Source organism: Phocoena sinus, chromosome 6 (assembly GCF_008692025.1).
Source record: "Phocoena sinus isolate mPhoSin1 chromosome 6, mPhoSin1.pri, whole genome shotgun sequence".
Taxonomy (NCBI): domain Eukaryota; kingdom Metazoa; phylum Chordata; class Mammalia; order Artiodactyla; family Phocoenidae; genus Phocoena; species Phocoena sinus.
The window spans coordinates 92,403,480-92,475,568 of NC_045768.1; positions in this window are offsets into that span (position 1 = coordinate 92,403,480).

Genomic DNA, 72,089 nt, shown 5'->3' on the forward strand with positions numbered 1-72,089 from the left:
CCAAGTACAGAGATACAGCAATGTGCTAAAAACATTATGATAACATTAATAAGTAATCAGAAAATTATGGAAAAGATATTTCCTCTGCTTGGAATATGGGACCACGAAAAACCAAGGTGAAACTTGGGGTTGTATAAGTGCCTGGGGGCACTCGTAAGTCACAGCAGATGGTTCTTGGTCCTGTAGTTAATTGCTCTACATGAATATGAGTGTTTTGTCCTTTAAATTTTTAAATTCTGTCTTGTAACCACCATATGGTCCCCTGTCATCTGCATAGTTTTCTGTCACTTAAGCAGTGACTTATTTATTATACTCCAAAAAATATTTGCAGAGTGAATAATGAATTGGTACGAGTAAAAATATTCATTAGAAACCTGTTTCTGAAAGTGATTGCTGAGTGTCTTGGAGCATCACCTCATGTTCCTGGAACTTAAAACTCACAAATAAATATTTGCCACAGAGCAAAACATGGAGCAGAGCTACTCTTATTTTCAACATCAGATTTATGGTGATACTCCGTGTTAACTAATTTTTCCTAATTTTGCACACATTGAAGAGAAGCTTAGCATAATTATTAAAATGTACGCGATCTCCTCACCTCCAGCACTGTTACCATGGGCAAACATTTGATTATTGTTCAGCTTATTCACCTCAGCTCACGGAGGGGTGTGGTGGCTCAGGTCCAGAAAAGTATCCCTGTGCTTATCATTCCATAACCGCAGGTCTACACCCTGGGCTTGTTTTTGTATTATGTTTCTTTCTCATTGTGATGGGTTTGTGAAGATCAGAGGGTTTTTATTTTTAATTTTTAAATTTTATTTACTTTTTTATACACCAGGTTCTTATTAGTCATCCATTTTATACACAACAGTGTGTACATGTCAATCCCAATCTCCCAATTCATCACACCACCAACCCGACCCGCCGCCACTTTCCCCCCTTGGGGTCCATATGTTAGTTCTCTGCATCTGTGTCTCTATTTTTGCCCTGCAAACTGGTTCAACTGTATCATTTTTCTAGGTTCCACATATATGCATTAACATATGATATTTGATTTTCTCTTTCTGACTTACTTCACTCTGTATGACAGTCTCTAGATCCATCTATGTCTCTACAAATGACCCAGTTTTGTTCTTTTTTATGGCTGAGTAATATTCCATTGTATATATGGACCACATCTTCTTTATCCATTCATCTGTCAGTGGGCATTTAGGTTGCTTCCATGACCTGGCTATTGTAAATAGTGCTGCAATGAACATTGGTGTGCATGTGCCATTTTGATTTATGGTTTCTTCTGGGTATATGCCAGGTAGTGGGATTGCTGAGTCATATGGTAATTCTAGTTTTAGTTTTTTAAGGAACCTCCATACTGTTCTCCATAGTGGCTGTATCAATTTACATTCTGACCAACAGTGCAAGAGTATTCCCTTTTCTCTACACCCTCTCCAGCATTTGGTGTTTGTAGATTTTCTGATGATGGCCAATCTAACGGGTGTGAGGTGATACCTCACTGTAGTTTTTTTTTTTTTTTTTTTTTATGGTACACGGGCTTCTCACTGTTGTGGCCTCTCCCACTGCGGAGCACAGGCTCTGGACACACAGGCTCAGTGTCCATGGCTCACGGGGCCTAGCCACTCCACGGCATGTGGAATCTTCCCGGACCTGGGCACGAACTCGTGTCCCCTGCATTGGCAGGCGGACTCTCAACCACCATGCCACCAGGGAAGCCCCCTCACTGTAGTTTTGATTTGCATTTCTCTAATACTTAGTGATGTTGAGGAGCTTTTCAAGTTGCTTCTTGGCCATTTGTATGTCTTCTTTGGAGAAATGTCTGTTTAGGTCTTCTGCCCATTTTTTGATTGGGTAGTTTGCTTTTTTAATATTGAGCTGCATGAGCGGTTTATATATTTTGGAGATAAATCCTTTGTTGATTCATATCCAAATATATTCTCCGATTCTGAGGGTTGTCTTTTTGTCTTGTCTGTAGTTTCCTTTGCTTTGCAAAAGGTTTTAAGTTTCATTAGGTCTCATTTGTTTATTTTGGTTTTAATTTCCATTACTCTAGTAAGTGGATCAGAAAAGATCTTGCTGTGATATATGTCAAAGAGTGTTCTTCCTATGTTTTCCTCTAAGACTTTTATAGTGTCTGGCCTTACATTTAGGTCTCTAATCCATTTTGAGTTTATTTTTGTGTATGGTGCTAGGGAGTGTTCTAATTTCATTCTTTTACATGTAGCTGTCCAGTTTCCCAGCACCACTTATTGTATATCCTCGCCTCCTTTGTCATACATTAGTTGACCATAGGTGCGTGGGTTTAACTCTGGGCTTTCTATCCTATTCCATTGATCTCTATTTCTGTTTTTGTGAAAGAACAATACTGTCTTGATTACTGTAGCTTTGCAGTATAGTCTGAAATCAGAAAGTCTGATTTCTCCAGCTCTGCTTTTTTCCCTCAAGACTTCTTTGGCTATTTGGAGTCTTTTGTGTCTCCATACAAATTTTAAGATTTTTTGTTCCAGTTCTGTAAAAAATGCCATTCATAATTTGATAGGCATTGCATTAAATCTGTAGATTGCTTTGGGTAGTATAGTAATTTTCAAAATATTAATTCTTCCAATTCAAAAACATGGTGTATCTCTCCATCGGTTTATGTCATCTTTGATTTCTTTCATCAGTGTCTTATAGTTTTCTGCATACAGGTCTTTTGTCTCCCTAGGTAGGTTTATTCCTAGGTATTTTATTCTTTTTGTTGCAATGGTAAATGGGAGTGTTTCCTTAATTTCTCTTTCAGATTTTTCATCATTAGTGTATAGGAATGCCAGAGATTTCTGTGCATTAATTTTGTATCCTGCTAATTTACCAAATTCATTGATTAGCTCTAGTAGTTTTCTGGTAGCAACGTTAGGATTCTCCATATATTATCATGTCATCTGCAAACAGAGAAAGTTTTACTTCTTCTTTTCCAATTCATATTCCTTTTATTTCTTTTTCTTCTCTGATTACCATGGCTAGGACTTCCAAAACTATGTTGAATAATAGTGGTGAGAGTGGGCAACCTTGTCTTGTTCCTGATCTTTGAAGAAATTCTTTCAGTTTTTCACCATTGAGAATGATGTTTGCTGTGGGTTTGTCATATATGGCCTTTATTATGTTGAGGTAGGTTCCCTTTATGCCCACTTTCTGGAGAGTTTTTTACATAAATGGGTGTGGAATTTTGTCAAAAAATTTTCTGCATCTATTGAGATGATCATATGGTTTTTATTCTTCAATTTGTTAATATGGTGTATCACATTGATTGATTTGCATATATTGAAGAATCCCTGGATTCCTGGGATAAACCCCACTTGATCATGGTAGATGATCCTTTTAATGTGTTGTGGGGTTCTGTTTGCTAGTACTTTGTTGAGTATTTTTGCATCTATATTAATCAGTGATATTGGTCTATAATTTTCTTTTTTTGTAGTATGTTTGTCTGGTTTTGGTACCAGGGTGATGGTGGCCTCATAGAATGAGTTTGGGAGTGCTCCTTTCTCTGTGATTTTTTGGAAAAGTTTGAGAAGGATGGGTGTTAGCTCTTCTCTGAATGTTTGATAGCATTCACCTGTGAAGCCATCTAGTACTGGACTTTTGTTTGTTGGAAGATTTTTTGGAGCACAGGCTCTGGATGCACAGGCTCAGCAGCCATGGCTCACGGGCCCAGCCACTCTGCAGCATGTGGGATCTTCCCGGACCGGGGCACGAATTCACGTCCCCTGCATTGGCAGGCAGACTCTCAACCACTGCGCCACCAGGGAAGCCCTGCTGGAAGATTTTTAATCACAGTTTCAATTTCATTACTTGTGATTGGTTTGTTCATATTTTCTGTTTCTTCCTGTTTCAGTGTTAGAAGGTTATACCTTTCTAACAGTTGTCCATTTCTTCCAGCTTGTCCATTTTATTGACAGAGAGTTGCTTGTAGTAGTCTCTTAGGATGCTTTGTATTTCTGTGGGGTCTGCTGTAACTTCTCCTTTTTCATTTCTAATTTTATTGATTTGAGTCCTCTCCCTCTTTTTATTTATCAGTCTGGCTAATGGTTTATCAATTTTGTTTATCTTCTCAAAGAACCAGCTTTTAGTTTTATTGATTTTTCCATTGTTTTCTTTGTTTCTATTTCATTTATTTCTGCTCATCTTTATGATTTCTTTCCTTCTACTAATTTTGTGGGTTTTTTGTTCTTCCTTCTCTAGTTCTGTTAGGTGTAAGGTTAGATTGTTTATTTGTGATTTTTCTTGTTTTTTGAGGTAGTCTTGTATTGCTATAAACTTCCCTCTTAGAACTGCTCTTGTTGCATCCCATAGGTTTTGGATCATTGTATTTTCATTGTCAAGGTATTTTTTGATTTCCTCTTTGATTTCTTCAAGTGATATCTTGGTTATTTAGTAATGTATTGTTTAGCCAACATGTGTTTGTGTTTTCTACATTTTTTGCCTGTAATTGATTTCTAATCTCATAGCATTGTGGTCAGAATGGATACTTGATATGATTTCAATTTTCTTAAATTTACTGAAGCTTGATTTGTGACCCAAGATATGAACTATCTTGAAGAATGTTCTGTGCGCACTTGAGAAGAAAGTGTAATCTGCTGTTTTGGGATCGAATGTCCTATAAATATCAATTAAATCTATCTGGTCTATTGTGTCATTTAAAGCTTGTGTTTCCTTATTAATTTTCTGTTTGGATGATCTGTCCATTGGTGTAAGTGAGGTGTTAACGTCCCCCACTATTATTGTGTTATGGTCAATTTCCACTTTTATAGCTGTTAGCAGTTGCCTTATATATTGAGATGCTCTATGTTGGGTGCATATATATTTATAATTGTTATATCTTCTTGGATTGATCCTTGACCATTATGGAGTGTCCTTCCTTGTCTCTTGTATCATTCTTTATTTTAAAGTCTATTTTATCTGATATGAGTATTACTACTCCAGATCTATTTTGATTTCCATTTGCATGGAATATCTTTTTCCATCCCTTCACTTTCAGTCTGTATGTGTGCCTAGGTCTGAAGTGGGTCTCTTGTAGACAGCATATATATGGGTCTTTTTTTTTTTTTTTTTTTTTTTTGCGGTACACGGGCCTCTCACTATTGTGGCCTCTCCTGTTGTGGAGCACAGGCTCCGGACATGCAGGCTCAGTGGCCATGGTTCACAGGCCTAGACGCTCCATGGCATGTGGGGTCTTCCCAGACCGGGGCACGAACCCGTGTCCCCTGCATCGGCAGGTGGACTCTCAACCACTGCACCACCGGGGAAGCCCTATATGGGTCTTTTTTTTGTATCCATTCAGCCTGTGTCTTTTGTGTGGAGCATTTAATCCATTCACATTTAAGGTAATTATCGATATGTATGTTCCTATTACCATTTTATTAATTGTTTTGGGTTTGTTTTGGCAGGTCCTTTTATTCTCTTCTGTTTCCCACTTAGAGAGTTCTTTTAACATTTCTTGTAGAGCTGGTTTGGTGATGCTGAATTCTCTTAGCTTTTGCTTGTTTGTAAAGCTTTTGATTTCTGCATCCAATCTGAATGAGATCCTTGCCGGGTAGAGTAAAATTGGTTGTGTTCTTCCCTTTCGTCACTTTAAATGTGTTATGCCACTCCCTTCTGGCTTGCAGAGTTTCTGCTAAGAAATCAGCTGTTAACCTTATGGGAGTTTCCTTGGATGTTATTTGTCATTTTTCCTTTGTTGCTTTTAATAATTTTTCTTTATCTTTAATTTTTGCCAATTTGATTACTATGTGTCTTGGTGTGTTTCTCCTTGGGTTTATCCTGCCTGGGACTCTCTGTACTTCCTCGACTTGGGTGGCTATTTCCTTTCCCATGTTAGGGAAGTTTTCAACTATAATCTCTTCAAATATCTTCTCGGGTCCTTTCTCTCTTTCTTCTCCTTCTGGGACCCCTATAATGTGAATGTTGTTGCATTTAATGTTGTGCCAGAGTTCTCTTAGGCTGTCTTCATTTCTTTTTATTCTTTTTTCTTTATTCTGTTCTGCAGCAGTGAATTCCACCATTCTGTCTTCCAGGTCACTTATCCATTCTTCTGCCTCAGTTTTTCTGCTATTGATTCCTTCTAGTGTATTTTTCATTTCCGTTATTGTATTGTTCATCCCTGTTTGTTTGTTCTTTAATTCTTCCAGGTGTTTGTTCTTTAATTCTTCTAGTTCTTTGTTGAAATTTGTTGCATCTTCTCAATATTTGCCTCCATTCTTTTCCTAGGTCCTGGATCATCTTCACTATCATTATTCTGAATTCTTTTTCTGGAAGGTTGCCTATCTCCACATCATTTAGTTGTTTTTCTGGGGTTTTATCTTGTTCCTTCATCTGGTACATATCTCTCTGCCTTTTCATCTTGTCTGTCTTTTCATGAATGTGGTTTTTGTTCCACAGACTGCAGGATTGTAGTTCTTCTTGCTTCTGCTGTCTGCACTCTGGTGGATGAAGTCTATCTAAGAGGCTTGTGCAAATTTTCTGATGGGAGGGACTGGTGGTGGGTAGAGATGGGTGTTGCTCTTGTGGGCAGAACTCAGTAAAACTTTAATCTGTTTGTCTGCTGATGGGTGGAGCTGGGTTCCCTCCCTATTTGTTGTTTGGCCTGAGGCGACCCAACACTGGAGCCTACCCGGCTCTTTAATGGGGCTAATGGTGGACTCTGGGAGGGCTCACGCCAAGGAGTACTTCCCAGACCTTCTGCTGCCAGTGTCCTTGTCCTCATGGTGAGCCACAGCCACCCCCTGCCTCTGCAGGAGACCCTCCAACACTAGCAGGTAGGTCTGGTTCAGTCTCCTATGGGGTCACCGCTCCTTCCCCTGGGTTCCGATGCACACACTACTTTGTGTGTCCTCTCCAAGAGTGGAGTCTCTGTTTCTCCCAGTCCTGTCAAAGTCCTGCAATTAAATCTCACTAGTCTTCAATGTCTGATTCTCTAGGAATTCCTCCTCCTGTTGCCAGACCCCCAGGTTGGGAAGCCTGACGGTGAGGCTCAGAACCTTCACTCCAGTGGGTCGGCTTCTGTGTTATAAGTGTTCTCCAGTTTGTGAGTCACCCACCCAACTTTATTGTGATTACACCCCTCCTACCACCTCATTGTGGCTTCTCAATTGTCTTTGGATGTTGGGTATGTTTTTTGGTGAGTTCCAGTGTCTTCCTGTCGATGACTGTTCAGCAGTTAGTTGTGATTCCTGTGCTCTCGCAAGAGGGAGTCAGAGGTCTTTCTTTCTAAGACCCACAGCAAGGCTGTGGCTGTCCCCATGGGTCACCACATTGCAATTTGTAAAGTGAGCCCTGGGTCACCTGAAGAAGCAAATACAATCTGACCTCATTTTGACAAGATGTGACATAGTTGTTCACAAAAGTGACCCAGGAAATTCCTTTGCTTCTTGTGTTGAGTACAAGGGCAACCACAGCTCATTTTCCTCTGGGAAGTTCTTCCCTAGGACTGTCTTTTCTCCCTGTGGTAATGTAAACTGAATTTTGCTATAGCTTCATTCTGTGTTTCGCTTACTGCATAATTGAGTTTCTCCATTTTCCTTTGAGGAAAAGGGTAAGGAAGATGGAAGAACAGAGGAAGAAGAAGAAAGCACACAAGTGCTGTATCTTTCTCAACTTGGACATGAGAAAAGTCCTTGCAAGTACACAGCTACTTTTAACTCATGCCACTACCATGTGGCTGGTACAATGAACCTCTTCCATTGGCTAGGTCGAGACCATGGCACTTTTGGAGAAGAGAATAAATAACACTGTGAAAATATTATCTAGAAAATAATATTTAGAACTTGCAGGAAAAGATGTTTGGGTCACCCCTACCAATAGCCAATGAGAAGAACATGAGAAACACAAACACAACTGATCATCAGGCAGCCAATGAGGAGAAAGGTTAATAGCCACAGAAAGAAACAGAACAGCTGGCTTGGTTTGGAGAAGCTTCTGGACCTGGTTTGGAGAGTTTCTATTCTTAGAACACTTCCTGAATTAAGGGAGAAGTGAAAAAATCCTGAGGATTCTCACAAATGCCCATCTTCCTATCACTTGCTACCAAGAAAAGGAGGTAAATGGGGAAAAGGTACAAAGAAGTCCCTCAGGCTGGCTGCAGGAGCAGGGTGGACTGGGACAGCCAGGGCCTCCAAACTCACCGTTTGTGTTTCTTCAAGCTGGGAGGAAAGAAGAGAAAATGAAAAATTATTATACTTGCAAAGAGCTAATAATCCTCATGAATGAATAAACACCCAGGGGAAGGGGAAAAAAAGGAAAAAAAAACCCATCCACTCCCTGAAGAAGGAGAGATGGAGGAGGGTGAAGAGATTCTAGGAGTGATGTTTCAGGCCCAGCCCAGGAGGGAGAGACCCACAGGAGCCAACAAAAACACAGGTGGAGTCTCCCCAGGTGATGAAAGGTGGCCATTCCCCAAACCCAAGGATCAGTCCACAGCAGTCAATGGCTCTGGCAGACAGTTTAGCCAAATTGCAGAAGCAGTAGGACCTAGAGGAGTCTCAGCCAGCTGAGCTGCCCTATCCTGAAGTGGCCACTCCCTAGGAAGGCAGAGGACACAGGGGTGGCCACGATCTGTCCTAGTGCCCATTAGGAGTGGGTGCAGGCAGCTTTTGCATGGGGAACACTGGAACACATTTCAGAGATTAGAGCTGCCTCAGGTAAGCAAGACTTTAAGATGGCAAAGTAAAGACTTCACAGAACTCTCTTTTATCTTAAACCTTAAGAAACAACAAGGAAATTAAGAACAGAAATGGAAATTCCAGCTTAGATAACATAAGAGAACACCTGTAATGCCAACCCTCAGTATATTTGAAGTGGGGCAGCTGAAGGCAGTGGGAAATCAGAAACCTTGAAAACATGGTGTAAGCATGCCTCACATGCAGCTGGGATAGCAAAAAAGAAATGGGTCAAAAAAGCTGGTGCTCCCAGCCGTGTGTCAATTGGCAACTTGTGTCAAGTTTTGCAGAAAATTTTGATGAAAAAACCTTAGAGGAAAAGCTCTTTGAGAATTCAAGTACTGTGATGGCTACTATGATCAACAACAGAAATGAAGAAGAGTGGGTTGCCATGGGAGCACAAGGAACAGAGAGCAATGTGGGGGGAGGGGGAGGCTGGGCTCATGTACCATTTAATTACAGTCTTCCATGTTTGCAAGATCTCCTATGTTAGTGGCTTTTAACTTATTTTGTTCTGGAACATGAGTAAGAAATACATTTTCTATTACACACACACATTTGTATTAGTAGCAAAATTTTCATTTAAAAATACATACTCTTACTACATATGATGCATTCTGATAATATATAATTCTATTCTATTTTTTTAAATGCAGCTGTGGTGATAAGACCTCAAGATGATCCTCAATGGTCTTCACCTCCTAGTGTTCCCACCTTTGTATAGTCTGATTATTAGTATTAAAATTTGCTAGAAAGGGGAAAAGGTAGGAAAATGCACAAAGAAAATGATTTGAGTGAACAAAGAAACAAGATTGGCTTGGGGTTCTTATATTTAGCTTTGGGGCCCAGGTGCAAGCTCCTGCATGTGGGCAGGGGCTTGTGTGGTTTGAATAACCCCCTTTTGGCCACACACAGGAGAAGGGAAAAGGGCGGGGCTTAAATGCTATCAGCAGTCAGATATCAAAGATGGGATCAAACTCTATTATATCCCTAAGGCCAAGAATTTGATTTTTCCTCAAACCTCAAAATGATCTCTCATCAGACAAGTAAGTGGATAACATGATTGGGAAGTTTAAAAAACCATATTCAAAAGCTTCCATAAAGTGTGGATACATTTCCAGAACAAAGAGCAGCCAAAGTGTAATTATTAGGAGCTCAGTCATCATTATCTCATATCAAAACAGTCAGCCTTCCTGCCTCAGTGAGTTTGTCACCTGGGATCAGATGAAGCTCAATATAGTATGTAGTAAAATATATGAAATCTCTTTGAATTTATGGGTCTAAGTGCAATAAGAACATTCTGAATTGTCTGACAAAGCCAACAAGTTCTTACTGTTATTATTACAATTTATCTCTGAGGGTTGTTATTTTATAATTTATAAAATAAAGGGGAGGGGCTTCCCTGGTGGCACAGTGGTTAAGAATCCACCTGCCAATGCAGGGAACATGGGTTCAAGCCCTGATCCGGGAAGATTCCACGGGCCGTGGAGCAACTAAGCCCGTGCACCATAACTACTGAGCCTGCGCTCTAGAGCCCACAAGCCACAACTACTGAAGCCCATGTGCCTAGAGCCCGTGCTCCACAACAAGAGAAGCTACGGCAATGAGGAGCCTGCACATAATAACAAAGAATAGCCCCTACTCACCACAACTAGAGAAAACCTGCGTGCAGCAATGAAGACCCAACACAGCCAAAAATAAATAAATAAATAAATTTATAAAAAATAAAGAAAATAAAGGGGAGGAAAACAGTAACCAGGCAGCCAGTTCACTCTCTTCGGAGAGCCAGGTCTAGACCCATTGTCTGTTGAATAATCATTACCAATTTCAAATGTCTTATTTCAGACCTTTGTTATGTGTATGCAGAATAAAGATGCTTCTGTCCCCTTCTCCCCTTGTTAATTGCAAAGAAGAGAATAAGAGAGAACGAAAAACAAGCAAAAATTATTTAATGAAACCAAGAGATATCTTCTGCCCAAATCACCACACATGAAAAAAGGACTGAAAACTGCTTTAGCAGAATGTGTAAAGTGACACTTAAATGCCTACTGAAGAACTGATTCATCCTGCAAAACTTGGAAATGCTCAGGAATTGAAGACATGTGTACCTTGAAGGCACGAGTCAGAAGTGGATAGCCAAACAATAGGAAAGAATGAAAGTCTGTGTAAAAAACGTCCAGGATCCCTGGACCTCCATTCACACCTGAAAGAGGCCACACAACTTCCCTTTTGTGGTAGGTTGTTTTCCAAAAGGCTATAATTATTTCCCAAGCCTGAGCTGGCTTTGAGGCTTGCTTTAAATGATAGTATGTGGTAGAAATGTCATGGTGCCAACTCTGATCTCAGGACTTGGGGCCCCCTTTAGCATCCACTCACTCTTTGAGAACCCCACTGGGCTGCCATGTGAACAAGACTGGGATAATCCCTTGGATGAGGGAGACAGAGGGCCCCTCCTTGCCCAACCTTGAGAATAAGGTAGCCTAACCCACCAGTAACTGACCATAGGTTTATGAAAGAGCTGGATAAACCACCCAGCAGAATCTATCCTAGATTGCTGACCCACAGGATCTTAAGCTAAATAAATGGTTGCATTTCTTTAAAACACTCCATTTAGGGGCAGTATTCTTTTTTAATGCAGCAAAATATAACACATTTACCTTCATGGAAAACTGGAAGATTCTTCTCTGAAGAAATGGAACCAGAAAGCTTTCTGACTCAGGGTCACCAGTTAAAGCAGAAGGTATGGGTGAGGTTTGGACTTGAAAACAGGGAGATTTATGATGAGAGGTACACACCTCTACCTAGTTCTCTGGCATTTATCACCCAGGAAGATTAGAGCAGCATTCCTGGAGAAACCCAGGGAACACAGAGGGCCCTAAAATGAGGACCTCATCAACTTGCTCCCTGTGGGGTACTGCGTTATCAGACCTGAGGTGATCTTTCAGTTATAGCAAGAAAAATCATAGATTTTAGAAAATCCAACTTTCTCCCTAGTCATGCCACCTCTTCACCACTCCCATCGCAGGAATGTCAAGCAACTTTTAGGTGCATTACTCACAAATATTAAGGATCAGTCAAATGTAGGAGAGGAAAAGTTTTTTTCCTCTACCCTCTTAGGTTCAGTGATTATGGCTCAAAAATCAAACTGATAAAAGACATCAACAAGAGGAAGGACAAAAAACAGTTTATTTACACATGTCGTGTGCATACACATAGGAAAATTCGGTGATGAGTAACTCAAAGGGGTGGCTAGAACTGAGGGCTTATATGCCCTCTTAACAAAGGGTGATAAATTTATGGAGAAGTGCTAAGATTAAGAAAAAGGAATATGGGCTTCTAAAGGTGGTAAACTGTGAGATGGTAAATATACGAAGAAATTAATGAAATTAGGGAATATTTTAGTAAGTTGTGTTTGTGCAGGCCCAACGTGGTGTCAATTTTCTGTCTCCAGTGATAATGGTGGTTTGGTTGTGATAATGGTCCTCTCCTGGTATGGGAGAAGAGATGGGTAACATCTTCAAAGAAAAATTTATATCCTTCCTTTCCAGAGAAAGCAGAGGATAGAAGGCTTTTCATGAATCTGCTGCTTCTCAATTGCCTTCTGCTGAAAATAATTCTTATGCCAAAGGGCATATTTTGGGATGACGTATTCTGATCCCTTTCACAAGGATAACAATATATTTGAAAATAGCCTATAACATAAAAATCAAAAAAGAAAACCATTATGCAGAAAAGAGAAAGGAACTCATCAGCAATGTGGACATTAAAAGACAACTTCAGAAAAACCTGCAATTAGTATGTTTAGGGATATAAGAGACAATATTTAATCTATAAAACAGGAACATGATACTGTGAAAAGAAAACTTAAAGAGTAAGAAAATGCTAAGAAATTAAATATGATAGTGAAAATTAAAATTTCAGAAGAAGCATTGGATAATAGTGTCAAATCAGTCATTGAGAAAGTAAAATAAATAAAAACTGATGGATTCATGGAAAGAAAATAAAATGAGTGCATCAATCTGGGTTTGACTGATGGGTATTTGCCTAATAGGTATTTGAGAAAATGAGACTAGAGAAGGCAGTAGGAGAAACTTACCAAAGAATCATACACGTGAATTTCCCCAGAAGGGAAGGACTTGACTTTTCAAACTGAGAGAGCCACCAAGTCCTTCCATCAAGTGAAAAAACCCAAGGCATGACTCATAAACATGGATGATAAGGAAGATTACAAAACATTCTAGAGAGATTACTGCACAAAAGAGTGGGGGATAACATATTATCAGACATCTCAACATTATTAAAAATAGAAGAAAATATGGGGTATGCCCTCAAAACACTGAAGAAAAATTATGTTCAACATATATATATTTTTAAAATTTATTTATTTATCTTATTTACTTATTTTTGGCTGTGTTGGGTCTTCCTTGCTGCATGTGTGCTTTCTCTAGTTGCGCTGAGCGGGGGCTACTCTTCATTGAAATGCGTGGGCTTCTCATTGCGGTGGCTTCTCTTGTTGCGGAGCACGGGCTCTAGTTATGTGGGCTTCCGTAGTTGTGGCTCATGGACTCGAGAGCACAGGCTCAGTAGTTGTGGCGCATGGGCTTCGCTGCTCCGCGGCATGTGGGAACTTCCCCGACCAGAGCTCGAACCCATGTTCCCTGCATTGGCAGGTGGATTCTTAACCACTGCGCCACCAGGGAAGCCCACAACTTATATTTCTATACTGAGTGAAACTATTAATCAAGGATGAGAGTAAAATAAGGTCATTGTTAGAGATCCAGCAACTTAAAAATTTATCGCCCAGGCACAAATTTTCAGGAAACTAGTATAAGAGGTCTTCTGTACAACTGAGAGACGATGTTAAGAATGACACAGGATTCAAAATCAGGGACTTCAATCAGGGTTGAGAGCAGGGGTCTCCAACCCCCTGGCCTGTTATGGGCCACACCGCAGGAGGTGAGCAGTGGGCAAGCGAACAAAGTTTCATCTGTATTTACAGCTGCTCCCCATCACTCACATTACTGCCTGAATTCTGCCTCCTGTCAGATCAGTGACAGCATTAGATTCTCACAGAAGCCCAAACCCTACTGTGAACTGCGCATGTGAGGGATCTAGGTTGCGTGCTCCTTATGAGAATCTAATGCCTGATGATCTGAGGTGAAGCTGAGGAGGTGATGCTAGCTCTGGGGAGCGACCATAAATACAGATTATCATTAACAGAGAGGTTTGACTGCACAGAGCCTGTAATAAATCAATTGCTTGCAGACTCATATCAAAACCCTATCAGTGAGTGGCAAGTGACAAGCTGCATCTGGTGGCAAGCTTTATAGTGGCAAGTGAGTTGATGTACTTCAATTGTACAGCTGCATCTAGTGGCAGGATTTAAGTCAGAATACTACAGTTATTTTAGTCTGCGTGTGGCCTGCCCATTATTTTACTTACTACTTCCACCTGCACCTCTTTCACGCACTACACACTTGTCTCAGTCACAGTTTTGGTAAGAAGACAAGCTAACCCTAACCAAAATGAATAAAAAAACAAACCGCTGGAGAGCTTCTTTTAAAAGGGGGAAAGACCAAATGATAAGACAGAAGAAGACTCTAAGACTGTCAACGAAAAGAAAGCTGCATTTAAAAGAAAATACCACGAGTCCTACTTAAATTACAGGTTCATTGCAACAGGTGATTCACATTCTTCAAGCCTGCTTTGTATAATATGTGGTGACTGGCTATCCAACAAAGCCATGAAAGTTTAAAAACTGCTTCGCCACATGGAGACCAAGCACCCTGCATCAAAAGACAAGCCTTTGGAACTTTTAAAAAGAAAAAAAATGTGAACACGAAGAACAGACGCAATTATTGAAGGCCACAACTTCAACAAATGTGTCTGAACTGAGAGCATCATTCTTAGCACCTAACTGCATTGCTAAAGCTAAGAAGCCCTTTACTATTGGTGAAGAGTTGATCTTGCCTGCTACTAAAGATATTTGTTGTGAACTTTTAGGAGAGGCTACAGTTCAAAAGGTGGCACATATTCCTCTTTCGGCTAGCACCATAACAAGACAAATTTTTGAAATAGCAGAGGTTACTGAAGCACAATTGTTAGAGAGGATTAATGAGTCACCATGGTATGCAATCCAGGTTGACAAGTCTACTGATGTTGACAGCAACGCTTGTTTTTGTGTGATATATTTCTCAGGAAGTTGGGCATGAGGATATGTTATGTGCACTTTTGTTGCCAAACAACACCACAGCTGCAGAACTATTCAAGTCTTTGAATGATTACATATCAGGAAAACTGAATTGGTCATTTTGTGTTGGTAGGTATATGTATGGACAGAGCGGCTGCCATGATTGGGCAGCTTTCTGGTTTCACTATTCAGGTCAAAGAGGTCACTTCTGAATGTGAGTCTACACACTGTGTCATCCATAGAGAAATGCTGGCTAGCCAAAAAATGTCCCCTAGAACTTAGCAACATTTTGCAAGATGTGATTAAAATTATCAACCACATTAAAATACATACCCTTAACTCACATCTGTTCCTGCAGCTCTGTGAAGAGATGGACGCAGAGCCCACATGTCTTCCCTTATACACAGAAGTGAGAAGGCTTTCTGAAGGTAAATCACTGGCCAGAGTTTCTGAGTTACAAAAGCCACTCTAGAGATTTCTTTTAGAAAAAGAGTCACCATTGGCAGTGCATTTCAGTGACACAGAATGGGTCTCAAAACTTGTTTACTTGTGTGACATATTCAACCTGCTCAAAGAACTCAATCTGTCACTTCAGGGAAGAATGACAACTGTGTTCAAGTTGGCAGATGAAGTGGTTGTATTCAAAGCCAAACTGGAATTATGGGGGCAACGAGTGAACATTGGGATTTTTGACATGTTTCAAACATTAGCAGAAATTTTGAAAAAGACTGAGCCAGGGCCTTCTTTCTCCCAGATGGTGCATGATCACATATCTTAGCTTTCAAAAGAGTTTGAGCATTACTTCCCAACCACAAAAGACCCCCAAACTGGGAAGGAATGGATCCACAACCCATATGTGAATAAGCCAAGTGAATCGACTTTGTCCATGCTAGAAGAGGATCAACTGCTTGAGATCGCAAATGATGGTCGCCTTAAAATTATGTTTGGGATAACTTTATCTCCATACATTCTGGATTAAAGTCAAGGTGGAATATCCTGAGATTGCAACGAAAGCACTGAAAAGCCTGCTTCCATTTCCAACATCCTACCTTTGTGAAGCAAGATCTTCTGCAGTGACAGCAACCAAAACGAGATTACGGAGTAGACTGGACATAAACAGCACACTTCGGGTGTCACTGTCTCCCATCACCCCCAGATGGGAACATCTAGTTGCAGGAAAACAAGCTAAGGGCTCCCACTGATCCTGCATTATGGTGAGTGGTATAATTATTTCATTATATATTACAATGTAATAATAACAGAAATTAAGTGCACAATAAATGTAATGTGCTTGAATCATCCCCAAATAATCCCCCCTCTCCGGTCCGTGGGAAAATTGTCTTCCACAAAACTGGTCCCTGGTGCCAGAAAGGTTGGGGACCGCTGGTTAAGAGCATCCCCAAGATAGTCCTAAAGGCAAGTACCAGGACCACTGTTGGACAGCAGTGGAGAGGAGAACAAATGCAGAATCCAGGAGAAAGAGCATGAGGAGAGAAGGGGGGAAATGGAGCTGGCATATAATCTGATAAAACAATCAGATTATACGCAGTGTAGACAATTGCACTGAAGAGGTTAGAGGGTGAGATAAAGATAAGGATAAAGAAAAGCAAAGAAATGAAAAAGATGAGGAAATTATTAACTACAAACAAAAAATTTTGTGATAATGGATGATACATAACTTGACTCATGGAGAATAGTATTTACATGGCTACAAGTATGAAAGCATCACAAACTAATTTAACCCAAAAGCTGTTTAACTTATTGGGAGAGTGAGGGAGAGGGAAAGTGTGGGGGAAGAAATTGGGTACCCAAGTCCTCATTTCTTGTAATAGGTCAATAGATAGAGGAGATTTTGATGAGTCAAGACACAGTGGACCTGATAAGTAAGCAGAATTTACAGGGAATTATATTCAATATCTTGTAATAACATATAATGAAATATAATCTTAAAATGTATAATGGAATCCCTTTGCTGTACACCTGAAACTAACACAATATTGTAGTCAACTATACTTAAAAACAAAAGACAGAGTGGACCCACTATAGAGTCTGCCAATGTTGAGTATTTAAAAAACTGTTCACCTCAAAATTCCTAAAGACAGAGAACTTCAAGACGGTGGAGGAGTAAGATGTGGAAATCACCTACATCCCACAAATACATCAGAAATACATCTACATGTGGAACAACTCCTACAGAACACCTACTGAATGCTGGCAGAAGATCTCAGACTTCCCAAAAGTCAAGAAACTCCCCACGTACCTGGAAAGGGCAAAGGAAAAAAGAAAAAAGCAGAGACAAAAGAATAGGAATAGAACATGCACCTCTGGGAGGGAGCTGTGAAAGAGGAAAAGTCTCCACACACTAGCAAGCCCCTTCTTTGGTGGAGACAGAAGGTGGCAGGGGGGAAGCTTTGGAGCCATGGAGGAGAGCGCAGCAACAGGGGTGCAGAGGGCAAAGCAGAGAGATTCCCGCACAGAGGATCAGTGCTGACAGCACTCACCAGCCTGAGAGGCTTGTCTGCTCACGCACCAGGGCGGGTGGGTGCTGGGAGCTGAGGCACAGGCTTCGGAGGTCAGATCCCAGGGAGAGGAGTGGGGTTGGCTGCATGAACACAGCCTGAAGGGGGCTAGTGAACCACAGCTAGCTGGGAGGGAGTCCAGGAAAAAGTCTGCAACTGCCTAAGAGGCAAGAGACAATTGTTTCGGGGTGCGTGAGAAGTGGGGATTCAGAGCACCGCCTAAATGAGCTCCGGAGATGGGCGCGAGGCACAGCTATCAGCACAGACATCAGAGATGGGCATGAAACACTAAGGCTGCTGCTGCTGCCACCAAGAAGCTTCTGTGAAGGCACAGGTCACTATCCACGCCTCCCCTCCCAGGAACCTGTACAGCTCGCCACTGCCAGGGTCCAGTGATCCAGGGACAACTTCTCTGGGAGAACACATGGTGTGCCTGAGAGTAGTGCAATGTCATGCTGGCCTCTGCCAATGCAGGCTCGCCCCACATTCCATAGCCCTCCCTACCCCTGGCCTGAGTAAGCCAGAGTCCCCTAATCAGCTGCTACTTTAACCCCGTCCTGTCTGAGCAAAGAACAGACGCCCTCAGGTGACCTACACGCAGAGGTGGGGCCAAATCCAAAGCTGAATCCCAGGAGCTGTGCGAACAAAGAAAAGAAAGGGAAATTTCTCCTAGCATCCTCAGGAGCAGCGGATTAAATCTCCACAGTAAACTTGATGTACTCGGCATCTATGGAATACATGAATAGACAACAAATCATCCCAAATTGAGGCGGTGTAGTTTGGGAGCAGCTGTAGACTTGGGGTTTGCTTTCTGCATCTAATTTGTTTATTGTTTTATGTTTATCTTAGTTCAGTATTTAGAGTTTATTATTATTGGTAGATTTTTTTTATTGATTTGGTTGCTCTCTACTATTTTTTAAAATATATATATTTTTTTCCTTTTTCTCTTTTTGTGAGTGTGTATCTGTATGCTTCTTTCTGTGATTTTGTCTGTATATCTTTGCTTTCACCATTTGTCCTAGGGTTCTGTCTGACCACTATTTTTTTTCTTTTTTTTAATTATACTTTTTAGTGCTTGATGTCATTGGTAGATTTGCTTTTTGGTTTGGTTGCTCTCTTCTTTCTTTCTTTTTTATTTTTAATAATTTAAAAACAGTTTTTATGAAATAATTTTCTTTTCTTTCCTCTTTCTTTCTCTCTTTCTTTCTCTCTTTCTTTCTTTCTTTCTCTTTCTCCCTCTCTTTCTCCCTCTCTTTCTTTCTCCCTTTCTCCCTTTCTTTCTTTCTTTTCTTTCTTTCTTTTCTTTCTTCTTTCTTTCTTCTTTCTTTCTTTCTTTCTTTCTTTCTTTTCTTTTCTTCTCCCTTTTCTTATGAACCATGTAGCTGGCAGGGTCTTGGTGCTTTGGCCAGGTGTCAGGCCTGTGTCTCTGAGGTGGGAGAGCCGAATTCAGAACAGTGGTCCACCACAGGCTTCCCAGCTCCATGTAATATCAAATGGTCAAGGCTTTTCCAGAGATCTCCATCTCAATGCTAAAGCCCAGCTCCACTCAACGACCAGCAAGCTACAGTGCTGGACACCCTATGCCAAACAACTAGCAAGACAGGAACACAATCCCATCCATTAGCAGAGAGCCTGCCTAGAATAATAAGGACACAGACACGCCAAAACACACCACCAGGTGCACCCCGGCCTAAACAGAAAGACAAGATCTAGCCTCATCCACCAGAACACAGGCAGCAGTCCCCTCCACCAGGAAGCCTACACAACCAACTGAACCAACCTTACCCACTGGGGGCAGACACCAAAAACAATCGGAACTACAAACCTGCAAGCCTGCAAAAAGGATACCCCAAGCACAATACGTTAAGCAAAATGAATGACAGAGAAACAAACAACAGATGAAGGAGCAAGGTAAAAACCCACCAGACCAAACAAATGAAGAAGAAATAGGCAGTCTACCTGAAAAAGAACTCAGAGTAATGACAGTAAAGATGATCCAAAATCTCGGAAACAGAATGGAGAAAATACAAGAAACATTTAACAAGGACCTAGAATAACTAAAGAACAAACAATGATGAACAACACAATAAATACAATTAAAAATTCTCTAGAAGGGATCAAGAGCAGAATAACTGGGGCAGAAGAATGGATAAGTGACTTGTAAGATAAAATAGTGGAAATAACTACCACAGAGCAGAATAAAGAAAAAAGAATGAAAAAAAAATTGAGGACAGTCTCAGAGACCTCTGGGACAACATTAAACACAACAAAATTCAAATTATAGGGGTCCCAGAAGAAGAAGAGAAAAATAAAGGGACTGAGAAAATATTTGAAGAGATTATAGTTGAAAAATTCTGTAATATGGGAGAGGAAATAGTTAATCAAGTCCAGGAAGTGCAGAGAGTCCCATACAGGATAAATCTGAGAAGAAACACATCAAGACACATATTAATCAAACTATCAAAAATTAAATACAGAGAAAAAATATAGAAAACAACAAGGGAAAAACAACAAATAACATACAAGGGAATTCCCATAAGGTTAACAGCTGATCTTTCAGCAGAAACTCTGTAAGCCAGAAGGGACTGGCAGGACATATTTAAAGTGATGAAAGGGAAAAACCTATAACCAAGATTACTCTACCCAGCAAGGATCTCATTCAGGTTTGTTAGAGAAATTAAAACCTTTACAGACAAGCAAAACCTGAGAGAGTTCAGCACCACCAAACCAGCTTTACAACAAATGTTAAAGGAACTTCTCCAGGTAGTACACACAAGAGAAGGAAAAGACCTACAATAACAAACCCAAAACAACTAAGAAAATGGTAATAGGAACATACATATTGATAAGTACCTTAAATGTAAATGGATTGAATGCTCCAACCAAAAGACAGACTGGCTGAATGGATACAAAAACAAGACCCATATATATGCCGCCTACAAGAGATCCACTTCAGACCTAGGCACACATACAGACTGAAAGTGAGGGGATGGAAAAAGATATTACATGCAAATGGAAATCAAAAGAAAGCTGAAGCAGCAATTCTCATATCAGACAAAATAGACTTTAAAATAAGGACCATTACAAGAGAGAAAGACACTACATAAGGATCAAGGGATCAATCCAAGAAGAAGGTATAACAATTGTAAATATTTATACACCCAACATAGGAGCACCTCAATACATAAGGCAAATAATAACAGCTATAAAAGGGGAAATCGAAAGTAACACAGTCATAGTAGGGCACTTTAGCAACCCACTTTCACCAATGGACAGAACATCCTAAATGAAAATAAATTAGGAAATACAAGCTTTAAATGATACATTAAACAAGATGGACTTAATTGATATTTATAGGACATTCCATCCAAAAACAACAGAATACACTTTCTTCTCAAGTGCTCATGGAATATTCTCCAGGATAGATCATATCTTGGGTCACAAATCAAGCCTTGGTAAATTTAAGAAAATTGAAATCACATCAGGTATCTTTTCCAACCACAACGCTATGAGACTAGATATCAATTACAGGAAAATATTTGTAAAAATACAAACAAATGGAGGCTAACAATACACTACTAAATAACCAAGAGATCACTGAAGAAATTAAAAAGGAAATTGAGAAATACCAGAAACAAATGACACTGAAAACACAATGACCCCAAACCTACTGGATGCGGCAAAAGCAGTTCTAAGAGGGAAGATTATAGCAATACAATCCTACCTCAAGAAACAAGAAACATGTCAAATAAACAACCTAAACTTACACCTAAAGCAATTAGAGAAAGAAGAACAAAAACCCCTAAAATTAGCAGAAGGAAAGAAATCATAAAGAGCAGATCAGAAATAAATGAAGGAAACAATAGCAAAGATCAAAAAAACTAAAAGCTGATTCTTTAAGAAGATAAACAAAATTGATAAATGATTATCCAGACTCATCAAGAAAAATGGAGAAGACTCAAATCAATAGAATTAGAAATGAAAAAGAAGTAACAACTGACACTGCAGAAATACAAAGGATCAAGGGAGATTACTACATACAACTATATGCCAATAAAATGGACAACCTGGAAGAAATGGACAAATTCTTAGAAAAGCACAACCTTCTGAGACTGAACCAGGAAAAAATAGAAAATATAAACAGAACAATCACAAGCACTGAAATTGAGACTGTGATTAAAAATCCTCCAACAAACAAAAGCCCAGGACCAGATGGCTTCACAGGGGAATTCTATCAAACATTGAGAGAAGAGCTAACACCTGTCCTTTTCAAACTCTTCCAATGTATAGCAGAGGGAAGGAACACTCCCAAGCTCATTCTATGAGGCCACCATCACCCTGATACCAAAACCAGAAAAATATATCACAAAGAAGAAAAACTACAGGCCAAAATCACTGATGAACATAGATGCAAAAATCCTCAACAAAATAGTAGCAAACAGAATCCAATAGCACATTAAAAGGATCGTACACCATGATCAAGTGGGGTTTATCCCAGCAATACAAGGATTCCTCAATATATGCAAATCCATCAACGTGATATACCATATTAATATACTGAAAGATAAAAACCATATGATAATCTCAATAGGTGCAGAGAAAGCTTTCGACAAAATTCAACACCCATTTATGATAAAAACTCTCCAGAATGTAGGCATAGAGGGAACTTACCTCAACATAATAAAGGCCATATATGACACACCCACAGCCAACATGGTTTTCAATGGTGAAAAATTGAAACCATTTCCTCTAAGATCAGGCAGAAGACAAGGTTGTCCACTCTCACCACTATTATTCAACATAGTTTTGGAAGTTTTAGCCACAGCAGAGAAGAAAAAGACTTAAAAGGAATCTAAATCAGAAAACAAGAAATAAAGCTGTCACATTTTGCAGAGTACATGATACTATACATAGAAAATCCTAAAGATGCTACCAGAAAACTACTAGAGATAATCAATTAATTTGGTAAAGTAGCAGGATACAAGATTAATGCACAGAAATCTCTTGCATTCCTATACACTAATGATGAAAAATCTGAAAGAGAAATTAAGGAAACACTCCCATTTACCATTGCAACAAAAAGAATAGAATACCTAGAAATAAACCTATCTAAGGAGACAAAAGACCTTTATGCAGAAAATTGTAAGACACTGATGAAATTAATTAAAGATGATACAAACAGATGGAGAGATATGCCATGTTCTTGGATTGGAAGAATCAACATTGTAAAAATGACTATACTACCCAACGCAATCTGCAGATTCAATGCAATCCTTATCAAACTACCAATGGCATTTTTCACAGAGGAAAACATAGGCAGAACACTCTATGACATAAATCACAGCAAGATCCTTTTTTCACCCACCTCCTAGAGTAATGGAAATAAAAACAAAAATAAACGAATGGGACCTAATGAAACTTAAAGGCTTTCGCACAACAAAGGAAACCATAAACAAGACAAAAAGACAACCCTCAGAATGGGAGAAAATATTTGCAAATGAAGCAATTTACAAAGGATTGACCTCCAAAATTTACAAGCAGCCTATACAGCTCAATATCAAAAAACCAAGCAACCCAATCCAAAAATGGGCAGAAGACCTAAATAGACATTTCTCCAAAGAAGATATACAGAGTGCCAACAAACACATGAAACGATGCTGAACATCACTAATCATTAGAGAAATGCAAATCAAAAGTACAATGAGGTATCTCTTCATACTAGTTACTCCTCATACACCCACACCCTAGCCCCTGGAATCCACTAATCAACTTTGTCTTTACAGATTTTCCTTTTCTGGTCATTTTATGTGAATAGAATCATACAATATGCATCTTTTGTTGGCTTTTTAGCATATTATTTTCAAGATTCATCCATGTAGTAGTATGTACCAGTACTTCATTGCTTTTTAAGGCTCAATAATATTCTCTTATATGAATATGGCACATTTTGTTTATCCAGTGATCATTTCATGAACATTTGAATTGTTATCACTTTCATGGCAATTAGAGATAATGTGTTATAAACATTTGTGTACAAGTTTTTGTATGGACATATGGTTTTAGGTCTTTTGGGTGTTTACCTAAGAGTGGAATTGATGGGTGAAGTTAGAGAGTGTTAATCCTTTGACTTTTTCTTTCGTACAATCAACCCTTGGTATCTGTAGGGAATTGATTCCAGGACTCCTGTGGATACCAAAATCTGAGGACGCTCAAGTCCCTTATATACAATGGCATAGTACACTGGGCTTCCCTATCCAGGGGTTTTGCATCAGAGGATTCAACCAACTGCAGATCAAATTAGATCCAACTATGGATATGAAAGGTTGACTGTATACTGTTGGCTATCCTGGGTCTTTTCCTTCCCATATAATTTACTTGTGTATGTTGAGCCAATCTTACTTTCCTGGGATAAATCCGATTTGATCATGGCACATAATCCTTATGTATTGGTAGATTCAGGTTGCTAGTATTTCATTGAGGATTGCTGCATCTATATTCTTTTTTTTTTTTTTTAAACATCTTTATTGGGGTATAATTGCTTTACAATGGTGTGTAGTTTCTGCTTTATAACAAAGTAAATCAGCTATACATATACATATGTTACCATATGTCTTCCCTCTTGCGTTTCCCTCCCTCCCACTCGCCCCATCCCACCCCTCCAGGCTGTCACAAAGAACCGAGCTAATATCCCTGTGCCTTGCGGCTGCTTCCCCCCAGCTATCTACCTTACTACTTTTGTTAGTGTGTATATGTCCATGACTCTCTCTCGCCCTGTCAAAACTCACCCTTCCCCCTCCCCATATCCTCAAGTCCGTTCTTCAGTAGGTCTGCGTCTTTATTCCTGTCTTACCCCTAGGTTCTTCATGACATTTTTTTCCCTTAAATTCCATATATATGTGTTAGCATACGGTATTTGTCTTTTTCTTTCTGACTTACTTCACTCTGTATGACAGACTCTAGGTCTATCCATCTCATTACAAATAGCTCAATTTCATTTCTTTTTAAGGCTGAGTAATATTCCATTGTGTATATGTGCCACATCTTCTTTATCCATTCATCCGATGATGGGTGCTTAGGTTGTTTCCATCTCTGGGCTATTGTAAACAGAGCTGCAATGAACATTTTGGTACATGACTCTTTTTGAATTTTGGCTTTCTCAGGGTATATGCCCAGTAGTGGGATTGCTGGGTCATATGGTAATTCTATTTGTAGTTTTTTAAGGAACCTCCATACTGTTCTCCATAGTGGCTGAAACAATTCACATTCCCACCAGCAGTGCAAGAGTGTCCCCTTTTCTCCACACCCTCTCCAGCATTTATTGTTTCTAGATTTTTTGATGATGGCCATTCTGACTGGTGTGAGATGATATCTCATTGTAGTTTTGATTTGCATTTCTCTAATGATTAATGATGTTGAGCATTCTTTCATGTGTTTGTTGGCATTCTGTATATCTTCTTTGGAGAAATGTCTATTTAGGTCTTCTGCCCATTTTTGGATGGGGTTGTTTGCTTTTTTGTTATTGAGCTGCATGAGCTGCTTGTAAATTTTGGAGATTAATCCTTTGTCAGTTGCTTCATTTGCAAATGTTTTCTCCCATTCTGAGGGTTGTCTTTTGGTCTTGGTTATGGTTTCCTTTGCTGTGCAAAAGCTTTGAAGTTTCATTAGGTCCCATTTGTTATTTTTGTTTTTATTTCCATTACTCTAGGAGGTGGGTCAGAAAGGATCTTGCTGTGATTTATGTCATAGAATGTTCTTCCTATGTTTTCCTCTAAGAGTTTGATAGTTTCTGGCCTTACATTTAGGTCTTTAATCCATTTTGAGCTTATTTTTGTGTATGGTGTTAGGGAGTGATCTAATCTCATACTTTTACATGTACCTGTCCAGTTTTTCCAGCACCATTTATTGAAGAGGCTGTCCTTTCTCCACTGTACATTCCTGCCTCCTTTATCAAAGACAAGGTGTCCATATGTGCGTGGGTTTATCTCTGGGCTTTCTATCCTGTTCCACTGATCTATCTTTCTGTTTTTGTGCCAGTACCATACTGTCTTGATTACTGTTGCTTTGTAATATAGTCTGAAGTCAGGGAGCCTTATTCCTCCAGCTCCTTTTTTCGTTCTCAAGATTGTTTTGGCTATTCGGGGTCTTTTGTGTTTCCATTCAAATTGCGAAATTTTTTGTTCTAGTTCTGTGAAAAATACCAGTGGTAGTTTGATAGGGATTGCATTGAATCTGTAGATTGCTTTGGGTAGTAGAGTCATTTTCACAATGTTGATTCTTCCCATCCAAGAACATGGTATATCTCTCCATCTATTTGTATCATCTTTAATTACTTTCATCAGTGTCTTATAATTTTCTGCATACAGGTCTTTCGTCTCCTTAGGTAGGTTTATTCCTAGATATTTTATTCTTTTTGTTGCAATGGTAAATGGGAGTGTTTTCCTGATTTCACTTTCAGATTTTTCATCATTAGTATATAGGAATGCCAGAGATTTCTGTGCATTAATTTTATATCCTGCTACTTTACCAAATTCATTGATTAGCTCTAGTAGTTTTCTGGTAGCATCTTTAGGATTCTCTATGTATAGTATCATGTCATCTGCAAACAGTGACAGCTTTACTTCTTCTTTTCCGATTTGGATTCCTTTTATTTCCTTTTCTTCTCTGATTGCTGTGGCTAAAACTTCCAAAACTATGTTGAATAAGAGTGGTGAGAGTGGGCAACCTTGTCTTGTTCCTGATCTTAGTGGAAATGCTTTCAGTTTTTCACCATTGAGGATGATGTTTGCTGTGGGCTTGTCATATATGCCCTTTATTATGTTGAGGAAAGTTCCCTCTCTGCCTACTTTCTGGAGAGTTTTTATCATAAATGGGTGTTGAATTTTGTCAAAAGCTTTCTCTGCATCTATTGAGATGATCATATGGTTTTTCTCCTTCAATTTGTTAATATGGTTTATCACATTGATAGATTTGCGTATATTGAAGAATCCTTGCATTCCTGGAATAAACCCCACTTGATCATGGTGTATGATCCTTTTAATGTGCTGTTGGATTCTGTTTGCTAGTATTTTGTTGAGGATTTTTGCATCTATGTTCATCAGTGATATTGGCCTGTAGTTTTCTTTCTTTCTGACATCCTTGTCTGGTTTTGGTATCAAGGTGATGGTGGCCTCGTAGAAGGAATTTGGGAGTGTTCCTCCCTCTGCTACATTTTGGAAGAGTTCGAGAAGGATAGATGTTAGCTCTTCTCTAAACGTTTGATAGAATTCACCTGTGAAGCCATCTGGTCCTGGGCTTTTGTTTGTTGGAAGATTTCTAATCACAGTTTCAATTTCAGTGCTTGTGATTGGTCTGTTCATATTTTCTATTTCTTCCTGATTCAGTCTTGGCAGGTTGTGCATTTCTAAGAATTTGTCCATTTCTTCCAGATTGTCCATTTTATTGGCATAGAGTTGCTTGTAGTAATCTCTCATGATTTTTTTTATTTCTGCAGTGTCAGTTGTTACTTCTCCTTTTTCATTTCTAATTCTATTGATTTGAGTCTTCTCCCTTTTTTTCTTAATGAGTCTGGCTAGTGGTTTATCTATTTTGTTTATCTTCTCAAAGAACCAGCTTTTAGTTTTATTGATCTTTGCTATCGTTTCCTTCATTTCTTTTTCATTTATTTCTGATCTGATTTTTATGATTTCTTTCCTTCTGCTAGTTTTGGGATTTTTTTGTTCTTCTTTCTCTAATTGCTTGAGGTGCAAGGTTAGGTTGTTTATTCGAGATGTTTCCTGCTTCTTAAGGTGGGCTTGTATTGCTATAAACTTCCCCCTTAGAACTGCTTTTGCTGCATCCCATAGGTTTTGGGTCGTTGTGTCTCCATTGGCATTTGTTTCTAGGTACTTTTTATTTCCTCTTTGATTTCTTCAGTGATCACTTCATTATTAAGTAGTGTATTGTTTAGCCTCCATGTGTTTGTATTTTTTACAGATCTTTTCCTGTAATTGATATCTAGTCTCATGGCGTTGTGGTCAGAAAAGATACTTGATACAATTTCAGTTTTCTTAAATTTACCAAGGCTTGATTTGTGACCCAAGATATGATCTATCCTGGAGAATGTTCCATGAGCACTTGAGAAAAATGTGTATTCTGTTGTTTTTGGATGGAGTGTCCTATAAATATCAATTAAGTCCATCTTGTTTAATGTATCATTTAAAGCTTGTGTTTCCTTATTTATTTTCATTTTGGATGATCTGTCCATTGGTGAAAGTGGGGTGTTAAAGTCCCCTACTATGAATGTGTTACTGTCGATCTCCCCTTTTATGGCTGTTAGTATTTGCCTTATGTATTGAGGTGCTCCTATGTTGGGTGCATAAATATTTACAATTGTTATATCTTCTTCTTGGATCGATCCCTTGATCATTATGTAGTGTCCTTCTTTGTCCCTTTTAATAGTCCTTATTTTAAAGTCTATTTTGTCTGATATGAGAATTGCTACTCCAGCTTTCTTTTGGTTTCCATTTGCATGGAATATCTTTTTCCATCCCCTTACTTTCAGTCTGTATGTGTCTCTAGGTCGGAAGTGGGTCTCTTGTAGACAGCATATATAAGGGTCTTGTTTTTGTATCCATTCAGCCAACCTGTGTCTTTTGGTGGGAGCATTTAGTCCATTTACATTTAAGGTAATTATCGATATGTATGTTCCTATTCCCATTTTCTAAATTGTTTTGGGTTTGTTATTATAGGTCGTTTCCTTCTCTTGTGTTTCTTGTCTAGAGAAGTTCCTTTAGCATTTGTTGTAAAGCTGTTTTGATGGTGCTGAACTCTCTCAGCTTTTGCTTGTCTGTAAAGGTTTTAATTTCTCCATCAAATCTGAATGAGATCCTTGCTGGGTAGAGTAGTCTTGGTTGCAGGTTTTTCTCCTTCATCACTTTCAGTATGTCCTGCCACTCCCTTCTGGCTTGTAGGGTTTCTGCTGAGAGATCAGCTGTTAACCTTATGGGGATTCCCTTGTGTGTTATTTGTTGTTTTTCCCTTGCTGCTTTTAATCTACTTCCTTTGTATTTCATTTATGACAGTTTGATTAATATGTGTCTTGGCGTATTTCTCCTTGTATTTATCCTGTATGGGACTCTCTGTGCTTCCTGGACTTGATTAACTATTTCATTTCCCATATTAGGGAAGTTTTCAACTATAATCTCTTCAAATATTTTCTCAGTCCCTTTCTTTCTTTCTTCTTCTTCTGGAACCCTTATAATTCGAATGTTGGTGCGTTTAATGTTGTCCCAGAGGTCTCTGAGACTCTCCTCAGTTCTTTTCATTCTTTTTTCTTTATTCTGCTCTGCTGTAGTTATTTCCACTACTTTATCTTCCAGGTCACTTATCCGTTCTTCTGCCTCAGTTATTCTGCTATTGATCCTATCTAGAGTACTTTTAATTTCATTTATTGCGTTGTTCATCGTTGCTTGTTTCATCTTTATGTCTTCTAGGTCCTTGTTAACTGTTTCTTGCATTTTGTCCATTCTACTTCCAAGATTTCGGATCATCCTTACTATCATTATTCTGAATTCTTTTTCAGGTAGATTGCCTATTTCCTCTTCATTTGTTAGGTCTGGTGGGTTTTTATCTTGCTCCTTCATCTGCTGTGTGTTTTTCTGTCTTCTCATTTTGCTTATCTTACTGTGTTTGGGGTCTCCTTTTTGCAGGCTGCACGTTCATAGTTCCCGTTGTTTTTGATGTCTGTCTCCAGTGGCTAAGGTTGTTTCAGTGGGTTGTGTAGGCTTCCTGGTGGAGGGGACTAGTGCCTGTGTTGTGCTGGATGAGGCTGGATCTTGTCTCTCTAGTGGGCAGGTTCACGTCTGGTGGTGTGTTTTGGGGTGTCTGTGGCCTTATTATGATTTTAGGCAGCCTCTCTGCTAATGGGTGGGGTTGTGTTCCTGTCTTGCTAGTTGTTTGGCATAGGTTGTCCAGCTCTGTGGCTTGCTGGTCGTTGAGTGAAGCTCGGTGCTGGTGTTAAGATGGAGGTCTCTGGGAGATTTCCACCGTTTAATATTATGTGGATCTGGGAGGTCTCTTGTTGACCAGTGTCCTGAAGTTGGCTCTCCTACCTCAGAGGCAGAGCCCTGACTCCTGGGCTGGAGCACCAAGAGCCTTTCATCCACACGGCTCAGAATAAAAGTGAGAAAAAGTAGAGAGAATTGGTAGAAGTATGAGGAAAGAAAGAGGGAAAGGAGGAAAGGAAGGAAGGAAGAAAGAAGCAAAGAAGGAAAGAAAGGAGGGAAGGAGGGAGGGAGGAAGGAAGGAAGGAGGGAAAGAAGGAAAAAAGACAGAAAGAAAGAAGATACAGTAAAAATAAAATAAAGTATAATATAGTTATTGAATTAAAAAATATTTAGAAAAAAAAAAGGGACGGATAGAACCTTAGGACAACTGTTGGAAGCAAAGCTATACAGAGAAAATCTTACACAGAAGCATACACATACACGTTCACAAAAAGAGGTAAAGGGGGAAAAATCATAAATCTTGCTCTCAGAGACCACCTCCTCAATTTGGGGTGATTCGTTGTCTAAAGGAGGGAAGGAAGGAAGGAAAGAAAGAAAGAAAGAACGAAGGTAAAGTATAATAAATTTATTACAATTAAAATTAATTATTAAGAAAAAAAATTTTTTTTAAAAACCATGGACGGATAGAGCCCTAGGACAAATGGTGGAAGCAAGAGTATACAGACAAGATCTCACACAGAAGCATACACGTACACATTCACAAAAAGAGGAAAAGGGAAAAAAATCATAGATCTCGCTCCTAAATTCCCCCTCTTCAATTTGGGATCATTCCTTGTCTATTCAGGTATTCCACAGATGCAGGGTATATCAAGTTGATTGTGGAGCTTTAATCCGCTGCTTCTGTGGCTGCTGGGAGAGATTTCCCTTTCTCTTCTTTGTTCTCACAGCTCACAGGAGCTCAGCTTTGGATTTGGCCCTGCCTCTGTGTGTAGGTCGCTGGAGGGCGTCTGTTTTTTGCTCAGACAGGACGGGGTTAAAGGAGCCGCTGATTCGGGGTCTCTGGCTCACTCAGGCCGGGGGTTGGGGGATGGGGGAAGGAGGGGTACTGCGTGCGGGGCGGGCCTGCGGCGGCAGAGGCAGCGTGACGTTGCGGCAGAGGCCGGCGTGACGTTGCACCAGCCTGAGGCCCGCCGTGCGTTCTCCCGGGGAAGTTGTCCCTGGATCCCGGGAACCTGGCAGTTGCGGGGTGCACAGGCTCCGCGGAAGAGGGGTGTGGAGAGTGACCTGTGCTCGCACACAGGCCCGTTGGTGGCGGCAGCAGCAGCCTTAGTGTCTCCCGCCCGTCTCTGGGGTCCGCGGTTTTAGCCGCGGCTCGCGCCCGTCTCTGGGGTTTGCGCTTTCAGCCGCGGCTCGCGCCCGTCTCTGGGGTTCGCGCTTTTAGCCGCGGTTCGCGTCCGTCTCTGGAGATCCGTTAAGCAGCGCTCTTAAACCCCTCTCCTCGCGCACCAGGAAACAAAGAGGGAAGAAAATGTCTCTTGCCTCTTCGGCAGGTGCAGGCTTTTCCCCGAACTCCCTCCCGGCTAGTTGTGGTGCACTAACCCCTTCAGGCTATGTTCAAGCCGCCAACCCCAGTCCTCTCCCTGAGCTCCGTCCAAAACCGAAACCCGAGCCTCAGCTCGCAGCCCCGCCCGCCCCGGCGGGTGAGCAGACAAGCCTCTCGGGTTGGTGAGTGCCGGTCGGCGCCGATCGTCTGTGCAGGAATCTCCCCGCTTTGCCCTCCGCACTCGTCGCTGTGCACTACTCCGCGGTCCCGAAACTCCCCCCTCCGCCTCCCGCAGTCTCCGCCCGCGGAGGGGCTTCCTAGTGTGTGGAAACTTTTCCTCCTTCACAGCTCCCTCCCACTGGTGCAGGTGCCGTCCTTATTCTTTTGTCTCTGTTTTTTCTTTTTTTCTTTTGCCCTACCCAGTTACGTGGGGAGTTTCTTGCCTTTTGGGAGGTCTGAGGTCTTCTGCCAGCCTTCAGTAGGTGTTCTGTAGGAGTTGTTCCACGTGTGGATGTATTTCTGGTGTATCCGTGGGGAGGAAGGCGATCTCCGCGTCTTACTCTTCCGCCATCTTCAAGGTCCCCCCTGCATCTATATTCTTAAGGGATATTAAAATACAGCTCTCTTTCCTTGTGATGTCCTTATCTAGCTTTGCGATCACCTTGGTACTGGGTCATAGGGTGAATTAGGAAGTATTCTGCACTGTTCCATTTTTTTGGAAAAGTTTGTGAAGGAGTAGTATTAATTCTTTAGACCTCTGATAGAATTCACCAGTAAAGCCCTCTAGGCCTGGGCTTTTCTTTTGTGGGAAAGTTTTTAGTACTAGATTAATCTCTTTACATTTTATGGATCAATTCAGATTTTCTATTTCTTATTGAGTCAGTTTTGGTAGTTGGTGTCTTTCGAAGCATTTGTCCATTTCATCTAGGTTATCTAATTTATTACTGTATTAGTTTTCCATTTTTGCCAAAACAAATTAATGCCAATTTATGACTTAAAACAACAGAAATATATTAAATTTATTATTTTACAGGGCTGTAGATTAGAAGTCTGACATAGGTCTCATTGGGCTGTAATCAATGTGTTGACAGTGCTATATTTCTTTCTGGAGACTGGAGGGGAGAATCTAATAACTTTTTCTTATAGCTTGCTATGGACTCCTGCACTTCTTGACTCAAATCCCTCATCCTTCATCTTCAAAGCCTCTAATGGTTAGCCATTTCCTTCTCATTTTGCCATATCTCTGGTTCTGTTTCCAGCCTTGGAAAGGTCCACCACATTTAAAGACTTATGTGATTAGATTGGCCCACATGCATCATCCAGGATAATCTCCCCATCTTAAAGTTCTTAACCTTAGTCACATTTAAAATATCCATTTTGCCATGTAATATTACATATTTATGGATTCCTGTGATTAAGGAAAAACATCTTTGGGGAGAAAGGGAGTCATTATTCTGCCTGACATAACTGGCATACAATTGTTCATAGAATTCCTTTATAATCCTTTTTATTTCTGTATTATCAGTAATGTCACCTCATTCTTTCCTGATTTTAGTAATTTTAATTCTACTCTCTTTTTTCCTTTATGTATCTAGCTAAAGGTTTGTCCATTTTATTAAAATTTTCAAAAGAGCCAATTTTAGTTTTCTAATTTTTTCTATTGTTTTTCTATTCTTTCATTTATTTCTGCTCTAGTCTTTATTATTTCCTTCTTTGTGCTTGCTTTGGGTTTAGTTTGTTGTTCTTTTGGTAGTATCTTAAGGTGAAATTTTATGTTACTGATTTGAAATCTTTCTTCTTTTTCAGTATATGCTTTTATGGCTATAAGTTTAATTCTCAGAACAGCTTTAGTGGCCTGTCATAAATTTTTGTATGTTGCAATATTTAAATTCATCTCAAAGTATTTTCTAATTTTAAGTGTGATTTCTTCTTCAACTAATTGGTTACTTAAGAGTATATTGTTTAATTTGTACCTGTTGTAAACAATTCAAATTTCCTTCTATTACTGATTTCTAATTTCATTTTATTGTGCTCAGAGACGATACTTTATGTGATTTTCATCCTTTTAAATTTCTTTAGACTTGTTTTATGGCCTAACATATCCTGGAAAATTTTCCATGTTACATAAGAAAGCATATGTATTCTTTCATTATTGGGAGGAGTATTCTATAGAAATCTGTTAGGTCTTGTTGATTTATAGTGTTAAGTCTTCCATTTCCTGGTTGACCATCTGTGTAGTTGTTCTATCCATTTTAGGGTATTGAATTCTCCAACTGTTTTTATTGAACTGTTTCTCCCTTCAATTCTGTAAGCTTTTGTTTGTGTAGTTTAGGGCTCTGTTACCAGGTGCATATATACTTATAATTGTTATATATTTTTCATGGACTAACCCCTTTATTATTATATGTCCTTCTTCATCTTTAGTAACAATTTTTGCCTTAAAGTTTATTTTATCCCATATTGCAGTATAATCACATTAACTCTCCTTTGGTTATTATTTGCATGAAAAGATGACTTTTTTCATCCTTTTGCTTTCAACCTATTTGTGTCTTTGAATCTAAATTGTGTCTCTTGTAGATTGCATATAGTTGAATCATTTTTTAAAAATTCATTCTGCTCATCTCTGTCCTCTGTTGGCTTTTTAATCCATTTACATTTAATGTAATAACAGATAAGGTAGGATTTACATCTGCCATTTTACTGTTAGTTTTCTATATATCTTATGTCTTCTTTTGTTCCTGTATTCCTCCATTACTGCCTTCTTTTGTGTTAAATAGATGTTTTCTAGTGTGCCATTTTACTTCCTATGTTGTTTCCTTTATTATATTTTTTGAGTTGTTTTTAAAGTGTTTTTTCTGGGGATTACAGTTAGCATTTTAACTTATGACAATCTAGTGTTTGTTAATACCAACTTAATCTAAATAGTGCACAAAAACTTTGCTCCTATATGTCTATTTCCTGGCTTAGTTTTTTTGTGTGTGTGCTGTTACTGTCATACAAATTACATATTTATACATTATATGCCTTCAAACACAGTGTAATTGTTGCTTTATGTAGGTGTCTCTTAAATAATATAGGAGAAAAAAATAATTACAACCCCCTCAAATACATTTACACTCTCTTTTATATTCACATATGTCATAATCTTTACTAGTACTGTTTATTTCTTTATATGGATGTGAGTTACTGTCTAGTGTCTTTCATTTCAGTCTGATGGACTTACTTGAGCATTTCTTGTGGAGCAGATCTGCTAGCAATTAATTCTCTGTTTGTTTAATGTGTTTGTTCTAATTGATCTTTCTTTTTTTTTTAAGGATAGTTTTGTTGGATATATAATTTTTGGTTGGCAATATTTCTTTAAGCATTGTGAATATGCCATCCTGCTACCTTCAAATATCCATGGTTTCTGTTGAGAAATCAGTTCATCTTTTTGAAGATCACTTATACATGATGAGTTGCTTCTCTCTAGATGCTTTGAAGATTCTCTCTTTGTCTTTTGACAGTTTGATTATGATGTTTCTAGATGTGGATCTCTTTAAGTTTATCTTACTTGAAGTTTTTTAGTTTCCTGGATATGTTGATTAATACATTTTCTACCCAATTTGAGAAGCTTTGGTTATTTTTCTTCAAATATTCTTTCTTCTCCTTTCTTCTCCCCCCTCTTCTTCTTCTGGAACTCCCATTATGTGCATGTTGATACATCTAATGCTGTCCCACAGGTTTCTGAGGTTCTATTCATTTTTTTTCCTATTTCTCAGACAGGATAATCTCAATTGACCTGTCTCCAAGTTTGCTGATTCTTTCTTCTGGCTGTTCAAATTATTTGTTGGGATCCTATAAATAATTTTTCATTTCAGTTATTATAATTTCAGCTCCAGACATTTTATTTGTTCTTTTCCTTAGCATTAAATTTTTAAAAATTTATGTTCTATATTTGGTGACAGATTGTTCTCAATCTCCTTTAGTTCTTCAGATATGGTTTCCTTTAGTCTTTGAACATGTTTATAATAGGTGACAAAGTTTTTCTCCAGTAAGCCCAACATCTGGAATTTCTCATGGACAGGTCCTACTGGCTGCTTTATTTCCAATGTATGGGCTATATTCACCTAGTTCTTTGCATGTCACCTAATATTTGTTGAAAACTTGACATTTTAATAATATAACATGGTAAGTCTGGTAATCAGACTCCCTTCCCTTTGTTTTTGTTGTTTTCGTCAGGCTTTATTATTGTTGCTATTTCTTTAGTGACTTACTTGAAATAATTCTCTAAAGTGTGTATTCTTTGGCATGTGTGGTCAGAGAATTCTCTGCTCAGTTAGCCTAATGGTCAGCTAACAACTGGACAAAGAGTTTCTTAAATGTCTTGAACCAATTAATCTCCCAGCCTTTTCTGAGAGTCCCCGTGTGCATTGGGGCATCCCTTAAATGCCCCAGCTGGGAGTTTAAAACTCTGCTTTGGCTTTCACTTCTTGTTTACACAGTGTCTTGAAGTCAGTCAGAGGTGAGAGATTAAGGCCTTTCCAGGTTTTTCCTGGGCTTGTGAATGACCCTGGACATGTATGTGACCTTCTATAATTCCTGGAATGTGTTGGAGTTTCTCAAATCTCCCTATGGACATCTCATTAATCAGCTTTTCCTTTTAAGTTTTTTGGCCAGCTTCTTGTTCGCTTCAACTTTTATTGCCACTTCAGGAAGCGACGATGTTAAATATTTGTTGTTGATTGTTTCCGACAAATTTCCCAGAAAAGAAAGGTGTTTGCAGTGAGCAAGTTCTGTTTCAGATCAAATAAGTCAAATCCTATGAGTGGGGGTTTCCATGGAATTGACAGACCAAATAATGTCAGTTATCTGGGGATGGGGCATTTGGAGGAATGCCAAACCAGTTCTACCTCTTCCAATGTCTGTTAGTGTGCTGGTTTTCACAGCTACAAGGCTATAACAGTTTTACAGTTTTTGCAAGGCTGGTGTTTTATTTTTTTTTTAAATCTTTATTAGAGTATAATTGCTTTACAATGGTGTGCTAGTTTCTGCTTTATAACAAAGTGAATCAGTTATACATATACATATGTCACCATATCTCTTCCCTCTTGCATCTCCCTCCCTCCGCCCCTCCCTATCCCGCCCTTCTAGGTGGTCACAAAGCACCGAGCTGATCTCCCTGTGCTATGCGGCTGCTTCTCACTAGCTATCTATTTTATGTTTGTTAATGTATATATGTCCATGCCACTCTCTCACTTTGTCCCAGCTTACCCTTCCCCCTCCCCATATCCTCAAGTCCATTCTCTAGTAGGTCTGCATCTTTATTCCCGTCTTGCCCCTAGGTTCTTCTGACCATTTTCTTTCTTTCTTTTTTTTTTAGATTCCATATATATGTGTTAACATACGTATTTGTTTTTCTCTTTCTGACTTACTTTACTCTGTATGACAGTCTCTAGGTCCATCCACCTCACTACAAATAACTCAGTTTCGTTCCTTTTCATGGCTGAGTAATATTCCATTGTATATATGTGTCACATCTTCTTTATCCATTCATCTGTTGAGGGACACTTTGGTTGCTTCGATGTCCTGGCTATTGTAAATAGAGCTGCAGTGAACATTGTGGTATATGACTCTTTTTGAATTATGGTTTTCTCAGGGTATATGCCCAGTAGTGGGATAGCTGCGTCATATGGTAGTTCTATTTTTAGTTTTTTAAGGAACCTCCATACTGTTCTCCATAGTGGCTGTATCAATTTACATTCCCACCAGCAGTGCAAGAGTGTTCCCTTTTCTCCACACCCTTTCCAGCATTTATTGTTTGTAGATTTTTTGATGATGGCCATTCTGACCAGTGTGAGATGATACCTCATTGTAGTTTCGATTTTCATTTCTCTAATGATTAATGATGTTGAGCATTCTTTCATGTGTTTGTTGACCATCTGTATGTCTTCTTTGGAGGATTGTCTATTTAGGTCTTCTGCCCATTTTTGGATTGGGTTGTTTGTTTTTTTGATATTGAGCTGCATGAGTTGCTTGTATGTTTTGGAGATTAATCCTTTGTCAGTTGCTTCACTTGCAAATATTTTCTCCCATTCTGAGGGTTGCCTTTTCATCTTATTTATGGTTTTCTTTGCTGTGCAAAAGCATTGAAGTTTCATTAGGTCCCATTTGTTTATTTTTGTTTTTATTTCCATTTATCTAGGAGGTGGGTCAAAAAGGATCTTACTGTGATTTATGTCAAAAAGTGTTCTGCCTATGTTTTCCTCTAAGAGTTCTATAGTGTCTGACCTTACATTTAGGTATTTAATCCATTTTGTGTTTATTTTTGTGTATGGTGTTAGGGAGTGTTCTAATTTCATTCTTTTACATGTAGCTGTCCAGTTTTCCCAGCACCACTTATTGAAGAGGCTGTCTTTTCTCCACTGTATATTCTTGCCTCCTTTATCAAAGATAAGGTGACCATATATGCATGGGTTTATCTCTGGGCTTTCTCTCCTGTTCCATTGATCTATATATCTGTTTTTGTGCCAGTACCATACTGTCTTGATTACTGTAGCTTTGTAGTGTAGTCTGAAGTCAGGGAAGGGCTGTTGGTTTTTACAGCTACTGCAGAGTTGCAGAGAGGATGATGGGGATGGGAGAAGTTAAAATGCCCCAAAGCTCACTATTCTTACTGTGATTCAGTCATTTTTTTCTTGAATAAAAGGTCCTCAAATTGTTGAATGTCCTTGGTTAATTACAAGAGTTATGGAAAATGTTTATTTTGACCAGTTTTGCCAATGTTCTCATTGCTTTCATAGAGGAACAGAGTTTTCAAGGTCTTTACTCTGCCATTTTGGAAGTGCTGTCAGTCTCAGTTTTTACAAGCACCAAGTTGTTATAATAGTAGTTATCTTGCAGAGTAGTTGTAAGCATTAAATACGGTGATGGACATAAAGCATCCAGTGCAATGTCTGGATTATTGGTGATAATGAAGAAATGTATTCATGTATATATGTTAGTGTATGTATAAATAGGAATAAAATTTTATATTTAATCAACTAGTAGTCAAACTATTTTTTTTTTTTTTTTTTTGCAGTACGTGGGCCTCTCACTGCTGTGGCCTCTCCCGTTGTGGAGCACAGCCTTTGGACGCGCAGGCTCTGGATGCACAGGCTCAGCAGCCATGGCTCACGGACCCAGCTGCTCTGCCGCATGTGGGACCTTCCTGGACCGGGACACGAACCTGTGTCCCCTGCATCGGCAGGCGGACTCTCAACCACTGTGCCACCAGGGAAGCCCATAGTCAAACTATTTTTACCTGTGACAATTTTTGTTAACAAAATCTGTCATTGGAATGCTTGGATTCTTTTTTATGGAAGTTTCATTCTGGAGTTTCTTAAAATAAAGTACATAGAGAATCAGGACATTCATTTATACACTGAAAGTGAATGCAACATTGTGTGTGTGTGTGTGTGTGTGTGAGTGTGTGTGTGTGTGAATTTTTCCAAAGAGAATGTCCATAGCCTTCATCAGATTCTCAGCAAGTCTGTGACCAAAGATTAAGACCTTTCAGCAGTGGTATATTTGAATGTTTTTTCCACTAAAAAATGACTTGGATATTCAAACTTTCTTAGAGGGAGTTTTTTAAGCTTCCTTCTTAGATATAGATGATGTCCTGCCTCTAGTCAGAGCAGGAACTTGACTATGATGATGTTATTGGACAAATGCTCATGTCAAGTTCCTCTCCTCCCACTATGACAGGCTGCATTATTTTCAAAAATTGCATTTTACTGCTTTCCTGCCGTTTAAAAATCATTACTTTATAGTAAACACATACTTTCATGGTACTCTTCTTCTTTGATAAATAACTTGACTTCATTATGTACATGGAGCAGTTAATGTCCCTAAATTGCTATCAACAGAGCAGTGCAGAGAAGGTGGAGTCATCTTAGGTGAAAGCTTGTCCCCTCATAACAACTGCTTCCCTGACAGTGTCCTTCAGTCATAATTTCTATGGGGCAAGGCCAGTGAGGAAGAGAAGGGTCTCTGGCCCCTGACCTACTGGGTATGGATTCCCAACACTGCCACTCACTAGCTGAAAAAAAGGTTGCAGAATTACCATATATAAAAGTAGGTATGAAAGTGACAATTAATTTAGAATTAGAAAACAAATTACACATAACAACAAATAACACAAACATCAAAAAAATCCAAAGAAAGTCAATAGTTTTATTAATTAGTTTTCTGACATGAAACGCTATAATTATAATATGTTAAATTTACAATATTATTTTTCCTTCAAATTTGGCTACACACTCTTTGTTCACGTCTTTACTGGACAATGATTTTCTATAGAGAGAGTGCTTTCCTCTAGCGTGTTTCTCCTCTAGTTTCACTGAACCTGGTCTGCAGGACAAACTCATCTTACAATATGACCTCTGGCCCTGAACCTTCACATTAAAAGGGACTGGTGGCTCATTATAGTGAGAAGTAGAATTATTTTTCAAGTCATTTGTATACCCAGAATGACAAGCAGCAATTTCAACATACACAGAAATGACAGTGAACAACATAAGTATATTATTATATCCCTAAAGTAACATCTTCAACTCAATACCTCCCTAAGTGGATCCCCAAAATGCCCATGGACTCTCCAACCCCACACAACACGAGGGGAAGTGTGATAGCTTCTTGAACAGGTGGAGATTAAAATATCATATTGTGAATTTTATAAAGACACATGGCCTAGTGAACACATTGTTAGGGCACTGTGTAGAGACGAGTGCAAAGAGTTTAAAAAATGCAGTTGACTGGCTCTATATCCACTTTGGTTTGTTGATCAGTGGTAGAAAGAATAGAAGGAGTCACCTTTTATGAGTTGAGGCCATAGAGTATGGCAAAAGAGCAGGAAGACAAGGATGGAAAGGATGAGAAGGACCTGGTCCCATGAAAGTCACTGAGCGTGAAGCAACTTGTAGGGATTGATGTTCTGTGCCTTAGATGTTTGTTTTTGAGTTAAACAAACTTTGCCTTTAATTCCAGCTAGCTAATTCCAAACAATGCTTCTTTACTCAGTCGTCACTTTCTTTGCCTTACATTTCAGGCAGAATATGGAAGATTGCCCATAGTGCCTCTGTTTCTCTGTTTGTGTAGGCAACAAAGAGCAGTCATCATCTTCTCCCTCTTTATTATTTTAGTTGATTGATGAGAGAGTCGTCGTTGGAAGAGAACATGAAGGAGTGATAAGAGAGCGGAGTCATGGATACACTTCACTATTCTTGTAGATTCCATACTATTTTCTACATAGATGGACATGTCATCTGGAAATAAAGACAGTTTCTTCCTTGCTACTCTTATCTTCCTGCACTGACTGGAAACATCAGAGTAATGGTAAGTAGAAGGATGAGAACAGACGTCCTTATCTTGTCCCTGATCTCAGGGGAGAGCATTCAGTCTTTCAGTGCTGAGAGGTTAGCAGTAGGTATTTATAGATGCTCATTATCAGGTTCAGTTTTCCTTCTATTCCTAGTTTGAGGTTTTCTTTTTTTTGTTTTTATTTTATTTTTTTTTATCAGCAATGGATTTGCATTCTTTTGAACACTTTTTCTGCATCTGTTGACATAATCATATGATGTATCATTTTAGTATTAAAACAGTGTGTTAAATAAATTGATTTTTGAATGTTAACCAACCTGGCATTCCTAGGATAAACCCTACTCGGTCACATTGCATTATCCTTCTTATATATGTTGGAATCTATCTGTTACCGTTTTATTAAGAATTTTTGCATCTGTGTTCATGAGGGATATTGGGCTGTAGTTTTCTTTTGTTTGTAATATCTTTGTCTGTTTTTTGTAATAGAGGAAAGCTGGCCTCATAGGATGAGTTAGAAGATTACCACCTCTTGTATTTTCTGAAAGAGATTGTGTAGAAGTGATATTACTTTCTCCATAAATGTTCTGTAGAATTCATGAGTGAAGCCATCTGTGCCTCAAGTTTTCGTTGTGGAAAAATTATTAACATGAAATTTAAATTCTTTTATAGTCTTTTATAGACATAGGCCTACTCGGATCATCTGTTTCTTCTTAAGTGAGCTTTGATAGTTTGTGTCTTTCCAAGATTTTGTTCATTTCATCTAAATTGTCAAAATTATTGGCAAAAAGTGATCAAAATGTTCTCCAACTATCATTTGTAGAATCTGGTATGATGTCACCTCTCTCATTCCTGATATTAGTAATTTTTGTTTTCTCTCTTTTTTTCCATTCAGTCTCCCAGCAGTTTAGAAGTTTTACTGATTTTCTTAAAGAACAAACTTTTGAATATATTATTTTTACTCTTCTTTTTTAAATTTTCTACTTCAAAAATAATCTTTATTATTTTTTTCTTCTGCTTACTTGGACTTCATTTCCTCTTCTTTTTTAATTTCTTAAGGTAATTTATTGTAGCAGCATTAGGAAACTAACATAAATTTTGGAATCTGGAATTAAGTTCTGCTATAATCAATCAGCACAAACAGTGGATTAAAACAATGCAAATGTATTATCTTATACTTCTGGAGCTAGAGGTCCAAAATACATCCACAAGGCTGCATTTCTCCTGGAAACTCTAGAGAAAAATTCTGTTTCCTTGCTTGGAAAAGCTTCTAGACACCACTTACTTTAATAACCACATTTTCTAATTTCTGTATTTGATCCTCTGATATCTTAAGGCCTTGCTGACCCTGGTGGGATGCCTTCCCAGAGCTAGTCAACTCCTGGAGATATTATAGGTCTCCTCTCCAAGCACTCATTTCATATGCAAGCCAAACAATCCAGAGTCCACACCCCAACCACCTACTTGATCAGCTTTCACAATCAGATCCATTATTCCCTTGCCCTAACCACCCCAGGGTCAGGTGCCAGAAAACCAAGACAACCCCTATACTTCAGAGCCTGCTGAAATTATTCAGACTAGTCAGTCTTAAACCTGCTGTCCCTCATTCATTCCCATGGAAACCACATAAATGCTCTTGCCCACATTTTCCCCTCATTATTTGATTATAATATGCTTTCATGTGGGTTTCATATTTCTTGCTCTTGGGGTTCAGTGAGATTCTTGGATCTAGGTATTTATAATTTTCATCAAATCAGGAAAAATTTTAGCCATTTATATATTTTTTAATTTACAGAAAAATTTTATTTGTAAGTTTATTTGAAGATTTTCTTGGCTAGATGCTGTTTTAAAAAGACTATTGTTTTTGAAGCAGTTTTAGATTCACAGCAAAATGGTGGGGCAAGTACAGATATTTCCTAGATATCCCCTGCCCCTACATACACAGTCTCCCCCATTACAAAGATCCCCTAGCAGAGTGGTACATCTGTTACAATTGAAGACCCTACATTGACACATCATTGTCACCTAAGACCATAGTTCATTCTTGACATTGCCATTATTTTTTCAAATATTTTTCAGTTTCTCACCTCTCCTCTTCTTTGGGGACTCCAATTACCTATGTCTGGTCACTCTGTTAATTTTTTTTAATCTTTGTTTTTCTTGTGTTTTATTTTGGGCAGCTTCTAATGCTATGTCTTTCAGCTCACTAATATTTTCTTCTGAAATGTCTAATCTGCTGCAATGGTCATCTGGTATATTTTTCAACACAGTTATTGTAATTTTTGTCTCTAGAAATTTGATTTGGGTCTTCTATGTCTCTACTTAGCATTTTCAATCTGTTCTGTAGCTTCTTGAACATACGGACTATAGTCAAAATAACTGTTTTAAAGTCCTTGTTATTCATTCTATCATCTGTGTCATTTTGGCATCAGTTTTGATACATTGATTTGTCTCATCATTATGGGTTGCATTTTCCTGCTTCTATGCTTATCTGGTAATTTTTTACTGGATGCTAGGTTTGTGAATTTACGTCATAGGTTATTGAATATTTTTGTATTCCTATAAATATTTTTGAGCTTTGTTCTGTGATGTGGTTAATCTACCTGCAAACAGTCTGATCATTTCTGGGCTTCATTTTAAGATTTGTTCAGCAGAAGCAGATCTGAGTTTAGTCTAGGATTAATTCCTTCCTACAGAAGCAAGGTCCTTCTTAGTACACTAACAAATGTCCTTTGAATTATAAGGTTTTTCCCTCTGACTTTGGGGAACGGGCACTGTTTGGGGGCTGTGTGCTCTGTGAGGCACTATTCTCTTTAATATTTTGAGTCACTCTTTCCCAGTCCTTGGATAGTTTCCTCACACTTATATCCTAGGCAGTACTTTGCTGAATATTCAAGGGACCCTCTGCAAGTCTCCGAGGTTCTTCCTGTGCATCTATCTCTTCTCCAAAACTCTTGTTATGTTGATTTTCCCAGGTTCTCAGCTCGAATTCAGAGAGACCACCAGCATCCCCATTGCCCCTACTGGCACCATGGCTTAGAACCTCTCTAAGGGCCAAAAACTGAGTAATCATGGGGCTCGCCTCATTCTTTCCTGTTTCTTGGGGATCATTGTCTTTTGTTGTCTGATGTTCAATGTCTTAAATGCTTTTGTTTCATGTATTTTGTCCATTTTTTTATTCAGTCCATAGAGTAAATCTGGCCACTGTTATTCCATTTCAAACAGATCTAAGTAAGACCTACCTATCTTTAAATACCTGGAAGATTACTTTAGAGTTATTATAGTAGAAACTCATTTTCATATGTCAATATCAAGCTTTCTTTTTTTTTTTTTTTTTTTTTTTTTGCGTTACGCAGGCCTCTCACTGTTGTGGCCTCTCCCATTGTGGAGCACAGGCTCCAGGCGTGCAGGCTCAGTGGCCATGGCTCATGGGCACAGCCGCTCCATGGCATGTGGGATCTTCCTGGACCGGGGCACGAACCCGTGTCCCCTGCATCGGCAGGCAGACTCTCAACCACTGCGCCACCAGGGAAGCCCAAGCTTTCTTTTTAATAACAATATTTTCTACCTTAAACTTATTCATATTTCAGTTTTTCTCAAAATGTGTTATGAAGCTACTCTTAAAGGTGAATCATGGAACTCCCTAGCAAGGGCCGAGAACTAGGACTATGGCTTTGTTTTAGTAAGAGAGTATCACTCTCATACTTCTTTATAAAACAAAAGTGTTGTTATCAATATTGTGACTGAATTTTCCATGTTAGTGTTTTCAAAAAGTGCAGTAATGAGTACTCTAGTATTTTTAAAATTTGCACAATAACATATCAAAAAATGTATGTATATTGTTCTCCAGAATTCTTGAAGACCAAACCAATATAACAACATTTCCCATTATTTGAATTGTATAGACATATTCCATTGTTCTCCTCCACTATAGAAATGGTATATCCTTCGTCTTTTTGGTAAAGTTTGGGTTTTTGCATTAATAAGGTACATTTAAGGATTTCCATGACTGAGCCTCTACTGACTATCTCACGCTCTCTGACCCACCCAAGTGGAGAATTCCAAGAACCCCTCACAGCTACACTTGACGGCCCCCACCTCTGTGTTCTCTGCTTCTCCTAGATGAGCTTCTGCCCCCTCCCCAATGTGCACCACTCATCTTGCCCTTCCTTAGAAAGCCTGTCACAATACCAAATCCAGGAAACCTTTCCAAAATTTCTCTTGGCCTCAACTCAGTTTTTCCTCTGGAAATTCCACTGTATTTTTTTTTTGACAGTTTTTTGTTGTACCTTTATTCACCTTAGTTCTTTAAAAATGTACTTGTTTTAAAGATCCTATGGAGTGATCACCCACTAATCTGGGATGTAAGTAAGTCACCCCTCTCAGCATGGTATTTTTGTCTTTAAAAAGCAGAGTTTCTTATAGGAATCTTATTGACCACACAGTATTTATAAGAATGTCAGATATAATGATGTATACAATCTAAACAAGACAGGCTAATTAAGAATTTACATAATGTAAAAATATGCATATTAAAAGTTAGCCATGTGGACAGATGCATGCAGTGGGAAGAGTAGCTGACTGGAGTTGAGGGCCCATATGCACTAGTAGAGCAATGTAAATTGGTGCAGCCACTATGGAAAACTGTATAGAGATTCCTCAAATAATTAAAAATAGAACTACCATATGATCCATCAATTCCACTTCTGGGTATGTATCCAAAGAAAATGAAAATAGGATCTCAAAGAGATATCTGTACCCCCATGTTCATTGTAACATCATTCACAATAGCCAAGATATGGAAACAACCTAAGTGACCTCAATGGATAAATGAATAAAGAAAATGTGGTATCTAGATACAATGGAATATTATACAGCCATAAAAAGCAAGGAAATCCTGCCATTTGCAGCAACACAAATTGGCATTGAGGGCGTTATGCTAAGTGAAATAAGTCAGACAGAGAAAGAAGAATACTGTAAGATCTCACCTTTATATAGAATCTAAAACAACAGCAACAAAACAAAACAAAAACCAAATTCTTAGAAACAGAGAAATGGGGGTGGGTGAAATGGTGATGGAGTCAAAAGGTTCAAAACTTCCAGTTATAAAATAAATAAGTCCTGGGGATGTAATGTACAGCATCATGACTATAGTTAATAATACTCAATTGTATATTTGAAAGTTGCTAAGACAGTAGATTTCCAAAGTTCTCATTAAAAAATAATAGTAAAAAAATAAACTAGTATGGAATCTTCTCAGGTTAGTCTATGCCTTCAGTGATCACATTTTCTCAGGTTAGTCTACGCCTTCAGTGATCACACTGATCACAAATTTAGAATAGGAGTGATAAATGCTCACATCACTACTGGGAATAAAAGTCTTTCAAAAAATTCTGTGATTCTCCAAACAGTTCTAGGGGATATAAAAGCCACAGGCAGTGTATTGTATAGAAAGAAAGTTCTGGACACCCCAGGTTGTCTAGTGTTCATATCTGTGTATTCCCAGCCCCTCTCTTCCATTTCTCCCAAATATCCTGAGTCTCCAGGAAAGGAGAGAGAGTGAGAACAGGCAAGGCAAAACTCATGTCTTCATCAGCTTTTTTAGTCATGATGTGGATAGATTGCTGTGGAATGGAAGTAATTTCATGGTAATGATCTTCACTGGAACCCAGGAGAGAGTCTACATCTTATATCTGAAGTTTTAGGGTGGTGGCTAGTGTATATAAACAGAATAATCAACGGAAACCCAACCAACACACAGGCAATCTCTCAGCAGTGTTCTTCCTCTTATAGCATGCTAATGTTTCCACTGAGAGCCCTGGAATTTTCTGTAAGTTTTGCCTTTGCTTCTTATAGCAATAGAGGGAGGAACTTAACAAGTAAGGGACTCATAAAGTGCAAAAATCACTCAGAGATGGTGTTTATCCAGCTGGACTTCTACAGTGAGAAACACACCTCAATAACACAACTAAAGGCAAGGAGCCAGTCCCAAATTATTGATGCAAAGATTGGACAAAGGCATCAGAAAGGGAAAAGATCATGTGTCAGACTTCTAGCCTTCCTGTTACTTTGCACATCTGGCAGCATTATTTCCACCCACTCTGGCATGGAGAAGGCAGCCTGCCCTCACAAGAAGCTCTAGAAACTCCCTGTACCATCCTTTCTTCTTCATGCTCAGGCACATGCTCTATCCTTCTTTCCTTCCTCCCTTTATCTCTTCCTTCCCTCCTTCCTTCCTTCCTTCTTTCCACTGAGCAGGTCAAATTCAATCATGTGTTCTTTCTTCAGACTTTCTTTTATAGAGATTTCCAAACATACACAAAAGTAACAAGAAGCACATAATGAACCCCCAGGTAGCTATCACCTGCTTCAGATATATCAACAATGTGCCAGCCTTACTCTCCCAGCTCTCCACCCCAACTCCCCCTGCCACCCAGTGTTTTCCTGCAGCATTTTAAAGCAAATCCCAAAATGTCACTCTTAAATATGTCATTATGTCTCTCTAAAAGAATTTTTTAAAAACCTAACCAAAATACATTATCATACTTTTCAAAATTAGCAGTAACTCCTTGACATCATCTAATACTCAGTTTGTTTTTAAATTTCGCAAAAAATATTTTTACAGTCATTTTGTTCAAATAGGCTCCAATCAAAGTCTACATGGTGCATTTAGCTGAGAACTTTCTCAAGCTCTTTCATCGTGTAATACTTCCCTTCTTTCTGTTTTCATGACTCATGTGAGGCCTGCTCAATTTCCCACAGTTTAGGTTTTGCTGCATTGCATCCTCACAAAAGTTGTCAAAAGTTCAGGAAAAAAAAAAAAAAGAAGAAGTAAAAACAATGACTCACTGAAGTAGTAATTAGTAAAAGTTTATTGTGCAAAGACCAAAAAGACAGTTTGCAAACTGGGAGCATTCAGATCAAAGCATGAATGAGGCTCAGAGGTAAATTGTTGTAAAGCAGTATAGTGTGAAGGCAGCTCTCTTTATTTTTCAGAGTAATTGATTAGAATTTTAATTTTCTTGAATGAAAAGCTATTGGTTAGTGGTTACCTCATATCAATTTGTGGGAAAAATTTAAGTTTTGTTTATGATTTTCAGAGGCATAAGCAACAAGTGACCCAGGTCAAGTTAGCTTTACTTGTCCTGCAAAATACGCTAAATTAAGCTTTGCTTATATGATTAAACTGGTTTTGTCTGCTCAGGGAATTTTCAAGTCTGGTCTCTGTGTTTGATTTGAGCACAATGTAACTAACACATTCCTTTCCTCCCATAGTTCCTGTAAGCTAGTGTTTGGATTTAGAAGCTTGTTTAGACTGGGATTTGAAATTCTTAGCATGAATATTCCATAAGTGGTGCTGGTAGTTCCTTTTGTACACCTAATGTCTCATCCCAGGTTTAGTGGATTTGAGATTAATCAGTAGCATATTAGGGTGTTGTCATCCTGATCCACTTATCAAATGTTTCTTATCAGCCTCATGTTACTAACATTCATTTATTGCCCAGATCTGTTTTTTCATTAGTAGTTGCATAATGGTGGTTTTCTATTTTGATTTTTTTCTTCTGCATTTATTAGCTAGAATTTTTCTGTAACTATTTGGTTAACCTGAGATACAGTCTGTAGAAGAAAGGTGGAATAAATACTTGATGCTTTCTCTTTATGAATTTTCAGAATAATTGGGAACCTACAAGGAAACCAATGAGACTTTCTTTTTTATTATTATTATAATAGCATAGAACTTTATGTGTCCATTTTATTTCAATACATTTTAGTCATTTATTGTCATTGGTGCATCAATTGTCCTATCTTTTTCCTGTAGGGGTTCCTCCAGGTTGGCTCCTGGACACAGCTCCCTTGGCAACTTCCCTATTTTTGGCCACAATACGATGTCTCAGGATCATCTTGTACTGTATCTGCCCCAGAACAGCCATTTCTCCAGGAGCCCTGGTTCCCTTTAGTGAAAAATAGCATTTGGAGACCATAGTCTGGGAACTTGGAGTGGGGAGTGTGTGTGTGTGCTCATTGAAACTGTCTTGTCCTTGAATCTAGGCCTCTTCTGTGTTGTTGTTTTTAAGATCACATTATGAGCTTATATTCACCTTTCCAAATCAAAGTAAGTTTATAGGGTTTTACTTAAGTCTGATTATAAGGATGTATTCCTTTTCTTACATTGAAAATCTTAGTTTCTAAGGAATTTTATGTAATTATTTGCTCAATCTCGATCTCTCTCTAAGTATGTGTGTGTGTGTACACATGTGCATATATACATTTATATATATATATATATATATATATATATTTGTCTATGTGGATAGGTCAAATAGTAATGTCAATGTTACCATTAAAGGTAAGAATCTATGATGAAAGAAAAGTTTGTGAACTGAATGGCAAGAAGCCATAGTGATATCTCACCTTAAGTGCATGAAGAGCTTTCAGGAGGAGTTTCAATGACAATGACAATGACAAAATCAAGAAGAATTAGTTTAAAGAGGGTTTAGGTGTATGTACTTACCTGACTGTGAGATTGCTCTGAAACTAAAACTCTGAAACCATGCTCTTAGAGGAGTCTCATCACTAAGGATGTTTAACAATAGATAGTTATTGGCATCCAGGGTCTTGGGTAAGAAGTGATGGAAAGATCTTTTCATCTACTTTATGCTTCTAGGAGGATTTACAGAGAATATGTTGGCTGTCTTGATTTTAACTCCTACTTGTAGGTCCATAAGTCCTTCTTTTTGACTTGGACCTAGGGGTGGCACAAAAGAAATAAAAGTGAAAAGATGATTGTAACTTTTCCAATTTCCCTCACTTTTCTCTAAGCTTCTTCACTTCTGTCAAACTCAACATGAATCATCTTTAGAGATTATCATCCTAATAATCATGGTAAAAAGTCAAGCCAACTTATACTCTTGCTTTTTAAGACCTTCCCCAGAAAGGCTCTATTATTCTTCCTGACAGCTATGTTTCATCTTATGCTGATGTTGTTCACAATATGCCCAGGGCCTCATGTCCAGGAAAAGGGAATTTATGCTGGCATACCTAGTTATATTTAAAGTGAATAACCCTTGACTTGTTTAATAATTAAGTTGATAATGATATATTTTACTAAGTCTGTTACTTAATAAATAGAATGATTTAGCGCTTAATTATAAGCATTGCCAACTACTCTTAGAAAATATTAATTCATTATTTTAAAAAGCTGTTTTGGAGTATTGACTATGGCATTAATCCTGAATTTTCCCAAGGATGATGGTGCAGTCACCTGTTTGCAGCTCACTTGAAGTGGCCTCAGTTCTCAGTGTTTGTTTGGGTCTATGCTACTTGTTTTGGGGAAACATGGAGAAAACCGAGCAGGGTAAGTTCATTTTTCAGATTTACTAATATGCCTGCCCACACCCTTCTTTCATTTAATTTCCCACAACACCACAGTCCCAGGGGTAAAATTGTATCCTAAAGTGGGGAATTGAAAAAAGTGAAATGATTTGTTCGAGGTCACAGCTAATAGGTGACAAGCGAGTTTTAATCCTGCTTTTATCTTGCACATGAACCCCAGCTGCCTTTCCTTAAAACTGGCAGTAGAAATCGATCTGAGTTGGACCTTAAAGTAAGAGGCGCCAGTTAAGGAGTGGTTGCGTGAGATCAGGGGATGCATGGCAGGCGTTTATGTCCCCCATTGCCAACACAGCATCTCACTCAGAGTCAGGCTCAAAACGTGCTTATTGAATCAAAGCAGCTGATGAAAGCCAGATTCTCAGGACTTCAGATACAAATCTATTATTCTCAACTGAGAGGCCCCAGATTTTATTAATACAAACTGTATGTTGTAAAAGTTTTATCTTATGACCTTTGCCAATTTTGATCAGCTCAACCTAGCTCATCTTTTTCTCGTAAACAGAAATTAGAGCAAGAAAAAAAATTTTTAAAGATCTTAACGTTTCTTAAACTGTGAGAATTTTAAACTACATATATGAAGAAGTTAGTAGTTTACTCAAACAATGTAGACACTTATTTGGAAACTGACATCTTCAGTGTCTGTGCTTGTCATTTTCTGTGACAAATGCTCTCTGTTCACTCTCAAAACTTACCAACTGCCAGAGATTTATTTGCTGGGAAGTTAGTATGTCTGGGAGAGTAGCACATTCTTTTTAATTTAGTCATGTATACAATATTTTTAAGTGGGATACATATTTTTTTAAGAAGATCTCTTTAGCAAACCAGGGATTGAAATCTATGGGTTCATTTCCCCCTTTATTTTTCCTATAACTTAAAAAAATTCCCCTTTCGAAGTTGAAGCAGCATCACACAGAAACAGCAGGTGAGAAAAGATTCATGTATTCAGGGTCCCAAATAGGTTCATGGCTGCCTGTTAGAAGGAGCTGGAATCCCTCTGCACCAGAGTCCTGGATGGAAATCATCAGCATGCATGTGAGCTTCACCAGTGGGTGCCCAGAGCCAGGTCATTAACCCATGGTCTGGTTGGGAGCCATGTACCTGTGAATCAATGTGAAATTTTTTCACAGGGAGACAGCTTTTTTGTCTTGGGACACCCAAGAAGTAAAATTCCCACAGAAGATAAGCTCACACACAAGAATTACAAATCATATGAGAAAGTCAAGTGCTATGAAGAATAGCCAGAAGACCCAGATCTGCTGCATACAGCTTACACAATTATAGATAGTGCACCACACAATTATAGGAGTGTCATTTACATTGACCACAATCACACACAAACACACACATGATGTAAAACCTTAGAATAAGTATTCTAGGGCAATCTGAGAAAGATATTAAATCCTCAGACTGATAAAAGAGGTCATTGCATCCATGGAACAAGAACATTCAAAATAAAAGCATGCCATTATGGCAAAAGAACAGGTGATTATGAGAAAAAATCAGATATCTTGATAATTAAAAGTCTCAGACTATAGATTTAATAGAGGATATATCCAGAAAGCAAGAGATTTAGTAAACTGAAAAGGAAAACTAATCCAGAGGGAGCATGGCCCTGCCAACACCTTGATTTTGATCTAGTGAAACTGACTTTGCACTTCTGGCCTCCCAAACAATGAAACAATAAATTTTAATTGTTTAAGCCACCAAGTTTGTGATAATTTGGTACAGAAACCATAGGAAAATAAAATACGAGACAAAGATGAAGCATTTTGAGCATCATCAAAATAATAATTATAGTGAATCACAGCATATAAATTGTGTTTTTAAATAATTCATGTGTTCAAAATGGTACCAACACCCTCCTATACACATAACCTCGTTTGTCACTAGGTAACCAATTCATTGTCCTGAAAAACAAAATAAAGGGAAATAACTGTACTTCAGAGTAACAATACAGTTGATGAGGAAAAACTTTGCTTGATGGAAAAATTTAAATAAAGAAGGATTTGTAGAATTAAGATATCACCATTTTGTAATTTGTTATGAAACAATAGACCTAAGCAATAATCATGAATGGTTTCTAAAACCACCAGGTGAAAAGGTTATGAGAAATTTGTAATCAGGCTGGCAACTTCCAAATGCCACAGTTCAGTTTCAACATTAAAAACAAAAGAACAAACAGACATATGTACCTCTTGATATGATGCAATAGGAAAGAAAAATAACAACTATGAAGTTTTCTTGAAAAAAATGCAAACCTGAATCTGATCAAACTTCTAGATCTAACTAGCAGTTTATAAGAAATATTGGGGACAGGGAAATATGATAAATAATACTGCTGGGATGCTACCAGCAGAATCCAAAATACAGGAAACTATACAGGAAAAAGACCTAGTCTGTTCAACAAAAATAAATTGCAAAAACAAAAAGATAGAAGAAAGAATCTATAATTAAAGGCAATTTAAGAGATTTATCAACGAATGGGTCCTGATTAGAATAACCCAACTATAAAACATAATTATGGAGATTGGTACAAGATGGCAGAGTGGAAGGACGTGCTCTCACTCCCTCTTGTGAGAACATTGGAATCACAACTAACTGCTGAACAACCATCAACAGAAAGACACTTGAACTCACCAAAAAAGATACCCAACATCCAAAGACAAACAAGAAGCCACAGTGAGATGGTAGGAGGGGCACAATCACAATAAAATCAAATCAAAAAACCATAACTGCTGGTGGGTGACCCACAAACTGGAGAACACTTATACCACAGAAGCCCACCCACTGGAGTGAAGGTTCTGAGCCCCACGTCAGGCTTCTGAACCTGGGGGTCCAGCACCGGGAGGAGGAATTCCTAGAGAATCACATTTTTAAGGCTAGCAGGATTTGATTGCAGGACTTTGACAGGACTGAGGGAAACAGAGACTCCACACTTGGAGGGCACACACAAAGCAGTGTGTGCATCGGGACGCAGGGGAAGGAGCAGTGACCCCATAGAGACTGAACCAGACCTACCTGCTAGTATTGGGAGGTCTCCTGAAGAGGCCGGGGTGGGGGGTTGGCTGTGTGTCACCGTGAGGACAAGGACACTGACAGCAGAAGTTCTGGGAAGTACTCCTTGGCATGAGCCCTGCCAGAGTCTGCCATTATCCTACCAAAGAGCTCAGGTAGGCACCAGTGTTGGGTCCCCTCAGGCCAAACAACCAACAGTGAGGGCCCCATGCCTCACCCATCAGCAGGCAAGTGGATTAAAGTTTTACTGAGCTCTCCCCACCAGAGCAACAGCCAGCTGTACCCACCACCAGTCCCTCCTATCAGGAAACTTGCACAAGCCTCTTAGATAGCCTTATCCAGCAGAGGGCAGACAACAGAAGCAAGAAGAACTACAATCCTGCAGCCTGTGGAACAAAAACCACATTCATAGAAAAATAGACAAGATGAAAAGGCAGAGGGCTATGTACCAGATGAAGGAACAAGATAAAACCCCAGAAAAACAACTAAATGAAGTGGAGATAGGCAACCTTCCAGAAAAAGAATTCAGAAAAATGATAGTGAAGATGATCCAGGGCCTTGGTAAAAGAATGGAAGTAAAGGTCGAGAAGCTGCAAGAAATGTTTAACAAAGACCTAGAAAAATTAAAAAACAAACAAACAGATATGAACAATACAATAATTGAAATGAAAAATACACTAGAAGGAATCAATAGCAGAATAACTGAGGCAGAAGAACGAATAAGTGACCTGGAAGACGGAATGGCGGAATTCACTGCTGCAGAACAGAATAAAGAAAAAAGAATGAAAAGAAATGAAGACAGCCTAAGAGACCTCTGGGACATTAAACACAACAACATTTGCATTAGAGTGGTCCCAGAAAGAGAAGAGAGAGAGAAAGGACATGAGAAAATTTTTGAAGAGATTATAGCTGAAAAATTACCTAACATGGGAATGGAAATAGCCACCAAAGTCCAGGAAGCACAGAGTCGCACACAGGATAAACCCAAGGAGAAACATGCCGAGACACATAGTAATCAAACTGGCAAAAATTAAAGACAAAGAAAAATTAGTGAAAGCAGCAAGGTAAAAATGACAAATAACATCCAAGAAACTCCCATAAGGTGAACAGCTGATTACTCAGCAGAAGCTCTGCAAGCTAGAAGGGAGTGGCATGATATATTTAAAGTGATGAAAGGGAAAAAAACTACAACCAAGATTCCTCTATCCAGCAAGGATCTCATTCAGATTCGATGGAGAAATCAAAAGCTTTACAGACAAGCAAAAGCTAAGAGAATTCAGCACCACCAAACCAGCTTTACAACAAATGCTAAAGGAACTTCTCTAAGTGGGAAACACAAGAGAAGAAAAGGACCTTCAAAAACAAACTCAAAATGGTAGGAAAATGGTAATAGGAACATACATTGAATTGAACATACATTATCAATAATTACCTTAAACGTGAATGGATTAAATACTCCAACCAAAAGACACAGACTTGCTGAATGGATACAATAACAAGACCCATATATATGCTGTCTACAAGAGACCCATTCAGACCTAGGGACACATACAGACTGAAAGTGAAGGAATGGAAAAAGACATTCCATGCAAATGGAAATCAAAATAGATCTGAAGTAGCAATACTCATATCAGATAAAATACACTTTAAAATAAAGAATGTTACAAGAGACAGGAAGGACACTACATAATGATCAAGGGATCAACCCAAGAAGAAGATATAACAATTTTAAATATATATGCACCCAACATAGGAGCACATCAATACATAAGGCAACTGCTAGCAGCTATAAAAGAGGATCTCGACAGTGACACAATAATAGTGGGGGACTTTAACACCTCACTTACAACAATGGACAGACCATCCCAACAGAAAATTAATAAAGAAACACAAGCTTTAAATGACACAAAGGACCCAATAGATTTAATTGATATTTATAGGACATTCCATCCCCAAACAGGAGATTACACTTTCTTCTCAAGTGCACACAGAACATTCTCCAGGATAGATCACATATTGGGTCACAAATCAAGCCTCAGTAAATTTAAGAAAATTGAAATCATATCAAGCATCATCATATCATGCTATGAGATTAGAAACCAATTACAGGGGGAAAAACGTAAAAAAACACAAACACATGGAGGCTAAACAATATGTTACTAAATAGCCAAGTGATCATTGAAGAAATCAAAAAGGAAATCAAGAAATACCTAGAGACAAATGACAATGAAAACACGATGATCCAAAACCTATGGGATGCAGCAAAAGCAGTTCTAAGGGGGAAGTTTATAGCTATACAAGCCTACCTCAAGAAAACAGAAAAATCTCAAATAAACAATCTAACATTATACCTGAAGGAACTAGAGAAAGAAGAACAAACAAAACCCAAAGTTAGCAGAAGGAAAGAAATCATAAATATCACAGCAGAAATAAATGAAAGAGAAAAAAAAACAATAGCAAAGATCAATAAAATTAAAAGCTGGTTCTTTGAGAAGATAAACAAAATTGATAAACTATTAGCCGGACTCATCAAGAAAGAGAGGGAGAGGACTCAGATCAATAAAATTAGAAATGAAAAAGGAGAAGTTACAACAGACACAGCAGAAATATGAAGCATCCTAAGAGACTACTACAAGCAACTCTATGCCAATAAAATGCCCAACCTGGAAGAAATGGACAAATTCTTAGAAAGGTATAAACTTCCAAGACTGAAACAGGAAGATATAGAAAATATGAGCAGACCAATCACAAGCAATGAAATTGAAACTGTGATTTAAAATCTTCCAACACACAAAATCCAGTACTAGATGGCTTCACAGCTTCACAGGTGAATTCTATCAAACATTTAGAGAAGAGCTAATACCCATCCTTCTCAAACCCCTCGAAAAAATTGCAGAGGAAGGAACACTCCCAAACTCATTCTATGAGGCCACTATCACCCTGATACCAAAACCAGAAAAAGATATTACAAAAAAAGACAATTACAAACCAATATCACTGATGAATATAGATGCAAAAATCCTCGACAAAATACTAGCAAACAGAATCCAACAACACATTAAAAGGGTCATACACCATGATCAAGTGGGATTTATCCCAGGGATGCAAGGATTCTTCAATATATGTAAATCAATCAATGTGACACACAGTATTAACAAGTTGAAGAATAAAAACCATATGATCATCTCAATAGATGCAGAAAATCTTTTTACAGAATTCCACACCCATTTATGATAAAAACTCTCCAAAAAGTGGGCATAGAGGGAACCTACCTCAACATAATAAAGGCCATATATGACAAACCCACAGCAAACATCATTCTCAATGGTGTAAAACTGAAAGAATTTCCTCTAAAATCAGGAACAAGACAAGGTTGTCCACTCTCACCACTATTATTCAACATAGTTTTGGAAGTTTTAGTCACAGCAATCAGAGAAGAAAAAGAAATACAAATTGGAAAAGAAGAAGTAAAACTGTCACTGTTTGCAGATGACATGATACTATACATAGAGAATCCTAAAGATGCCACCAGAAAAGTACTAGAGTTAATCAATGAATTTGGTAAAGTTGCAGGATACAAAATTAATGCACAGAAATCTCTTGCATTCCTATACACTAATGATGAAAAATCTGAAAGAGAAATTAAGGAAACACTGCCATTTACCATTGTAACAAAAAGAATAAAATACCTAGGAATCAACCTACTTAGGGAGACAAAAGACCTGTATGCAGAAAATTATAAGACACTGATGAAAGAAATTAAAGATGATACTAACAGATGGAGAGATATATCATGGCCTTGGATTGGAAGAATCAATATTGTGAAAATGACTATACTACCCAAGGCAATCTACAGATTCAATGCAATCCCTGTCAAATTACCAATGGAAGTTTTTATGGAGGTAGAACAAAAACTCATAAAATTTGTATGGAGACACAAGAGACCCTGAATAGCCAAAGCAGACTTGAGGGAAAAAAACGGAGCTGGAGGAATGAGACTCCCTGACTTCAGGCTATACTACAAAACTGCAGTAATCAAGACAATATGGTACTGGCACAAAAACAGCAACATAGATCAATGGAGCAAGATAGAAAGCCCAGAGATAAACCAATGTACCTATGGTCAACTAATCTATGACAAAGGAGGCAAGGATATACAATGGAGAAAAGACAGCCTCTTCAATAAGTGGTGCTGGGAAAACTGGACAGCTACATGTAAAAGAATGAAATTAGAACAGTCCGTAATACCATACAGAGAAATAAACTCAAAATGTATTAGAGACCTAAATGTAAGACTGGACACTATAAAACTCTTAGAGGAAAACATAGGAAGAACACTCTCTGACATAAATCACAGCCAGATCTTTTTTGATCCTCCTCTTAGAGTAATGGAAATAAAAACAGAAATAAACAAATGGGACCTAATGAAACTTAAAAGCTTTTGCACAGCAAAGGAAACCATAAACAAGATGAAAAGACAACCCTCAAAATGGGAGAAAATATTTGCTAACGAATCAACAGACAAAGGATTAATCTCCAAAATATATAAACAGCTAATGCACCTCAATATTAAGAAAGAAACAGCCCAATCCAAAAACGGGCAGAAGACCTAAATAGACATTTCTCCAAAGAAGACATACAGATGGCCAAGAAGCACATGAAAAGTTGGTCAACATCACTAATTATTAGAGAAATGCAAATCAAAACTATAATGAGGTACCACCTCATACTAGTTAGAATGGGCATCATCAGAAAATCAACAAACAGCAAATGCTGGAGAGGGTGTGGAGAAAAGGGAAACCTCTTGCACTGTTGGTGGGAATGTAAATTGATACAGCAACTATGGAGAATAGTATGGAGGTTCCTTAAAAAACTAAAAATAGAATTACCATATGACCCAGCAATCCCACTCCTGGGCATATACCCAGAGAAAACCATAATTCTAAAAGACACATGTACTCCAGTGTTCACTGCAGCACTATTTACAATAGCCAAGTCATGGAAGTAACCTAAATGCCCATCGAGAGACGAATGGATAGAGAAGATGTGGTACATATATACAATGGAATATTACTCAGCCATAAAAAAGAACGAAATTGGGTCATTTGTAGAGATGTGGATGGATCTAGAGACTGTCATACAGAGTGAAGTAAATCAGAAAGAGAACAAGTATCGTATATTAACACATATACGTGGAACCTAGAAAAATGGTACAGATGAACTGGTTCGCAGGACAGAAATTGAGACACAGATATACAGAACAAACGTATGGACAGCAAACGGGGAAAGTGGCGGGGGACTGGTGGTGGTGGTGTGATGAATTGGGCGATTGGGATTGACATGTATACACTGATGTGTATAAAATGGATGACTAATAAGAACCTGCTGTATGAAAAGATAAAGAAAATTAAAAAAAAAAAAAAAACACCAAAATAAAACCACATAGGGGCTTCCCTGGTGGCGCAGTGGTTGAGTCTGCCTGCCGATGCAGGGGACACGGGTTCGTGCCCCGGTCCAGGAAGATCCCACATGCCACGAAGCAGGTAGGCCCGTGAGCCATGGCTGCTAAGCCTGCGCGTCCGGAGCCTGTGCTCTGCGACGGGAGAGGCCACAACAGTGAGAGGCCCGCATACCGCAAAAAACAAAAACAAAAAACCCCACATAATTATGACACAGTGGCAGAAATTAAAAATGGATTTTGTTTTTGATTAAATTAAGGAATTATTCTTACTATTTTAGGCAGGATATGTTTTAGAAATGATACCTATTACCTATCCTAATTCAGAGATACATACTGAAGAATAAATAAATGAAATAATATGATATTTGGAATTTATTTCCAAACAGCCCAGTTGGGGTTGGAAAGTTAATGAGAGTGAAAATAAAACGAGATTTGTCAGTTGATAATTGTTGGAGTTGGGTGATGGGTATATGGGAGTTTCATTATGCAATTTTCTCTACTTTTGTATATGTTTGAAGATTTCCATATTAAAGCTTTCTTTTAAAAATTAAAAAAGAAAAGGAAAGGTAATCCCCCAGATCAGAGAAGAGATGAAGAAATGGAAATTAGAAAAAATAAAGTTATGGTATATATATATATATATATATATATATATATATATATATATATATATATAGAAGTATCTGAATGAAAGAATAAAGCTGTATTAGTCACGGTTCTCCAGAGAAATATAAACAGTAGGAGACAGATGATAGATAGATATAGATATAAAGGAGATTTATTATGAGGAATTGGCTCCCCCGATTATGTAGGCTGTGAAGTCCCAAGATCTGCTGTCTACAAACTGGAGACTCAGGAAAGACAGTGGTGTAATTCAGTCAGAGTCTGAGGGCTTGAGAACTGGGAAGCTGATGGTGTAAATCCCAGTAGGAGGGCAGGAAAAGATGAGATGAGGTGTTCCAGCTCAACAGTGAGGCAGGAAAAAGGGCAAATTCCTCCTTCCACCACTTTTTGTTCCATTCAGGCTGCCAGTGGATTGGAAAGTGCCCGCCCATGCTGGAGAGGGCAGTCTACGAAGCCAAATGTTAATCTCCCCCAGGAACACCCTCACAGACACACCTAGAAATACTGTTTAATCTGGGCACCGCATTGCCAGCCAAGCTAACACATAATTAACCATCACAAAAGTGAAAGTTGGAGAGGTGATAATTGAAGAGATGAAAGCTGAGATTTTCCAAAATTGAAAGACATGAGTACTTACATTGAAAATTCTACGTAGTGTTGAATAAATAGTAATAGTAAATTCATAACCAGACCCATCATAATAAAACTCCAGAGCTTTAAAGATAAAGAAAAATCCTGAAAGATAACCAGAGGGGGAAAAATTCACGCATAAATAAAAAAAAAGCAGATCATTTGTTACCTAGGGAAAGGGAGGGAGGGAAAATGCCAAATACAGTGACAGAACGGAAAATGGTACAGCCATGCTGAAAACAAGTTTGGCAGTTTCTTGTGAAGGTAAACATACAGTTACCATCAATCCCAGTTCTTGGTAATTACCCACGAGAAAAGAAAATGTGTGTTCACACAAAAACTTTTACCGAAATGATAATAGGAGCTTTATTTATAACCATCAAGAACTGGAAACAACCCAAATGCTCTTCAACAGGGAAGCACATAAACTGTTTTATATCCATAAGATGGAAAAACACTCAGAAATAAATAAGAATGAACTATCAATACAGTTAATAACACCAATGAATCTCTAAAGGCATTTTGCCAAGTGAAAGAAGCCAGTCTCAAAAGGTTACATTCTACATGATCAATTTTATGTGACATTCTGGGAAGGCGCAATCACAAGGAGTGGAGAAGGGAGCAGAGTTCCTAGGGTCCCAGGAAGGGGAGGGTGTGACTTCAAAGGATCAACACTTGGGAGTTTATTCCTTAGATGATGGAACTATTCTATATCCTGATTGTGGTGGTGCTTATACAAGTCTACGCATGAGTTAAAATTCACAGAACAATAGACCCAAAAACAGATCACTAAGTAAATTCAAAATTTAATTAATTAAAAAAATTGATGCAATGAAAGGACAGTATTGGATAATGAGACTTAAAATCAGTAATTGATTGTCTTTTCCTTAATGACCTAGAGGTCACAGACCAACTGATTAGTCTCAGACCAATTCCAAAGCATTGTTTTCTGAAAACTGTATTTTCTTAAATATTCTCCACACGAAGTACATGGTATAGATAGAAATACTTTTTTGTGTCCTCTAAAGCTCTCAAGCAGATGTGGTGCAGTGGTTGAGTCTGCCTGCTGAGGCAGGGGATGCGGGTTCGTGCCCCAGTCTGAAAAAAAGGTAACTTTTTAAATTAAAAGTTATTTTTAAATGATAACAAGGAAATGACAACATTCCCAGCAACGTTCTTAAAATGATATTATCAAGGAAGTTTCAATTAAGTGAAATGAAAATATATGGAAGCATATTTAAAGCTATGGAAATACCTTTAAACATGAAAAACAAGGGTTTGAAAGATATACTTTGTGCCTGAAATTGCATCTGCGGGAAAACAAAATTTGTATAATATTTCAGGGCAAACTGAGTTTGCCATAGTTCATGGCATTATTATTACAGATTCGATTTGGAAAAGGTTAACAAAATTTTGTTAAACTAACAGATGTTTATAAGATGATATCTTTTATTTGTCTGTTTTTCACCAGCAAAGGCCTAGCTGAAGGCATTTGTCACCCAGCCCCCTCTACGAGCAGATTGGGGTCCAGGGCCTAATAAAATCAAGGTCGGTGCTGCCTTTTCCTCCCAGGCTTCATGTCCTGGGATAGATGGGGCTGGCTGGTTTGGAACCAAAGCTCCTGGGCCTGTAACTGAATAATCACAGGTTTCTTTCTGTTTGGGATCAATATGTTTATTACACAAAATCACTGAATTGCTGTGTCTGTTAGGTTTAGAAAATGAAGTCCGTTTCTTTATAAGAGACAGTTTGTTCCTGTCTATCACATGCTGTCCTGCAACATTTAACTCAATTCCAGGAGAGCTGCCCAAGAAGCGACGTTCAGACCCAGGGCATAAGCAGTGGCCACACTGCTCTCACTTTACCTGCTGAAGAGACACTACAGAGTCTGGGAGGAGAAAGCTGCTTGAGAAGAAATTGTCTGCAGTGAGCCAATTGACTCATTCAGCTAATACAATTGCCAAGGTGGGTTGGGGGTGAGGGTGGGTGACTCATACCAAAAAAACAAATGGAAAATAACTGGCATAGCCGGTGGCGGTTCCACCCTAGCAAACCTCTCCTCAGAAGAAAGAGAAGTCAGTTTCCTCAGTTACAGGTGAGCAGCTCAGGACTGGAGAGGTGACCCAATTTACCAAGTCAAAGAGCTGGTGGGAGCAGAGCCGTGACCTGCACTTGGGTTCCAGATACAGGGTTGACCATGCTGACCCAAGAGTGGGCACAGGTGGGTGTCTCAGGGCAGCTGTGGGGGTGCTAGCTCAGTGGTCACCCTCTGGGCCCCTGTTGGCTTGCACTGGATCCTTCCCAGGGTTGAAATCAAGATGGGTCTGTTCCCATTTACACATGAGCTGCAAGTACTGAAGCCTGCAGAGGGAGACCAGAGCTGGGAAGGAACAGAGGTGTGTCAGATGCGCTCAGCTGGGAACGGTGCCAGGTGGGGGTTGGGGGAGGGGGATGGAACAGGGCTTTCTCTGTCCCAGACACAGCGTGAAACAGGAGGGAAGGGGGCAGGGCACAACCTTTAAAAGAATGACATAGCCTGAGGACATGACATAAACTGATTACAATCAAATAGGTCCAAGATGGTGGACAAGTCGACTGGACGAGTGGATTTCCACTAGACCTTGAGCCTCAGTATACACTCATTGTAACACATTAGCAACGTGTTACAACACATTGTAACACACCCACAGGTGCCATGACGGTTCCAAAGCCAGCCATCAAAGACCAAAAAGTGGGCGGTGGCCAAATTTCTGGAAATCCCCACAGCAGCTGGAATACTCCTCCCACTCATTAGCCTATGAAATGAACCACTCCTATAAAAACTGACAACTTCAAACCCTGGGGTTGCTCTCGCCTTCTGAGATGGCCCACACTCAGTCTGTGGCGTGTGTTTCTCTCTAAATAAATCCACTTCTTACCTATCACTTTGTCTCTCACTGAATTCTTTCTGCGATGAGACATCAAGAACCTGAGCTTCGTTAAGTCCTGAGACCAGGTGTGTGATCTCAGTTAAAAGAGCATGGGTTCAAGTCCCAATCTGAGTTACATGGTTTTAGCTGTGCAACCCAAACTTTCTACCAACTGCAATAGTGGCTCTCTGACTGTTAGCGACCAGAAGCAGTCACTGACCACTTCGTCAGAGTAGCTCCTAGGAAGACCAAATCAAGAAAAAAGTCACAATTCCTCTGTATCATTTTCTCCAGGGAAGTGTTTCCCCAATCTGTCTCCTGTCACATCCCCAGTGCCTGAGCCAGGATGTGTCTAAGGTACAGTCCCTGCCCATCAAAGCCAGCAACTTTGTGAGATCCTTGCGTTGGGCTGGCTGTTTAGACAGAAAGCATCAAGCAGTTGGCATGAAGTAGGACTCAAGAGGCAGAGATACCACCAGTGCCTCTCAAGTCTCTTCAGTGGCAGGTTCAGATTGGAGGACACTGCAAAGGCCTGTCAGGAACCACACGTGGCCTGCTTTCTCCCTCTGTGTGGTGATAGCCACAGGTCTGCTTAAAGAAGATTTTTACTGGAAAGGAATGTGCTAGAGACTTGTTCCTGGCATGGGTTCTGAGCCCACACCTCCCGCACATCTGCTCTTTGTAACAAAGGTCTCTGGGAAGGTTCACCAGATTTCATTAAACATGACCCGTTAAAAAGGACATTTGACTTCTCTTTGGCCTTTCCTCTGTTTCTAGAGAGTTGACACGAGGTGGAGTACTGGGCTGTGCTGTGCTGAATGGGCTTCCTGGATCAATAAGGGGGAGAATGTCTACCTGGTAGATGGTCAGGTGCCCGGGAGCACACAGGCTGTGCCCAGCATCCCACATACCTGTGGGCACAGTGCATGTGCTTCCTTTACAAGCACAGGAATCACTGCCCACTGAGTTAGGAATAAGGGACCAATTTGGAGCATTACAGACCCTCCAGAGAAGGCTGGAAAACCAGGATCAGAAAGAACCAGGGCACCAAGAGTGACTCCCTTTTGGAATGCTTGGACCCCAACCCCTATTCCTGTATTCAGAATTAGTCCACTGAAGCCAGAATCCCAGGGGAAGATCTGATGGGCCACCATAAGGCACATGCTTCCATTTGACTGTTTGGCCATAAGAGTCCATTGGCTTCTGCAGAGGGAGAGCAGAGCACTTTGATTTCCAGTCCCACCAAGACTTATCCAGAGGAGAAAAAGAATTCCCCAAATGGAAAGAAGGATGCCGATAGGGAAGGAGAGAGACTTACTGTGCAGGCAAAGCAAAAGCAAAACTGTCCACCGCACCATTTTAACATGGTAGTCGATGGTGATGCCGGTTCCTCAGGGGACATCTGTACCAGCAACCACGCTCTCTCCACTTTCCAGCCCTTCCTCAGTTTGCTGGGCTGGATGGGTACAGAGAAAGTTTATTGAGTGCTCAGATTCATCCCAGTCTCAGAGCTGGAGAAGTCCTTAGGTATTTCTGGTCCAAGCTCTTCTTGGATTGCCTCCCAGCGAGGTGGTGACCGGGTTGTAGAGACCACTGAGGCATTAGAAGTGTGGGACCCAGGAAGAATGAAACACTCTGACTCAGGCATTGGAAGGACCACTGTAGACCAGACTGTGGGGACCCTAGTGGGGAAGCTCATGGCCTCCTGGGAGAGATGAGGCAACTGGGACTGGGGTGGTAGCCAGACATGAGAGGGAAGATCTGAGTCCAGAGGAACCCTGAAGGAGAGGCAATGAGATTTATGACAGGGTGGGTGAGGGTGTGCAGGCTGGTGAGGACTCAGGGACTACCCTCGAGGGGACAGACACTAAAAGGATGTCCACGCTGAGCATCCTGGGACTTGGGGTGCCTTGAGAGCCATTTACACAGGCTGGTGTCTCTTCAACTGTTTTCAACAGAAGTTTGAGAATTTGTTTGCTTATTCCTTATCATATTTACATTTAATATTCCTCCTTTCTTTTGCAAGTTTTATTAAGACCTAAATTAAATATGCAGCCAAGTAAAACTGTGCCCACTAAGAACTTAACCACAAATTTTTTAAGTTTAGTAAACAAATAAATGTACTCTTATTAGAAGGAAAACATGAGAACTGAGGAAAAATGAGAAAGAAAATCAGAGGGAGGAATAATTTTTTTAAGAAAAAGGGGGAATTTCTATGTATTGTAATGCTAAAATATTAACAACAATTGGGGTAAATAACTGATTATTGTTTTTTTTGAAAATAGATCTTAGTTTTCAGAGTTTTAGGTTTAGGTTCACAGCAAAATTGAGGGGAAGATACAGAGATTTCCACAGCTTCCTTCATAATCAACATTCCCAACAAGAGAGGTACATTAGTTACAACTGATGAATCTACATTGACACATCATAATCATCCAAGTCCATAGTTTACATTCAGGCTCACAGTTCATGGGTTCATGTGTTCACACTTGGTGTTGTACATTCTATGGGTCTGGACAAATGTATAATGACATATACCCAACATCGTAGTTTCATACAGAGTACTTCACTGCCCTAAAAATCCTCTGTGCTCTATTTATTCCTATCTCCCCTCTCAAGCCCCTGGAAACCTCTGATCTTTACTGTCTCCATAGTTTCGTTTCTTCCAGAAAGTCATAGGATTGGAATCATATAGTATGTATCCTTCTCAGATTGGTTTCTTTCACTTATAATATGCATTTAAGCTTCTTCCATGTCTTTTCATGGCTTGATAGCTCATTCTTTTTGGCATTGAGTAATATTACATTATCTGGATATGCTACAGTTTGTTTATCCATTCACCTGCTGAAGGACATCTAGGTGGCTTCCAGCTTTTGGCATTTATGAATAAAGCTGCTATAAACATCTACATGCAGGTGTTTGTGTGGACACAGTTTTTAACTCCTTTGGGTAAACACTAAGGATCATGATTGCTGAGACCTATGCTAAGAGTATGTTTAGTTTAATAAGAAACTGTCAAAAACGGTCTTCTAAAGTGGGTGTAGCACTTTGCACTCCTACCAGCAATGAATGAGCGTTCCTGTTGCTCGACATCCTCATAAGTATTTGGTATCGTCAGTGTTCTGGATTTTGACCATTCTGATAGGTGTGAAGAGTTAGATTCTTTTTAGCAATAGGATTGGCACATCCCAAACGTGAGCATGAGAGTGGTTGTTTTAATTTCTAATATAGTCTTTATGGCTAAATATCCAGAAACATCTTTTAGTTTACTGGAATCACGTCATCATGAAGCCTTGATAGACTCATGCAAATTTGAAAGATACTATCATCTTTTAACTATGAAACAATCAGCAGTCTTTATTACACGGAAACAAAACATTATAACAAAGATTTTTTTAAAAAAATTCAAAGTAAGTCCAATTTTAAGTTTCTTCTTAGCACCATCTGCATGCATCACCATACCCTAAAAAGCAGTAGAAAAAGAAATCAGATTTAAACTGATAAGAACAGCAGATACTATATTTGATCAAAAGACTGAGAAACAACAGCACATACAGTTGAGTAATGATTTTCAATGATGTTTTAGGGAGTTAAAAATGTAGGAAAAGAAGGGTGTGATAAACTTATCAAGCGGTGATGGGGCACTAAGAAGAGATTCCTTTGATTCAGGGAGAAGGAGAAAGTACCAGTTATCCTACAATCAATGGAAGAAGTCTTCACTGATCCCCTCAAGGAGACAAGACAGGGAACATCTTGGGAAGGACCCTTGGGCAGAAAACCTCTGCAGACCTCTGGGCCTTAGTTTCCTCCTCTGGTGGGGGAAAAAATAGGGAACTAAACAAAAAGAGGGAACTAAAGTTGATGATGGTACACATTAATTTTGCTGCTCTGTTATATAAATATTTAATAATTTCTTATCTAAAATTAGGTCTGACATTCTTAAGGTACTTGAGAAAATAAGAGATGGCCTCAAGCACTTGTGGAGAACATGCTAGCACTGGTCATGAGAAGGGTCAGCAGCCCTGAGGTCACCCACACACGCACGGCCAGAGGATGGAAACTAGAGGTCCCTCCAGACACCCTCTCAGTCTCCTGATGCACTGGCTCCAGTCTGTGGGCTTGCTTCTCAGCCCAGTGTTTCTGCCATTCAGGCAGCTCCTAAAAAGTATTCTAGTATTTTGACATGGCTATTTCAGAGATAGTCTGGATGCTAACAATTTCTTTGAGAAATGTTTACTTCCACATAACCAGAACTCCAACCTGATATTATCAATCAACTTTGGAGAAATAGTGGCAAATTTGGTGTTTTTCTTAGAAATCCAGGCAAGCTATGTGGAAATCTTCATTCCATCAGGATCTACTCAGAGGGTGCTTATAAGGTCATTTCAATACAAGGAATGTAAAAACAATTTTTTTTTAATGAATCATGTTATAGTCCTTCATAAACCCCAGCCCCTATTAAAAATAATTGGTTTTGGGCTTCCCTGGTGGTGCAGTAGTTGAGAGTCCGCCTGCCAATGCAGGGGATACGGGTTCGTGCCCCAGTCCGGGAAGATCCCACATGCCGTGGAGCGGCTGGGCCCGTGAGCCATGGCCGCTGAGCCTGCGCATCCGGAGCCTGTGCTCCGCAACAGGAGAGGCCACAGCAGTGAGAGGCCCGCGTACCACAAAAAAAAAAAAAAAAAATTCGTTTTATTTTGAAATGTTTCCACTCCTGCATAATGAAATTTTTAAAATATGTATTTATTTATTTTATTTATTTATTTTTGGCTGTGTTGGGTCTTCCTTGCTTCGAGCGCAGGCTTTCTCTAGTTGCAGCAAGCAGGGGCTACTCTTTTTTGCAGTGCGCGGGCTTCTCATTGCAGTGGCTTCTGTCGTTGTGGAGCAAGGGCTCTAGGCACGCGGGCTTCAGTAGTTGCAGCATGTGGGCTCAGTAGTTGTAGCTCACAGGCTCTAGAGCACAGGCTCAGTAGTTGTGGGGCATGGGGTCAGCTGCTCCACAGCATGTGGGATCTCCCCAGACCAGGGCTCGAACCCATTGGCAGGCGGATTCTCAACAACTGTGCCACCAGGGAAGTCCAATAATGAACTTTTAACAAAGTAATTTTATGGTACTTGAACTAGATCAATTAATTCTGATCAATACCAAAGAAAGTGAGTTTGCCCAATATGGCAGCAACATAACAGGATGCCCATTGCTGCTGGAATCAGTGAAGGCTGAACATAGTTCACCTTTGTGACTACAATCATTTCTCAGATAACCAATCAAGATAAAATCATTTACTTTCTTTCTTGTCTCTAGTAGTTTTCTGATACTGAAGCTTCAATTTCTCAAAATGTTCATTTTGCCTGTTAAAAACACCCATAAATTTTAAAACTTAAGGTAAAAAGGAAAATCTAACACAACAACATGTAACTGGATCTAATCTATTTTATTACTTTTTTTTTTTGCTTATTGGAAAAGCCAGGATATTTAAGAAATCTACCTAAGAGATTAACCAGACATCCCCTCTTTAGTCTCTGATACATCAGAGAGATCTATAACTCCCATCTGGTTGTAATAAGAATAAAAAGTTTAAAACCTAGAGTTTTATTGTTACTTTAAAGAATCAAATTCTTTATTTGAAGATAGAAAACTGAAAGCCAATTTAGGGAGGAAGTCTAAGATCCCCTGGAGCAAATGTGAGTTTCTTTCAGCTTGGAAATGATAATAAGCCATGTTATCTGAAAGGCAGAAACACGTTTTTCCTTTAGAGAAACCGAGACCATGACCAAGCACCTCTCAACTCAGGCCTGCCATCCTGCCCCGTAGTCTGGAATTTACCTCTCACGTGGCCACTATGGTTTTCTTCAAACTTCAACATCTGAAATTGGCTTGGAAGACTACATATGAGGACATCTGTATTTTGCCTTTTTAAGAGAAATTCCCCACATTGCCCAGGGAACAATTATCTAGTCTTTAAGTTTTGCTGATTATATCTGAGGTTGATGCTTTTGCAGGAGCCTGTGTACTTGGCCAAATTTCCATTTTGTAGATTGCTTATGCTGAAATACTTAGTCTATTATCACTAATTTATTCATCTTAGAATATAAGTGACCAAAATTAAGTTAAATTATTACCTCTCTAAGAGGTTTACAAATTGAGGAGGGAACAATCATTCATTCTTTTCTTTTCTTTTTTTTGGGGGGGGGAATGCAACAAATGCAGTAGTTTTTTTTTTTTACATTTTATTGGAGTATAATTGCTTTACAATGGTGTGTTACTTTCTGCTTTATAACAAAGTGAATCAGTTATACATATACCTATGTTCCCATATCTCTTCTTTCTTGCATCTCCCTCCCTCCCACCCTCCCTATCCCACCCCTCAAGGTGGTCACAAAGCACCGAGCTGATAACCCTGTGCTATGCGGCTGCTTCCCACTAGCTATATACCTTACGTTTGGTAGTGTATATATGTCCATGCCTCTCTCTCGCTTTGTCACAGCTTACCCTTTCCCCTCCCGATATCGTCAAGTCCATTCTCTAGTAGGTCTGTGTCTTTTTTCCTGTCTTACCCCTAGATTCTTCATAACATTTTTTCCCTTAAATTCCATATATATGTGTTCGCATACAGTATTTGTCTTTAGCTTTCTGACTTACGTCACTCTGTATGACAGACTCTAGGTCTATCCACCTCATTACAAATAGCTCAATTTCGTTTCTTTTTATGGCTGAGTAATATTCCATTGTATATATGTGTCACATCTTCTTTATCCATTCATCCGATGATGGGCACTTAGGTTGTTTCCATCTCTGGGCTATTGTAAATAGAGTTCTATTGTAAATAGAGCTGTACATGACTCTTTTTGAATTATGGTTTTCTCAGGGTATATGCCCAGTAGTGGGATTGCTGGGTCATATGGTAGTTCTATGTGTAGTTTTTTAAGGAACCTCCATACTGTTCTCCATAGTGGCTGAACCAATTCACATTCCCACCAGCAGTGCAAGAGTGTTCCCTTTTCTCCACACACTTTCCAGCATTTATTGTTTCTAGATTTTTTGATGATGGCCATTCTGACTGGTGTGAGATGATATCTCATTGTAGTTTTGATTTGCATTTCTCTAATGATTAATGATGTTGAGCATTCTTACATGTGTTTGTTGGAAGTCTATATATCTTCTTTGGAGAAATGTCTATTTAGGTCTTCTGCCCATTTTTGGATTGGGTTGTTTGTTTTTTTGTGATTGAGCTGCATGAGCTGCTTGTAAGTTCTGGAGATTAATCCTTTGTCATTTGCTTCATTTGCAAATATTTTCTCCCATTCTGAGGGTTGTCTTTTGGTCTTGTTTATGGTTTCCTTTGCTGTGCAAAAGCATTGAAGTTTCATTAGGTCCCATTTGTTTATTTTTGTTTTTATTTCCTTTTCTCTAGGAGGTGGTTCAAAAAGGATCTTGCTGTGATTTATGTCATAGGGTGTTCTGCCTAAGTTTTCCTCTAAGAGTTTGATAGTTTCTGGCTTTATATTTAGGTCTTTAATCCATTTTGAGCTTATTTTTGTGTATGGTGTTAGGGAGTGATCTAATCTCATACTTTTACATGTACCTGTCCAGTTTTCTCAGCACCACTTATTGAAGAGGCTGTCCTTTCTCCTCTGTACATTCCTGCCTCCTTTATCAAAGATAAGGTGACCATATGTGCATGGGTTTATCTCTGGGCTTTCTATCCTGTTCTATTGATCTATCTTCCTGTTTTTGTGCCAGTACCATACTGCCTTGATTACTGTAGCTTTGTAGTATAGTCTGAAGTCAGGGAGCCTGATTCCTCCAGCTCCGTTTTTCGTTCTCAAGATTGCTTTGGCTATTCGGGGCCTTTTGTGTTTCCATACAAATTGCGAAATTTTTTGTTCTAGTTCTGTGAAAAATGCCAGTGGTAGTTTGATAGGGATTGCATTGAATCTGTAGATTGCTTTGGGTAGTAGAGTCATTTTCACAATGTTGATTCTTCAAATCCAAGAACATGGTATATCTCTCTATCCTTTTTTATCATCTTTAATTTGTTTCATCAGTGTCTTTTTTTTTCAATGTGAGTAGCTTTTTATTAAATGATATTAATTATCTTGTTTTCCTATTATTCTTTTTTTTTAACATCTTTATTGGGGTACAATTGCTTTATAATGGTGTGTTAGTTTCTGCTCTATAACAAAGTGAATCAGTTATACATATACATATGTCACCATATGTCCTCCCTCTTGTGTCTCCCTCCCTCCCACTCTCCCTATCCCACCCCTCCAGGCTGTCACAAAGCACCGAGCTAATATTCCTGTGCCATGTGGCTGCTTCCCCCTAGCTATCTACCTTACTACGTTTGTTAGTGTGTGTATGTCCATGACTCTCTCTCGCCCTGTCAAAGCTCACCCTTCCCCCTCCCCATATCCTCAAGTCCGTTCTCCAGTAGTTCTGCGTCTCTATCCCCGTCCCACCCTTAGGTTCTTCATGACATCCTTTTTTTTCTTAAATTCCATATATATGTGTTAGCATACGGTATTTGTCTTTTTCTTTCTGACTTACTTCACTCTGTATGACAGACTCTAGGTCTATCCATCTCATTACAAATAACTCAATTTCGTTTCTTTTTAAGGCTGAGTAACATTCCATTGTATATATGTGCCACATCTTCTTTATCCATTCATCCAATGATGGGCAGTTAGGTTGTTACCATCTCCGGGCTATTGTAAACAGAGCTGCAATGAACATTTTGGTACATGACTCTTTTTGAATTTTGGTTTTCTCAGGGTATATGCCCAGTAGTGGGATTGCTGGGTCATATGGTAATTCTATTTGTAGTTTTTTAAGGAACCTCCAAACTGTTCTCCAGAGTGGCTTAAGCAATTCACATTCCCACCAGCAGTGCAAGGGTGTTCCCTTTTCTCCACACCCTCTCCAGCATTTATTGTTTCTAGATTTTTTGATGATGGCCATTCTGACTGGTGTGAGATGATATCTCATTGTAGTTTTGATTTGCATTTCTCTAATGATTAATGATGTTGAGCATTCTTTCATGTGTTTGTTGGCATTCTGTATATCTTCTTTGGAGAAATGTCTATTTAGGTCTTCTGCCCATTTTTGGATTGGGTTGTTTGTTTTTTTGTGATTGAGCTGCATGAGCTGCTTGTAAATTTTGGAGATTAATCCTTTGTCATTTGCTTCATTTGCAAATATTTTCTCCCATCTGAGGGTTGTCTTTTGGTCTTGTTTATGGTTTCCTTTGCTGTGCAAAAGCTTTGAAGTTTCATTAGGTCCCATTTGTTTATTTTTGTTTTTATTTCCATTACTCTAGGAGGTGGGTCAGAAAAGATCTTGCTGTGATTTATGTCATAGAGTGTCTTGCCTATGTTTTCCTCTAGGGGTTTGATAGTTTCTGGCTTTACATTTAGGTCTTTAATCCATTTTGAGCTTATTTTTGTGTATGGTGTTAGGGAGTGATCTAATCTCATACTTTTACATGTACCTGTCCAGTTTTCCCAGCACCACTTATTGAAGAGGCTGTCCATTCTCCACTGTACATTCCTGCCTCCTTTATCAAAGATAAGGTGTCCATATGTGCATGGGTTTATCTCTGGGCTTTCTATCCTGTTCCACTGATCTATCTTTCTGTTTTTGTGCCATTACCATACTGTCTTGATTACTGTAGATTTGTAGTATAGTCTGAAATCAGGGAGCCTGATTCCTCCAGCTCTTTTTTTCGTTCTCAAGATTGCTTTGGGGTCTTTTGTGTTTCCATACAAATTGCGAAATTTTTTTTCTAGTTC